This window comes from Schistocerca gregaria, unplaced genomic scaffold (assembly GCF_023897955.1).
Source record: "Schistocerca gregaria isolate iqSchGreg1 unplaced genomic scaffold, iqSchGreg1.2 ptg000457l, whole genome shotgun sequence".
Taxonomy (NCBI): Eukaryota; Metazoa; Arthropoda; class Insecta; order Orthoptera; family Acrididae; genus Schistocerca; species Schistocerca gregaria.
This window is the reverse complement of record NW_026061875.1, coordinates 1-62,331: the sequence shown is the minus strand read 5'-3', so window position 1 is coordinate 62,331 and position 62,331 is coordinate 1. Positions and strand designations below refer to the sequence as shown.

At 50.5% G+C, this 62,331-nt stretch overlaps 1 protein-coding gene and 8 non-coding genes across 9 annotated transcripts; 8 read left to right on the top strand and 1 right to left on the bottom strand.

Annotated features, from left to right (window-relative positions):
* Positions 1–14,382: 14,382 nt before the first annotated feature.
* Positions 14,383–14,970, bottom strand: LOC126312906 (DDRGK domain-containing protein 1-like). The gene has a single exon (XM_049992249.1). It carries the CDS (start codon positions 14,968–14,970, stop codon positions 14,383–14,385), a length of 588 nt encoding a protein of 195 aa, XP_049848206.1.
* A 9,165-nt stretch (positions 14,971–24,135) lies between these two features.
* LOC126312911 (5S ribosomal RNA) lies at positions 24,136–24,257 on the top strand. Its single transcript, XR_007554821.1, has one exon. It is a non-coding gene; the product is annotated as a 5S ribosomal RNA (ribosomal RNA).
* Positions 24,258–41,801: 17,544 nt separating this feature from the next.
* LOC126312910 (5S ribosomal RNA) lies at positions 41,802–41,920 on the top strand. Its single transcript, XR_007554820.1, has one exon. It is a non-coding gene; the product is annotated as a 5S ribosomal RNA (ribosomal RNA).
* A 7,240-nt stretch (positions 41,921–49,160) lies between these two features.
* LOC126312908 (5S ribosomal RNA) lies at positions 49,161–49,279 on the top strand. Its single transcript, XR_007554819.1, has one exon. It is a non-coding gene; the product is annotated as a 5S ribosomal RNA (ribosomal RNA).
* A 7,143-nt stretch (positions 49,280–56,422) lies between these two features.
* On the top strand, positions 56,423–56,541 carry LOC126312915 (5S ribosomal RNA). The gene has a single exon (XR_007554825.1). It is a non-coding gene; the product is annotated as a 5S ribosomal RNA (ribosomal RNA).
* Positions 56,542–57,748: 1,207 nt separating this feature from the next.
* Positions 57,749–57,867, top strand: LOC126312914 (5S ribosomal RNA). Its single transcript, XR_007554824.1, has one exon. It is a non-coding gene; the product is annotated as a 5S ribosomal RNA (ribosomal RNA).
* Positions 57,868–59,074: 1,207 nt separating this feature from the next.
* LOC126312913 (5S ribosomal RNA) lies at positions 59,075–59,193 on the top strand. Its single transcript, XR_007554823.1, has one exon. It is a non-coding gene; the product is annotated as a 5S ribosomal RNA (ribosomal RNA).
* Positions 59,194–60,391: 1,198 nt separating this feature from the next.
* LOC126312912 (5S ribosomal RNA) lies at positions 60,392–60,510 on the top strand. The gene has a single exon (XR_007554822.1). It is a non-coding gene; the product is annotated as a 5S ribosomal RNA (ribosomal RNA).
* Positions 60,511–61,717: 1,207 nt separating this feature from the next.
* On the top strand, positions 61,718–61,836 carry LOC126312907 (5S ribosomal RNA). Its single transcript, XR_007554818.1, has one exon. It is a non-coding gene; the product is annotated as a 5S ribosomal RNA (ribosomal RNA).
* Positions 61,837–62,331: the final 495 nt, after the last annotated feature.

Here is a 62,331-nt window from a genome sequence, read left to right as displayed (position 1 = left end):
TCTCAAGGTGTGCTGCGCGCCGACGAGATACATGGCTGTTGAGGAGGAACAGTCATTAGCGGGCAACCTCTGGGGAACCTGCCGCACCTCAGTTGTATAAGGCATACCTAGGCACGTGGGGCTCTGTCTAGGTGGACTTCTAGTTCCCTAGCTGCTTGTGGGACAGAGATGGATCCTTCGAAATCCTCTTTTCCTCCTCCCAGTGGAAAGGGTGGGCCGCTGGAGGGTTCTAACACCCAGTCTCTGAAGAGGGCTCGTGCAGTCAGTCCCCCTGACTGCAGCACATCTTTGACAAGTGAAGACTTTCGTAACAGGATGCATTCTGGTACTCAGAATGTGTTTCTCATTGTGAAACGGAAGGAGGGTAGTTTCGATAAGGTTTCGCCCTTCTATATACAAAAGGGATTGGAGGGCATCTGTGGCTCCTTGAAATCGGTGAAGCGCTTACATAATGGGACCTTGCTAGTGGAAACTTCCACTTCCCAGCAAGCAACTAACCTCCAATCTGCTAAATGTCTTGGAGAGTATGCCATAGACACTCAATTGCACAGCACCTTGAACTACAGCAAAGGTGTTGTGGCATGCCGGGATCTAGTTGACATTCCCAAGGACGAACTGCAACGTGAGTGGACTCCGGAAGGTATCGTTGATGTCCAACACATCATGACGAGGGTTGATGGCAATCTTGTCAAATCTGACTCCTTTATTCTGAACTTCAGTAGCACAAAACTTCCTGAACATGTTAAAGCTGGCTTCCTTCGCCTTAGTGTGAGGCCTTATTTCCCGACCCCAATGCGCTGTTTTAAATGCCAGCGTTTTGGGCATACCACCTTAGGATGTAAAAGCGAAGCGACTTGTGGCAACTGTGGTGAGGCTGCTCATGAAGGAGTTGGTCGCTTGTCTCCGGCTAAATGTATTAATTGCTCTGGGAACCACCTTGTTTTTTTACTTCAATTGGCAAATGTGAACACCATGAGCTTTAATTGACGATCGACACTTGTATTACGCAAAAAGGGGGTGTAACAGATGAGACTTCTGCAGTTCTGAGTGAAGCTTTATGCGCTGTTATGCGGCATCGCGTGCGGTTATTACCTTGTCGGTGTTCGTCATTGGGCGGCGGGCAGCACAGCTCCGCTAACCTCTCTGTCTCGAGAGCAACTCTCTCCTAACTTCTCCTTACTACAATTTACCGAAGTTGGTTTAAGAAAAAACTATCTGGCTGTGTTTTCATCTGATCAATCAGGGTCTCAATGTTAACCGTAAGCTCCGCCTACAAAAAATCTGTCTATCCAAAGAGAAACATTATACTTTTCGTGGTGAGGCAATGTTTTTAAAGTTTGCAATGTAACAAAGACGCAAAAATGTCTCACGCTAAACCTTGCAGCTGGTGTGGTCCTTTTAGCGTTATCTTAAGATCTATACTGTTTTTCTGGAGGGCTCTATCTTTCAACATGGGCTGGGGTTTGCTCCTGACGTAACAGAGACGCGAAAAAGTCTCACGCTAAGGCTCTAACTTTCAACATGGGCTGGGGTGGGTGGTCCTAACGGTTAGCTGGCGACGTGAGTGTCCATCCCTTGTCGTAGGGCCTTCTAACTTAACACGGTTCTGCTCTCGGCTTCTGTTCTCGTTTCTCCTCTCAGAACTGCGTCTGTCTCACGGTGGGAAGGTATGACATGCTTTTAGGCACTCTTGTGTTAGTCTGTGGTATTCCATTTGCTCACTCGTTACTCGTATTACTTTGGTTAATTTAATGTCACGATTTATTCGGAGCTATGTGACATACTACTTGATTATTATGTCATGGTTTTCATGGAAGGTGTTGGATTTGCCTGACTCCTTACAAACAAAATTATTTTTTAAATGTGCGCAACGGAAACTGTTGCGAGTTTCTCTAAGATGACACGTTCTGGGGTGGTTGAACTGAAAGCCGTCATTATAGCAGCGGGTAGCCTATCGAAATTCACATTGCAGATTATTTGTGTCTTTCATTAACTTTAGAAAATCGAACTGAATAAGATACATCCTACCCGTTTCATGTGTCAGGTGACTGGGGGAATATTTCTTAACTGAAATGCTGACTCTCATTTAATAGATTTATTTTCTACTTTAATGAAAACTTTAGAAGCCGACACATTACAATTTTTCTTTAGTTACAAAACTTATGTCTTAATCAGCGTTACCTCTCATGGGTACAACAATGACAAAACGAAAACACTACACCAATAATTTCATATATGACACATAATTTCATACTAAGACAAAAATATATGACACATAATTTCACAATAACACAAAAAATACATAAGTGGGCCACACCGTCTTTAGCGGGAAAATTGTCATTCATTCTGTAAGACTCACTTATCGTCATGCATGAATTACAACACTAGAAATTTAAGGTAGGCCACTGCTGAAGATAGATAACCTCTATCAGAGAAAAGATTCTGGGCAAAAATGATGTACTATTGGCGACAAAATGAAGTGCGAGCTGAACTCACAAAGAAAGTACCAACAATAATTAAATTTCGCGACAGCACTTTCTCGATCTACTATCTGATACGCAGTCTGCACTCATTGAGCTAAAAGAAAGTGAAGCTTATAACTCGGGAAATGCATGCTCACTACCACAAAGCAAAATTTCACAAACACATTTCAGAGAAAACTATTGCAAATAAATTAAAACCGTAACCTGTACCGATGGAGGTATGTTGAATGTGTGCTATGAGCATACCCTGTCGTGAATTTTTTAGCCATATTACTTCATTTCTATCTCAGCAGCTCGCAGATTTTGTGTGCTCCCGCGTCCGGCCCGTCTCATGGCTGGCCCCACAGTGCTCTCCGACCAACGTTCCTATTCAGACGCGGTGGTGGGGAGACTCACCTCACCCCCGCACCAACTTTGTAACCTACCCTCGTGCCTGTTTCCATCTTTGCTTGCTGCTCTGGCCTACCTGTCGTTATTCTTGTAATGTTGGCAATGACTGCTACTCCCTTAAACTGTTCCCTTTGGTCCACGCTCCCGCTACGCTTGACTTCCATTCCTACCCATGCACACTCATACAGGGTGGAACTAGGAGTATACATATAAACGGCATGTGACCTCTTTGTGAAATAATGAAAAGAAATAAACAAACGCGTCAAATATTCCTTTCACCCAGCGAAGTATTGAAGCTGCTGGCAACCAAAGAAAAATTTATATCTCGAAATATAAAACATAATTACTTCCTACTGTAACCTGAGACAAAACGGAAGTAACGCCTCAGTTGTTGGTAGCGATCAGTGCTAGCGGTTTCACCAGGTTTTAGCAGCTCATAAATGACATACTTCTGATCCAACCAAACACAGAACGTTGTCTTCTTTCCAAAGCGATTTGGTCTTGCAATAGGTGCAAATTTTTTGCCCCGATTCACCCATGATTTACGACACTTATGATTTTCAAAATACTTCCATTTTTCGTGACCTGTTATTATTCGATGGAGAAACGGCTTTCTTTTGTATCTGGCGAGCACCAATTCACAAGTAGTCTTTCGATTTTCTTGCTCTGTTTCATTCAGTTCATGCGGGACCCGTTGTCCCACTTTCGGCACCTTTCCAATAGCTTTCAAACGAAGAGAAACGGCTTTCTGCGTCAGATTCAATTCTTCCGCGAGTTCCTGTTGAGTTTGAGTATCATCTTCATCCGATGAGACCTGCAATTCGTTGCCTTCAAACTTTCTCGGTGGTTTCCCGCGCTCGTTGTTTCTCACGCCAAATCACCACTTTTGAATTTTTTCAACCATTCGAAACACTTGTTTTCCCAAGAACATGTTTGCCGAAAGCTTCGCCAAACATTCGATACGATTCTGCAGCAGTTTTCTTCAAATTATAACAAAAGCCAATGCTGTCCGCAAATCATAGTTAGCAGACGCAAAACTCGATTGTCTACGGGTATGAAATAGATACCGATGTATGGAACTTGGGTTACTGTGTGTTGACATTCCTCGTCAGCCATTACAGGAAGTAGATGACCTGCAGAAGCGGCCTCAAGGGCCCCTACACTGACGGCTAACACCAGCTACAGGAAAATTCCGGTTTCATACTTCTACAACTGGTACAGTGGTACTTGAACAACGCAAACTAAGAGTTAATGTGACAAAATCTTTAAAACGAAAGCAGCAATTGCAGTTGTAAATCCTGACATAGCAAACTAATAAAATTCTTCAGAAATCTTTGAACACCTGATACCACTAAAAGTTTCAACTTAAATAGAACAAATGAGCTTCTAAACCTCTGTCAGGAGCAAATATTTTAAGACCAAAGAACAAATAAATTTTAACAAAAACTTAATGATAATGATTGTTGACCTCACCATCACAGAAAAAAACGATTTAGCTATTATTGGTTTGCTTAGAAATGTTTCACAGAATTTTAAGGTGGTGTTGTTGTTGGGATGTTTAAGGGGGACTAAACAGCTAAGGTCATCAGTCCCCCATTCCAAAAACCGGCGAAACAAAATTTACGGGACAGGTAAAACCCCAAGGGGGGAGGAGACGCCCCTCCCCCCAGTCACTGAAAGAACACCAATGTGGCAGCGAACACTAGAGAGAAAAAGAGTACAGACGAACATCGGGCAGAAAGAAACGGAAGAAAAGAAGAGGGCCGGAGACTGGTTGACTGACCATGGGAACAAAAATTGGGAAAGAGTCAACCACCCGAATACACACATTAAAATCTGCAACCAATGAGAGACTCGAGGACAAGATACACAGAAAGGGTAAAAGCGGTGGCTCGGCTGCGAGTTATTGTCCCTTGCTGTAGGGGCTATAATTTTTTTCTTTTCTAAACTAGCAAGGAGAACCGGCCACTACTTTCACCACATTAAGTGGATTTCTTGCTCACGTGCTCGCACTGAGCCGTGGGCACTTCCCATTTTGGAGAATGATCGAAAATTGTCATCAGTTTTCTCGTTGCCATGCGTGCAATGGTCGTGCCAGGCGCGCGATATGTAATCTCTATACTATTCAATAAAGGCACGAGACCCGCACGACCTTATGGCAACCGTTATAATGAGGGTGGTTCTGCATTAATTTTTTTATTGTTACACTGAGGGCGACTTCACGAAAAGAAAGAGAGAATTTACAGATTAAAGAATTCATTTATTCATCGGTTGAGCACTGAACAATCATACAATTATGTGGGGGTGGGGGAAGAAAGAATAGGGCTCAGCAGCCTACCCCAACTTACATTTATCCTAAGCCGCGATTGAAAAGGAAGGGAAATTTAGGAGCGATCGCCGTGTCGTCTACTAGAGTTCGATTGCCGGCATGCAATGACCACCACAATGAATACGAAAAATGCTACTGGGGGTTGTATTGCGACGTAGCCTCCCGTCCTAAAGGAATAAGACCTGCACGACGCGAATCGGTTCAAACATGTGGCGCTAATTGACTTGGGCTCGCAATCCGAATAGTGACCGAAGCAAAGGGGCGCCCGACGCGAAGCTGCAATGCACGCCCGCGCTCATGCTTACCGAAAGGTTCCACTCCTGGAAGCAGCACCTCCAGCCTCAGGCACGGTCACACTCGAACTGCCCTCAGCCGCTTTGTCCTCTATCCACCTGCCGAGGGCGGTTGGCGCCCACACGCGAAAAACGGGCGCGCACCTGAACTGGCCAATCAGAGGGCCGGAATCTTGCAGGGAGGCGACCTCGCGACATTAAAAGTGAGTAGAAATAGCAGTTCCAAGGTTGGTACTGCAGGTTGGGGAACTGCGAATAGCAGAAACTTTGGCCACTACTGAGTATTCAACCGACACCACGTGCTACCCCTGGCGATCGAAAAAGGAGGGAAACAGGAAACCATCATGGCTGCTAAGGAAGACTGCTGCCCTCGCCCATAACATAAAGGAAATTCCGAGCGCCAAGCTCCTCTCACAGATCAGTGTGAAATATCGTTAAATAAATTAGTAAACCCAAGGAAATTATTGGCAGGGCTCGAATTCCTTTATGACCGATTACCAGAATGCTGGTATTAGGAAATATGAAAGACGAGCACTTCGTGGTGAACGCAGTGCACGTCTTTCATCACACTGACCTATGAAAGAAGATTTTCGCAAGGACTCTGATCAAAAAATGATATGAGGGCTTCGAAAATCTTGACATTGAATGGGGCCAGGGGAGTTGCATGGACTCAGCCACGTGGGGACTTATGGGAGCTGTGGGGTTGTTAACCCCTTAAATTTGTTTACATTTTTTTTTTAACGACATACATGGAAAGCGTGAACACAAAACAAAAACGCTATCAATGTCACGAAAGACAACAGTAATTGAGTACGTACATAGAATATTATACCAGGATATAGAAACAAAAAGTCACACGACACATTAACACACAAAATGACATACCATGTCACCCAAACAAGAAAATCACAAGATACATTAACACATACAAAGCTAACCAAACAGTGCTGACATCACACAGACTGAGGTACTATTACTCTAGACGTGATGACGTGAATGACAGAAAACAAAGCTTGCAAAAAATACACTAACACATAAATATTAAACCAAAACAGTGAGAATGAAACATATCGAACATGCCATTGTGCATGTCCTAGAAATATGATGATGCAAAGGACACAAAATGGAGAAAAAGAAAAATTTCAATGCGCAATGACATGTAAATATTGCATAAAATGGTAAACACTCAATTGAACATGATACAAACACAAAATAGATGGTCACTGACCAATGTCAAGTCCGTTTGTTAGTCTCTTAAACCAGATCTCCAAGGGTCCAACATATCTTGGCAGCATTTGAAAGGTACTTGAAATCAATCAGTGACGGAAAACAGTAAGAGAAATAGTAACAAGAGAAGGCAAAAGTGGAAGAGCCGGACATGGACGCACACTGCATAAGATGAAAGGAATCACTACATCCAAGACACACTCAGATAAAGCAAAATCACTGAAATAGTAAAACACTCGGCAACATATCATTGCAACTCAATTTGCATCACCATTCACTATGTATACACTGAAGCAAAAAGGAGCACTCGAAAAGCTCGGGAGTGAGTGACACACTTAATCGACGCACTGCACTGTTCGAATGTAAGTACTCGCAGCTGTGTCGACGGAATCACGATGGAAGCGGAGCAAAGCCCCCGAGGCGAAGTCGGAAGAACTGTCTCGCTGGCACGACTCGAAGTGCAGCAGTAGTTCGGTCCAATCGTCGCAGCGACAGCAAAACTGTCCTGGCGGCCTGGTAGGCGACTCACTGACCTCTGCAACGCCGACACTTGATATACATGTGTGCCTTGTCATGCTCACACGAGGAGGCCGAACAGCTGTTGTCACTGGTGGCAGACAGCTGGGGGACAACATCGCTCAATGCCGCATCACACAGATCATATTACTACTGGTGGGAGCGAAAAAAAACAATAGTCTGGGCTCCTCAATGTTAGAGGACCCCTGGCTTGATGCCAAGTCGCTCGTCCCACACCCAATAAGACAGGAAGATTAAGTTCGGTCTTTTTAGCACCACAATGTTAATTAACGATTTGACTGGTAGCACAAGGGCACTTGCCATGCCAAGATCGTTGCTCTAAGCTCCAATCAGAGTCAGTCTTGCGGCAAACAACTGAAACATTAGAGTCCACCTCCCACCACAAGCGTAAGGCATGAGGCTGTCACTGGAGACCGTCTATTAACTACCTCGGTGCATTGGAGGTGCAGCAAGATTTGCGTAGTACCAGTAGTGACCGCTAAATAGTTCCTAATTACATTCTTCGACGACAGTAAAAGTTGTATCAGAACTGCAAAGCAACCAAACGCGAGAAGCACAAATTTTCACTGCAGAGCGTCCTTGTTGTGCTACGCGAGTGGAAGACCCATGACTGCCCCGAATTGTCCGTAGGTCATCGATTGACTTCCTGACACGGGGGGTCACTGCAGATTGGGGGCGTGGCGCCGCGCCGCACGAAGTATTTCGGAAGTCTTCCTCGACGGTCCGTTCTCGCCGCCGCAGGTGAGTCACGTAGGCGTCCAACAAGCGGCCCCTACTGCTGCCCGCGCGCGGCGGCTGGCCTCACGCACGGGCGAGGGTTGAATCGGCCGCAGCGCGTGCTTTGACAGGTGCCGGGCTGGCGGCTGAAGACGGCGCGGCCGGGTCAGCTGTGCGTCCAGACACTCAGCTGGACGGCTGTCGGCGGAGCCGGCCGCTGGAGACGTGACGAGCCCCCAGCCGCGGGCTGCGTCGGCTCGGTGTTGCCACAGCTACGCCGCCGTGGCCCGAGCGACTGAACACACGGTGCAGGGGCGGCTGCCCGTCGCCAGGCCGCAGCACCACCCCTCGCGGCAGGAGCGTTGTTTCCGTTGCCTCGACTGCTGACCGCTCCAGCACGCAGTGCTTTTGCTCTGGCGACATGCAACAATGTTTTCAGTGGCAAATAACAACAGTTTCACACAAAGCCTTCACAACTGGTACACTGACCTATGAAAGTGTGTTACATTCAGAAAAAGGTTACAATAGGGTTCACAAATAAGGAGCAATAGGCACTGTCTTTACGTTTAAGAGTGCCCAAATCATTCCATAGGTTAACAAAGGTCATTTTTACCTATATGAGAAAAAACTACACACTGAGGGAAGAATAACACTTACGATAATTGACAAATTGTACAACCTTCGCAAAATCACTTGGAGCATTGGACTTGTAGCTTTACAATTAATAGGGCCCAGCTCCTTTACATTGACTAATCTGACACACCTTTATGGGCACACAGTACTACAAAAAGAACCTATCCTGACCCAACAGGACCATAGAATTATCTTACATCATAACAAAGGTAGGGAAGTGACGTCACACAGGATACTTAGGGAGAGCATGCACTGTGTTAGTTCTGTCACCAGTACTACAACCGTTAGTCCACATGCGACGACAACTGTATGTAACAGGATAATGAATACGATTTCATACTCCCTGGTGATTCTCTCGACCGTTACCAAAGAGATTTAAATTAAGGCCGTCACTCTAGATTTACTTTGATGGCCGTGACCGGGCCTGGCTCTGTAGGTCGGCTTTTACTCTCTCTCTCTCCTTCTCCGTCCAGCATCATGGCGGATTTGACAAATAGAACCTCATATATCTTAGGTGTCTGAAACATGGTACGAAAACTAGTGAAGGACAGGGACACAAAATACGTTCACCACAAGGGGATACACTGAAACTAGCTTAGGTAAATATTCAGTCTGCTTACCGGTCGGCGTGTTTACTTACTGCTTTATAGTTATTATGCCATACATACTTGGATAGTTGGTGCTACAGTACATGTTGTCGTTCGCTCAGCACTGTACCTTGTCTGCTCCACTGGGTTATGCTCTCTGACAGGTTCTGATTCATCATTGCTTTTCTGGAAAAAAGGACTAGTGCATACGTAAGTCAACGGCGCGGCACTCTCATACTCGGGGCCGGATACACAAATAAGTCATACTCAGAACGATTCCAACGTCTGGCAGAGCAAATTGACTCGAATTTCTAGCCCTTCCCGTTACAGGCAAGATTTCTCCTCCTCTATCGAGCGAGAAACGCGCAGTAAGAACCAACTCAATCCAGCACTTGCGACGAAAAGGATCAACCAAAACGGTGACATTTAAACCAATACAAACAACATTAAGAAGGGAATGCAAAGAAACAACAAACAACCAACTACACCAGATCATTCCAAACACGCTAAAGAGAAAAGACTAGTTTACAGCTCCTTGAACTTCTTCAGATTAGTTACGTGATGCATACCTCGCGATCTTTTTGTCCTCAGGGTTTCTATTTCTACCACGTTCGGATGGATGATTTGGCGGACTCTGTACGGGCCGCAGAACACGTTAAAGAACCTTTTGCAGAGATGTTTATGTTTTTGCGACAACCGGTGTGATTTGAGGAGTACCTTTTGCCCGATGGTCAGGTTCATCTGTCTAATGGACCCCTTGTATTGTGCCTTCCGCTTCTCGGCCTGCTGCCTGATTCTCTCCAAGGCAAGGCGTACAATCTCCGTATGCCTCCTGCGATGGGCAGTCGGGAAATTGACGAGTTCCCTGATACGATCGGTGGGCGACACATTTTTCAAGACGCGGACGGGCGTTTCCCCTGCCGACTCATGTGGCAGGTTATTAATTACGTCCTGGAACTCTGCAAGATACTCGCCCCAATTCCGGTGCTGCTTATGGCAATACAGTCGGCACAGCTTGTTTAGCTCTTTTATTACGCGCTCACTAGGATTGGATGAGGGGTGGAAAAGGGAGATAAACGCCGCCTTAATCCCTCTTCTGTCGAGCATTTCCCGCCATTTCCGAGATCTAAATTGGACCCCATTGTCCGAGATGACCTTGTCCACCTTTCCAACCTCTCGCAGAAACCTCTCCTCAAAAGCTCTTGTCACAGTCCTAGCCGTGGCACATCTGAGGGGCACAAAGACCACGTATTTAGACGTCAATTCGACCGTGACAAGAACGTAACGGAATCCGGTTCGAGTGGTGGGCAGGGGGCCGAGTAGATCCGTGGCCGCGAACTGCCTCAATTTAGTAGGAATTATTGGATAAAGAGGACTGCAATGAGACACCGTTGAAGGTTTTGCCTTTTGACAGGCCACACAGGTTGTCAGAACCTTTCGAATCCTTTCCTCCATGTTATAGAAGTAGACTGATTGTCTCAGTTTAAGGAAACATTTGCGGGGTCCGAAGTGTGCGTAACTGAGGTGGGTGTACCATACGAGCTTGTTGATAAACTCCTCAGGAATGCATAGCACCCATACGTCCTCGTTTTCGCTCCGCCTACGAAATAGAATTCCCGCCCGGACTGTATAGAACCTCCGGATATAAACCTGCGTTCGGTCGGCCCATTTTGATTTAATATCCTTCCACACTGGATCTTTATCCTGTTCCTGTCCAATGTTGCTCAATCCGGCGCCTACGTAATTCTCAAAAGGAACCTGCTTGAGGAACATAACATCATACCTCAGCTCGTGCAGCTCATCATCGTTGCCTCTCGGCAGCCCACCAGGCGCACGCGGAAGGGCGTCGGCAATGGCGTTATCTTCACCCGGCAGATAGTGGGTAGTGAGGCGGAACTCCTGCAGGAACAGGGACCACCGAGCCAACCTTCGGTGCGAAAGTTCTGCCGTCATCAGAGCCTCCAGGGCTTTGTGGTCGGTGTAAACTTTCGTCGTTCGCCCATACAGAAAGTACCTGAACCGGCCGAAACCCCACACGACTGCGAGAGCTTCAATTTCCGTTACCGAGTAGTTCTTCTCGGCTTTACTCAAGATGCGACTAGCAAACGCAATGGTGTTCTGCACGACCGCGCCATCTTGTAACGATTCCTGGAAGAGGTGGACGCCTTTGCCGACCCGGGAACTGTCAGTGGCAAGACAGAATTCCTTCTCAAGGTCTGGATTTGCCAAGATTGGGGCGTTAAGGAGAGCTTCCTTCAATGCTTCAAATTCATCTTGCGCCTGTTCGTTCCAGAGCCAGGGAGTGTTCTTACCAGTCAGCTGGCAGAGGTATGGGGTATACACAGTGTTCTTAATGAATTTTTTGTAGAAATTCACGAGACCAAGGAAACTGCGCACTTGTTTCTTAGATCTGGGAACAGCATATTCCCGTACGGCCTGCAACTTTTCGTTATCCGGTCGGATTCCTGCCGACGAGACAATGTGCCCTAGAAACTTGATTTCACTGCATCCAAACGCCGACTTCTTGAGGTTCAACGTGACTCCTCGCGTCAGGAATGCGCGCACCAGCCGATCTAGCGTATCATTATGTATATCCCATGACTTTTCCGCTACCAGAACGTCATCGACGTAGACAGTGAGTCTTCCTCTTAATTCTTCGGGAATCACGGTATTGAGCCCTCGAATGAACGCCGCGGACGAGATATTCAGTCCAAAAGGCAGTTTCTTGAACTGATAACAACGGCCGTAACACAGAAAAGCCGTAAATTCACGGCAGTCGGGATGCAGTTCGATCTGGTAGTAGCTAGTACGCAGGTCCACTGAGGTAAGGATCTTTACCCCGTGGAGCCGCTGCAGCAATTCATCCATAGTCTCTGGACGGTCAGTCTCAGGGACGATAATTGTATTCACTTGCCGCGAGTCAAGGACCAGCCTAATCGACCCGTCATGCTTCATCACCACATGCAGAGGGTTGTTATAAGATGAAGTGGCAGGCTCGATCACTCCGTGGTGCAGCATTACCTTTATTTCCGCTTCCACTGCGTCTTTTAGAGATAGCGGTATCGGATACGGACGGACAAAAAATCTGTTGTGTGGCTTGACTCGGAACTTATAGACAAAGTCTTTAATCGTTCCTGGAGCATCAGAGAACACTTCTCTATATTTGAACAACAGGCTCCTCAACTGACGTCTACGTTCATGGGGTTCTATGTGTCGGACCTTTTCGTCCAGCAACGCTTCGAATGATAAAGAGCTATGGCGGTCGTTGACATCCAAGAGTTCCGATTCTGATACCATGAAGCCTACCGTATTATCGCCGCCTATACTAGGACCGTCTACACTCTCATCAAAGTTCAATCGTGCAACTTGGTTCTCAACCTTAAATTCCACGTATTGGCCTTCCACGTTAAGGCTTGCACGATAAAAATGGAGGAAGTCCAGTCCTAATATGGCATCGACTGACAGGTCGGAAACCACTAGAAAGTTTGCACTCAATCGCACCGATTGGCATACGAAATCTATCAAAACTTGTTTGGTGGCAGGTACTGTCTTGCCTCCTATTGCACCCCGAATTTTCGTCCTTTGAAGGGGCAATACGGGCCACGCCTTCTCCTTCATGCAACCTTCAAATACGTTCTCATTCATGACTGACACGTAACTTCCTGTGTCTAGAATACAATGAATACATTTACTACTAATATTTACTCTAAGCACTGGGTACGAAATATAGGAAGCGTCCTCTGGCTCCCGCAACAGATCTTCTCTGATGCCCTCAGTATTCATATACAAGAGCGGGGGCCAATCATATTTCAAGCTGCCGCCAGAGCTGGTTATTTCCTTCTCCCCGTGGCGCATTATGCCGGGGATCGGGACCGCGAATTTCCACACTATTATCGGCCGGCGCACCATTTTGCGTTCTATTCCGACGCCAGTTTGTGCCATTGCGCGAGAACCACTGGTTATTGCGGTTCCGACGCGAGCCATGTGACCTCGGCTGTGGCTCCGATTGACCGTTCGTGTTGACATTGTTCTGCGTGCCACTGCCGGTCTGTTGTGGCCCGCGGCTGTCACCACGCCTCTCATACGCGAGTTCTTGCAACAAGAGTTGAAAGGACTTGAGATCACTCATGCCCCTTCCGGCAATTATGATATCGCGCTGGAGACGCTGTGGCAGTTTCGCCAAACATATGCGAATGAGTTCCGGCGCGTCATATGGTGTATCAAGGAACTGATTCCGCTGAATAAAATCCTTGAAGTATGTGAGTGGGCTATCATGGCTCGATTCAAGGAATGGTTGCGTCATCATGATCCCTAATTTTACGCGATCTTGGTCGCCCTTCGGCCAAAATTCGTCTAGGAATGTCTTCCGAAAATCGTCATAAGAGCGACAGTCGCGCATGAGAACTCGCATTCGTGCCGCCGCCTCATTCCGGAGGTGCCCACAAACAAAGTTGATCTTGAGCGTAGAGCTCCAGGAGGACGGGAATACGCCCTGGAATTGATCTATAAACGTCCGAGGGTGAATCTCGACGGCCGGGTCAGGAAACGTGCTGTATTTTTGCACGGAAAGGCAGTGCTTTCTATTTTCATCTTCGTCATCATTCTGAAAAACTTCGCGACTCGAGTTATATGCATTATCCCACCTACGTAACCGGCACAGTCGATCTTCAAAAGCCCCCACGTCACTGCCACTGACTTGTCTAGGCGCGCGGTCGTCGCGGACGCAGTTCACTGCATCATCGGCTCTCCTCCGTGCCGCATTCTCGCGCCCAGCGGGCGAGTGCAAAACACGTGCCGGCTCTTGACACGCAGGGTTCATCGCCGCGTGACGCTCCGTCACACAGGAGTGGGAGGGGGCCGGTTCTCCAGTCGGCTCTACCGCAGGCGGTGTTCGGTCTGAGGCAATGCTGTTCCTCGCCGATAACTGCCCTACGGCCGTGGCTAAAGACCCCAATTGCTCGTTCACGCGGTTCACGGCTTCCTCGTTGCGTGACACTCGTTCACATACGCTTTGTACTGCTGCTGCCTGCTGCTTGTTGGCATCACTAACGACCTCGCGAATCTGTTCCACATTGAACGGTGCACCCTCAGAGCCACTTACCGTACTACCTTCCTCCGCGCTCAGTCGTTCCTCTATACGCTCGTTGACACTCGATTGTTTCTCTATGACGTCTGCAACGTGAATGTCAAGCTGCTCTTTCCAGGACTCCATGGCTGCAAGACCATCCTTCACATGATCTACGTCGTTCCTGTACCTCTGCTATGAACGAATCTGTCCTTTCCTTCTGTTCGTCAATTTTATCACTTAGAGTTTTTATTTCTTTCCGCTGTCGTTCTTCAGAAGCTTCGATTTTCTTTCCTAGCTGTTCCGCTAGTACTTTATTCTGCTGCTCGGCAATTGCCTTATTGCGCTCTTCCATTGCCCTCATTTCATTTAGTAAGGTCTGGAGTAGGGACTGTTCTGACATGGGCACGGCCGCTCCGTCGGCCCTCTGACTTTCGCCTGGCGCGGTCGGGCCAGTGGCCGCGGCGCCCGCCGGTGTAGCAGGCGGGTTCGCGCGCGCGGGTCCGGGCTCTTTGACCTTGGGCGAGGGGTGGGGACACACACCGGCACCTGCGTGGTCCGCGCGGGCAGGTGCACCCTCCTTTGTCTCGCGTAACGGTCCGCCCGCCTCCGCCGTCCTTGGCGCGGAACCGCTCGCCTCGGCCATGGCCGCGTGCGCGACTTGCTGCTCGGCTGACCTACCTTTACCATATCGGGTTGTAGCACTCATGTTGGTGATAATGTGCTAGGGCGGCAACACGACTTTAGGAATGACACACAGTCTCACATGAAATACACGCGATGTGGGGCAAGCAATTACGGAATTCGCACCTTATTAACACCTCTCAAAAGCGCGCGAAACATTAATTCAACAGCGAAACAACGCCGTTCTTGCAACGCCGATGACAGATGCAAACAGAATTGCACGACCACCTATGGAAAGAGGGAACAGTACACACATACAAATCATTATGCTACGCCAAGGGAAAAAGACAAAAACAAGGAAAGACACACGGAATGAATAATCTGATTACGGGGGTCGGAAGATCCATCAGTATCGATCCTGGCAGGGTCGCCATGTAAAAGCGCTGGCTAGGCTGCGAGTTATTGTCCCTTGCTGTAGGGGCTATAATTTTTTTTCTTTTCTAAACTAGCAAGGAGAACCGGCCACTACTTTCACCACATTAAGTGGATTTCTTGCTCACATGCTCGCACTGAGCCGTGGGCACTTCCCATTTTGGAGAATGATCGAAAATTGTCATCAGTTTTCTCGTTGCCATGCGTGCAATGGTCGTGCCAGGCGCGCGATATGTAATCTTTATACTATTCAATAAAGGCGCGAGACCCGCACGACCTTATGGCAACCGTTATAATGAGGGTGGTTCTGCATTAATTTTTTTATTGTTACACTGAGGGCGACTTCACGAAAAGAAAGAGAGAATTTACAGATTAAAGAATTCATTTATTCATCGGTTGAGCACTGAACAATCATACAATTATGTGGGGGTGGGGGAAGAAAGAATAGGGCTCAGCAGCCTACCCCAACTTACATTTATCCTAAGCCGCGATTGAAAAGGAAGGGAAATTTAGGAGCGATCGCCGTGTCGTCTACTAGAGTTCGATTGCCGGCATGCAATGACCACCACAATGAATACGAAAAATGCTACTGGCGGTTGTATCGCGACGTAGCCTCCCGTCCTAAAGGAATAAGATCTGCATGACGCGAATCGGTTCAAACATGTGGTGCTAATTGACTCGGGCTCGCAATCCGAATAGTGACCGAAGCAAAGGGGCGCCCGACGCGAAGCTGCAATGCACGCCCGCGCTCATGCTTACCGAAAGGTTCCACTCCTGGAAGCAGCACCTCCAGCCTCAGGCACGGTCACACTCGAACTGCCCTCAGCCGCTTTGTCCTCTATCCACCTGCCGAGGGCGGTTGGCGCCCATACGCGAAAAACGGGCGCGCACCTGAACTGGCCAATCAGAGGGCCGGAATCTTGCAGGGAGGCGACCTCGCGACATTAAAAGTGAGTAGAAATAGCAGTTCCAAGGTTGGTACTGCAGGTTGGGGAACTGTGAATAGTAGAAACTTTGGCCACTACTGAGTATTCAACCGACACCACGTGCTACCCCTGGCGATCGAAAAAGGAGGGAAACAGGAAACCATCATGGCTGCTAAGGAAGACAGCTGCCCTCGCCCATAACATAAAGGAAATTCCGAGCGCCAAGCTCCTCTCACAGATCAGTGTGAAATATCGTTAAATAACGTTAAATAAATTAGTAAACCCAAGGAAATTATTGGCAGGGCTCGAATTCCTTTATGACCGATTACCAGAATGCTGGTATTAGGAAATATGAAAGACGAGCACTTAGTGGTGAACGCAGTGCACGTCTTTCAAGAGAAAGGGGCAAGACCCCCTAAATAGAACCATAAAAATGACTACCACAGATAAAATTTAAAACGTCGTCAGCCATGGAGGCATCGTCGCATAAAACCAAAGGCAACGTGCCCGGAAGATTAAAAGTCTGCCGGAGGGTGCGCAGGCGGGGACACTCCAACAAAATGTGGGCGACTGTCAACCGGGACCCACACTGACACAGGAGGGGGGGGGGGGGATCCTCCTGACGCAAAAGATGTCTGTGCGTCAGGTAGGTATGGCCGATGCGGAGCCGACACAGGATGACAGAGTCCCTGCAAGAAGCCTGCAGGGAGGACCGCCACACATCGGTCGTCTCCTTAACAGCCCGCAGTTTATTCGGCGAAGTCAGGCTACGCCACTCATCACGCCACATCTGAAGCACCTTACGGCGCAACGCCAGCTGCAGATCACGAGCCAGGAGGCCGATCTCCAAAGTGGGGGCGTCGATCGCCCCTTTGGCCAGCCTGTCGCCACGTTCATTCCCCGGTATGCCAACGTGACCTGGCGTCCAAACAAAGACCACCGAACGACCACAGCGGGTAATGGCAAAAACAGACTCCTGAATAAAGGATACCAGGGGAGAAGAGGTATAGCAGCGGTCGATAGCCTGGAGGCTGCTCAGGGAGTCACTGCAGATGACGATGGACGTACCTGAGCAGGAACGCATATGCTCAAGAGCGCGCAATATGGCCACCAGCTCTGCAGTAAAAATACTGCAACCAGCCGGCAAGGAGCGCTGTTCAACATGGGCAGCGTGAGCAAAAGCGTAGGCAGTACGACCATCCACCAGGGAACCATCAGTGTAGACAGGCTCACAGCCTGAAAATGAGGCGACGAGCGCAAGAAAACGGTGACGGAGGGCCACATGTGGAACCGAGTCCTTGGGTTCCCGTGCCAAGTCCAGGTGGACGGACGGACGGGTCATACACCAGGGAGGTGTGGGTGCACGGCCCCGGAAGGGCGGCAGAAGAGGGAACGACCCCAGTTCCGACAACAGGGACTGGACGCGGACAGCAATGGAAAGCCCAGACCTAGGTCGCCGGTCGGGCAGAGGGAGGACCCTGGCAGGGAAAAGCAGGCGATGATTGGGATGGCCCGGTGAGCAATGCACGTGGAGAGAATTGTCGGCGAGCAGTCGGTGGCGGCGAATCCGCAGCGGGGGAACCCCGGCCTCCACCAGTAGACTATCCACGGGGCTCGTACGGAAAGCGCCAGTTGCAAGCCGAACCCCACAGTGGTGTATGGGGTCCAACAACGTCAACACTGAGGGTGATGCAGACCCATAGGCCAGGTTCCCATAATCAAGCCTGGACTGCACAAGGGCTCTGTACAATCGCAACAGCGGGCTGCAATCTGCACCCCAGGACGCGTGGCTCAGGCAGGGGAGGGCGTTGAGGTGCCGCCAGCACTTTTGCTTCAGCTGAGTAATATGAGGAACCCATGTGAGCCGGGCATCAAAGACGAGTCCTAAGAAGCGGCTAGTGTCCACCACTTCAAGTAGGTGACCGTCGAGGTAAAGTTCTGGATGAGGGTGGACCGTCGGACTCACTCACTCCAAATGCGGTTAAAGATGGTGAGGATGTGTCTCTGGCAGTCCCTAGAGAGATGCTTCAGCATCAGCGCGTGGACGCAGTCCGGTCCTGGTGTCGTATCAGGGCAATCGGTGAGGGCAGCGAGGAATTCCCTCTCGCTGAAAGGAGCAGTGTATTTTTCAGAACGACGTGTGTGGAATTATAACGGCATCTGCTTGGCGCCCTCCTTTAGAGAGCGAAAGGTGGGAGGGTAAGTTGCAGTCACAGAGCTCGTAGCAAAGTGCGCGGCAAGGTGGTCAGCAATGGCGGCAGCGTCAGTGCAGACAGCGCCGTCCAGGGAGATTCCAGGGACACCCATAGGGGTCTGGTATCCATAAATCCGCCGGATGTGGGACCACACGAGCGACGGGGAGACACAGGAGCCCAAGGATGACCTCTCCCAGCATTCCTGCTTACGCCGTACAATAAGACGACGGGCCAAGGCACGGAGCCTCTTAAAGGCGATGAGGGTCTCCAGAGACAGGTGCCACTTATGACGCTGGAGAGCCCGCCTATGGTCGCGCAATCTCTGGCGACCACCAGGGAACAGCCTTCCTCCGAGGGAGTCCAGAAGAGCGGGGGATGGCAGCCTCGACCGCAGAAATAATTGACGTGGTCAAGACACGGACCACCTCATCAATGTCACTCTGTGGGGGAGAAGCAATGGTGGGAGCAGAAGTAAAAGCCGGCCAGTCAGCCCTGTTGAGAGCCCAGCGGGGCAGGCTCCCAGAAGAATGACACTGGGGCAGTGACAAATAGATGGGAAAATGGTCACTACCACACAGGTCAGGATGCACTCTCCAGTGGAGGGATGGGACAAGTCCGGGACTGCAAAGAGAGAGATCGATGGCTGAGAACGAGCCATGGGCCACACTGAAATGCGTGGGAGCACCGGTGTTCAAGAGGCTAAGGTCGAGCTGAGCCAACACATGCTCCACGGCAGGACTGCGGTCATCAGAGACAGTCGCACCCCATAGAGGGTTGTGCGCATTGAAATCGCCCAGAAGCAGCAATGGCGGCGGGAGTTGAGCCAGCAGCGCAACCAAGACATGTCAAGCGAGCTGCCCATCCAGAGGAACGTAAACAGAGCAAACAGTAATAGCCGGCGAGAGCTCAATCCTTACAGCGACTGCCTCTAAAGGCGTCAGAAGGGGTACTGGCGAGCTACAGACAGAGTGGTGAACAAAGAGGCAAACTCCACCTGAAGCTCGTTTACAGGCAGCGCAGTTCTTATAGTATCCCCGATAACCGCGAAGGGCAGGCGTCCGCGTTGCTGGAAGAGCAATGGAGAGAACAGGGAAAACACTGAGAAACATCTGGAGCTCAGGCAGGTGGCGGAAATAACCGCAGCAATTCCACTGGAGAATGGAAGCGGGAAGGGACTGGGAGGGCATGAAGGCGACTAAGAGGCAGACGGCGCCGCAGAGTCAACGGCCGCCACTGGGCAAGAGTCAGCTGTGTCCATAGGAGAGGCCCCCGAAGGTTCCATGAGGGCGAGATCCGTGGCAGAGGCGAGGATCTCCACCTCATCCCCAGAGCCAGAACTATTGACAGCAGGCAGTACTGAAACTGCCGGAGCATCCTTCTTCTTGGACACGTTCCGTTCCTTCTTCTCGCGTCTGTCCTTTGGTTTAGAGGGCTGGGAGAGTTTCTCTGAAGGAGCGTCGGAGGCTGACGACGACGCAGAAGCCCTACAACCAGCAGGTGGAGGAACCTTCAGTCACTGGCTGACATCCGGCGGGGTAGCAGAAGATACGGAAGAAGGGAGGGCCCCGAGGGACCCCTTCCGCGAGAGAGGAACCGGCAGAGGCAACGCCGGCGGAGAAGGAGGGGGAGGGATGGAGCCCCCTGGTTTTGGAGCAGATTTCACTTCCGAAGCATGTGCGGGGGGAGTGACAGAAGAGGGTTTGCCCCCAACTGCTAAGGGGGCAACAGAGGAAGGCTTGCCCCCAGACACGAGGAGGGAAGATAGAGATGTACGGCCCCGAGAGCCCACTGAAGGGGGCACAGATGAGGCGACAACTGCCGCGAGGGCAACGGTAACGTGGCTGCAGCATAGGATGTTTGAAGTGGGACAGGATACAACCTTTCGAATTTCAGTTTTGCCTCGCGATAAGTAAGCCGGTCCAGGGTCTTAAATTCCATTATCTTCCGCTCCTTATGAAGAATGGGGCAGTCTGGCGAGCATGGAGAGTGGTGTTCCCCACAGTTGACACAGACAGGCGGAGGTGCACATGGAGAATCGGGATGAGAGGGGCGTCCGCAATCTCGACATGTGGCGCTGGATGGGCAATGGGAGGACATATGCCCAAACTTCCAGCACTGGAAGCACCGCATCGGGGGAGGAACGTATGGCTTGACGTCACAACGGTAAACCATTACCTTGCCCTTCTCAGGCAATACAGCACCCTCGAAGACCGAGATAAAGGCACCGGTGGCCACCCTGTTAGTCTTGGGTCCCCTGTGTACACGACGGACAAAATGCACACCACGTCGTTCCAAGTGAGCTCTCAGCTCGTCGTCGGATTGTAACAAGAGGTCGCGATGGTAAATAATCCCCTGGACCATATTTAAGCTACTGTGGGGAGTGACGGTAACAGGGACGTCTCCCAGCGTATCACACAAGAGCAACGCCCATGACTGGGCTGAGGAGGACGTCTTGAGGAGGATGGACGCATTCCTCATTTTGGACAACCCCGCCACTTCCCCAAACTTATCCTCCAGGTGTCCCACAAAAAACAGAGGCTTTGTCGAAAGAAAGGAGTCACCATCAGTCCTGCTGCAGACAAGGTATTGTGGTACATAAGGCTCCGGGCTGGCACTAGATCTGCATCCCTCCCAAGGCGCAGCCAACGAGGGGAACGACTGAGGGTCATAGTGTGCAGCATCAAATTCAATTCTGACTCGCTTAGAGACGCTGGTGGCAGTGCGACCACCAGCTTGGTGAGATTTATTGCGCTTCATTGCGCCTCATCCGCCCAGATGCCACCTACTCTGAACGAGGGCTCTCCCCAAGGGCGCCACCCAGCCAAAGCAATGGGTACCTGACCGATATCCCATTGCCCAGAGTCCCCATGCTCCAGACAAGATGGGCACATACTCCTTGGCATGCATGGGGAGGAAACAGCTCTGGCATCTGTAGTGCGATCCCTGTGTGGTCAGGGGGCTACCACTAAGAGGGTACATGACGACCCCACCACAACGGACTGGCTACCATGTGGGATTTTAGGTGTTGAGAGGGTCCACAGTTGTCGTGGGCTCTAAGAAGGGGATTGCGCACAAGACGAGGAGGCAACCCAGAAGACATGGGGTGTAAATCCCGCCACACGACAATAGATAGCATGCAAGATGGTGGTGCACGATGGACCAATAGAAAAACACCACGTAAGGCGTCCTTCCCCAAATGGCAAGCACTAACAACAGAAATTTTGAAAATTGCAGGTCAAACCCAAGAGGGGACCATCACATAAGGCCGAAACGTTTGAGACTCCTTTTAATCGCCTCTTACGACAGGCAGGAATACCACGGGCCTATTCTTACCCCCAAACCCGCAGGGGGTAAACGTGCCAGAGAATGGTGGCAAAAATAACAGAATGGACCAGCGAGCTATAACAACTACAGTCATCACTGCGCCCGACATCAAACCATTTCCCAGGCCGAAAAGGCTGGCAACCCTGTGGATCCTCGGCGTGACAGGCCACGCCATCGTGACGAAGCGGCAGACGGACCACGTCGACTTCCTGATGGACCTCTGGGAGGAACACAAGGAAACCCAGCAGCACAGGCGGCACGACGAGAACTTCCAGAACTTCCAGAACTTGCTCCGGATCCCATCGAAGACGTCTTCCCCGGCGGCACGTGACCACCAGCGAGCCTCCCCATAGCACCACAGCAACCTCCACAGTGCAGTGCAGTGATAAAAGTGAAATAATACAAATACAAAAAGAAAGTGAAAGTAGAAATGCGCCAAAGTGTTTTAAGAAATGCAGCAAAAAGAAAGAGAGTGTTTATCTGTGTGAACATCCTAGGGTTTAGTGTTTCAGTGCTACAACCTCCCAATCACCACCAGAACAACAGGTACAGATTAAAGTGTTATTTCCCTTCCTAAGTTCCACAAAGTCATAATATGTACCAATAAACCTTTGCACTCATCACTACTTTCACCTTTCATCCTTCAGCTATCAGATCTGTCTTTTTCCGTGTAAATAATATGTGATGCATGCTTAAACGCGAACTGAAACTGGACCTCCTTTGTTTATACCATGCTTTCATGCCTTAAATACAATATTAATTTTTACGTATATAACTTAATGTAATCAGTATCTAAACAACAATGCTCATTTTTTGTATGCACACTGCAAGTGAATAACTCCGTGACATCAGAGAAATGTCAGTCGTGACATTATTGCCCACAACAAAACTTGGACATAACCATATAGCAATCAAAATGTACTACACACAGTAACGAAAATAGGAAAAAAATTTATCGAAGTGCTTAAAAACGAAAAGAATGAAAGAAAAATTAGCAGATGGACAGCATATCCCACAAAATAAATAGGAGTAAAAAAAAAATACATAAACAGATGATGAAAGAAAAAAACACGCGATCTAGTGTATGTAATTTACAACCATAGAGATGATTTATTTTGTTGTTTCTTCTTTTTCTGAAATAAATATTTTGGTCACAAAATGAAAAAAAAAGGTGCTGTTGGCTCCCTCTCGTTTTTCCTATTTACGTCGCTACACCTGCCAGCCCTCTTTTCATACTAACTCTCAGGTGCGACAAAGATGCTCCCACAAGCATTTTAAACTACTGTATTAAATGTAAGATGCGAAATTACAGTAATGAACTCAGTTTAAGCAAGAATGCGCGAAGGAAGAGTGATAGGAACTCCTTGAAAGTAACGAAACACTGCGAATCGACAGATGTGCTCTTGAAATGCGTCAGAGCCTACTGTTTTGTAGGAGCGCTAAATTCCAAAAACTAAATAATTAAATAAAAAACTAAAAAAAAAAGAAAAATCAACTGTTCACGTACGATCACCGACGATAAGCAACAACGTTAGTATTCGGATCGGTGACCGCCTGGGAACGCTGGAAAAGAGGGCTGGCAGGGGTAGCCAAAAAATGAAGACAACCAAAGTGTATCTAGAAATAACAAGAGTATGACACGACAGGACTGTTCTGAAATACCCCAGGGCTTATAGTTTTGTAGCAGTGTACAACTGCAAATTTGTGAACAAAAATTTATCTTTCGCCGATGGAAGAGATGGATGCTTTGTCGAATCGCCTGTCTTGTGTCCGTGTTTTCGCACCTTTCCACGGCCCGGCACGGCACGGCCGCTGCTCTAGTAGCACCGAACGGCCGCACACGGCGCCTCGGACACGCCGGTCAGGCCGGCGCCAGTCTCGCAGATGTTTCTCGTGCTTGTGCTGTCATATGGACCACGACCCGAGCGGCAGCGAGCGGCAGTCGAGCAAAGTCGGGACAAGTCGGGACGGAAGGGGGAGGGGACAGGCGAGAATGCACCGCGCTAATTACGCAAATATCTGGAATCGCGGCGTGTGTCGGGCAGGTGAGAAAGCTTCCGTCGGTCCAGCAGGACACTGCCACACCCCGCGCAGTCCCCCCACCGCCCGGACGCGCGCAAGCCCTGCGCCGGATAACAAGAACAAGGTGCGTCTGCCGCGAGTGTCGGAGGCCGCACGCACCAAACGAATGACAGGCGGTGCAACGAGCAGCTGTGTTGTGCGTCCGACCCACGTGGCGGCGCGCCGCACTGCGCGTCGCCTTCGAGGTGGAAGGACGTGCTTTGCGTCAAATGTGCCACCGAAAAACGGCGATTGCGTGTGTTGGGAGGAGAGGCGAAGACTTCTTCTGCTGTGCGGATACAGTATAAGGACGCCAACGGCCATACCATGTTGAATACACCGGTTCTCGTCCGATCACCGAAGTTAAGCAACATCGGGCCCGGTTAGTACTTGGATGGGTGACCGCCTGGGAACACCGGGTGCCCCCGAAGACCAGATCCCGGTACCCAACTTGTGCGCCGAACTGCAGGATTTAGTTAGGCGTCTAAAATTAGCAGACACCTGGCGTCTACTACACCAAAACCACACAGTGTTCACGTACCTGTATAACCGCGGCAGAAGCAGAATCGATAGAGTATACATAAACAGAGAGATGGCCGCCTCTGTCACACAAGTAGAAGTCTGCCCTGTGATCTTCTCAGATCACTGTGCCTACCAGTGCAAACTCCGTCTACCGAGAAGCAAGCTTCCAGCAGGAAGAGGGACGTGGAAGCTAAATACAAGCCACCTCACGGATGAAAAGCTAAAGCAGGAAATTGCCGACACGATCCAGGCATGCAGACAGCGGCGAGGCGAATATAATTCCACTACCGAGTGGTGGGTAGAACACGCCAAGCCGCAAGTAAGACGGGAACTGATAAGGCACAGCGCTGAGAAGGCCTTCTGGAAAAGAAACACTGCAGACTTCTACACACAATGCCTCCGAGACGCGATAGACGCCCCTGCGGACGACGAACTGTTTCTGCCGCGGATAAGAAGACTCAAGGCACGTATACTGAGCCTGAAAAGAGACAAAATGAGAGGAGTCATCGCCCGTAGCCAGACAAACGGCGAAATCGAGGATGAACCTGCCACGCTGCACCACCTGCACAGGGAAAGACAGAGGGCTAATAGCAAACAAATAAGACAACTGGTCGACAAGGACGGAAACAGGTTAACGACGAAGAAAGACATCATGAGCCACGTCGAAGACCATTTCAACGTCCTGTTCCGAGGAGAAGAAAATGACGACGGAGAAATGGCGAGGATCCTGCAAGAAACACGCCGGATTCTTACAACGCAGACCGGGCACTACTGAACGAAAACGTCACAGATGACGATGTGAAAGCCGCCATCAAAGACAGCAGAAACGGAAGAGCACCAGGCGCAGACGGAATCCCAACAGAATTCTACACTGCGCTCTGGGGCACAGTCGGAGGAATACTCACCGAGATAGTCAACGAAGTTCTGAACGGGACAGAATTGCCTCCAAAATTCCTGCAAGGAACGGTGATTCTGCTCCCCAAAACGAAGGCAGCCAACAAAATTGAAGACTTTCGGCCAATAACCCTTCTAAATTCAGACTACAAAATAGCAGCAAAGTGCCTGGCTGCAAACATCAAGGTCGCGCTACAGAAAGCCATTAGCCCTTGGCAAACTTGTGCAGTGTTCGGCAGGAACATTTTCGACGCCGTCTGCACATACAGGGACATTATAGCTCACGCAGCAACAACGAGGAGACCCGCAGCCGTAATCTCTGTCGACTTCCACAAGGCTTTCGACAGGATCAGTCACCGGTACCTGCTGAAAACTATCGCACGCCTCGGATTCGGACCAAAATTCGGTAGAACAATCAGGAACGTTATCGCAAACGCAACATCAAAAGTGACAATAAACGGATGGACTTCCAAGTCAATAAGACTGGGAAGATCCGTCAGGCAAGGATGTCCATTATCGATGGCCCTCTTCACAATAGCTCTCGACCCCCTACTACGAAAACTAACAGCTGAAGTAGGAGGATACACAATGGGTGCAACAAACATCGCATGTATGGCCTATGCCGATGACATGGGCATATTCATCCAAAACGAAGAAGAACTAGATATAATCCAGCCTATCGTGGAATCTTTCGAAAAGGCTTCAGGTGCCAAAATGAATCCGAGGAAGACAGTGCTACTACCAATAGGCAACGGCAGACTGCGACCAGCGAGACAGTGGTACCGAGTGACAAACAACCATAGGGCACTCGGAGTGGAAATACAACAGTGCCCATTGAAAATGGCAGCACAAAACTGGCGCAGCGTCTTGAACACAACGAGAGGGCTCGCGAGGACACACGCGAACCGGAGCCTGACGCTGAGCCAAAGAGTGCAGTTGGTGAACGAAACGATCCTGTCGAAAGCGTGGTACATGGCCCAAATACTATGCGCTCCCACAGAAATTGCGCGAGCGATAGGAGGCGCAGCGTACTACCTGCTGTGGAGGCGGGAAATCTTCAAGGTCTCCCAGGCGACGTGTTTCCTCTCGAGGGAAGAAGGCGGCCTCGGCCTGACAGATGTAAAAACAAAATGCGCTGCACTGCTCCTCCACCGTGCGATGAAAATAAAGCACCAGAACAACAGCAGCATAACGTCCAGCCTGATTAACGAATAAAAACCGGAATCTGAAGATGCGCCAGTGGACACCACCCACATTCCATTCAAGTTGTGGCACATAAAACAGATGGTAATCGAGAAGAGTTACATCACCGCGGTTGTCGCCAACCCGCAACAAAGAACGGCAAGGAGGATCTACAGCGCTCTGAGGGGGAAGGCAAGAAAGTCCAAAATAGAGACGAGACTTCCAGACCACGACTGGCCGCAGGTCTGGAAGAACGTCTCGGAACGGACACTTCCTGAGCACGCCAGGGACACGTGGTATAAGATCATCCACCAAACAGTGCCGACAAACGAGAAACTGGCACGCATAAAAATGCGGGAATCCCCTAACTGCGAACTCTGCAACCAGACCGACACCATCGAGCATCGTTTTGGCTGCAGAGAGAGCGGGGAAATATGGAGGACAGCGAGAAGAATGATCGCCCACATCAACAGAACCGACGAGAGGGCGATACATGTCTCAGCTGTCACTGTCCCGGACGCGAAGCCTTTCCCCAACGCGAAACGCCTGGCCACAATGTGGGTCATCGCCATGACGGCACACGCCATCGTCACCAAACGGCAGACCGACAAGGCGCAGTTCCTCACGGACCTGTGGGAGGAACACAGGAGGGCCAAACAACGCTCCAAGTACCGCGAGACCTTCCAGAACTTCCTGCAGGTCCCGCTGGACGCCGCCTTCCGAGACGCCTTCAACACGACGTGACCGACGCCCTCCCACAACACCCACACCCCAGTAGCTGAGGACGTCGCCCACCGAGCCCTCCAAAGCCCCTACGGCAAGAGTGGTGCAGCGCGGAAAGCGTTTGTGAAAAGGTGCACATAGTGAAGTGCGTAGTTGTAGCAGTGCCACAGTGAGAGTGACGTGTGCCAATTATAGTCATACAGTGTCCAACTGCCAAATAAAGCAGGCGAAAGGAAATGACCAGCCATTCAATTAGTGTTCCAAAAAAAAAAACAACAAAATGTCGATAGTGTATTTCATGAAATTAAGTGTTCTCTCACTCACATCCTCTCTCTCTCTCTCTGTCTCTCTCTCTCTCTCTCTCTCTCTCCCAACCTCTCTCTCCACTCAAGGTATGTTTTCTTTCTTTTTTTTTCTTTTGTCTTTATTTTCTTAGATTTGTTTGATTTTTTTTGATTTGATCCTTTTGATTGCTGTTTCTTTTTTATGTTTTGCTTTTGTTCTACGATTCGATTCGTTGTGTTTTTAATTCCTGTGCTATATGTGTATATATAATTTTTTGCCTCTCATGTGCCTAACGTTTGCAGACCTCCTAGTCTATATTCCCCATTCCGCCTTTGGGAAACATATAGCAAACATGCCAAAATAGGTGCATATCAAATACCATACAGGCAAATTTGTTTTTTAGTCCATTCCATGTAAATTAAAAAAAATCTAAGTAATGCTAGTTTTGTAATTAAAAGACATAAAAACACAAAAAGGAAAATCTATCTGAAGGACACACAGTGAATAAATGTGTTGTAACTAGACCAAGAACTACCAAAAGAACAATCGGAACACAAACGTGAAAATAAATATCACCGTTCAATAATCAAGTACACCATTCAATGTAAACATTTGTAATTGTTTAAAAATATTGTAAATAAAAGTTTATATACGTTACAAAAAAAAAAAAAAGGTGCTGTTGGCTCCCTCTCATTTTTTCCTTTTTACGTCGCTACACCTGACAGCCCTCTTTTCATACTAACTCTCAGGTGTGACAAAGATGCTTCCTCAAGCATTTTAAACGACTGTATTAAACATAACATATGAAACTACAGTAATAAATTAAGTTTGAGCAAGAATGCGCGAAGGAAGAGTGCTAGAACACCTTGAAAGTAACGAAACACTGCGAATCGACAGATGTGCTCTTCAAGTGCGTCAGAGCCTACTGTTTTGTAGGAGCGTTTAATTCCAAAAACTAACTAAATAAATAAATAAACAAAAAACTAAAAAATCAACTGTTCTCGCCCGATCACCGACGATAAGCAACAACGTTAGTATTCGGGTCCATGACCGCCTGGGAACTCTGGCTGTCTTCATTTTTTGCTTCTTTTCGCTACCCCTGCCAGCCCTCTTTTCCAAAGTGTCTCTAGAAACACCAAGAGTATGAAGCGACAGGAACGTTCTGAAATACGCCAGTTCTTATAGTTTTGTAGCAGTGTTCAACTGCAAATTTGTGAACAAAAATTTATCTTTCGCCGATGGAAGAGATGGATGCTTTGTCGAATCGCCTGTCTTGTGTCCGTGTTTTCGCACCTTTCCACGGCACGGCACGGCACGGCACGGCACGGCACGGCCGCTGCTCTAGTAGCACCGAACGGCCGCACACGTCGCCTCGGACACGCGTCCATCTCGCAGATGTTTCTCGTGCTTGTGCGGTCATATGGGCCACGACCCGCGCGGCACCCAGCGGCAGACGCTTTCGGACAGCGTATCCGCGCACATCGCGCGGAGCGGCGGAGCGGTTGCGGCTTTGTTTTACATCGCGGGGCGGCGCTCAGCGAGTGTTTCGAGGTCCACGTGTTCAAGTTTAATCAACGTGAGTACCATGTTGGCAATTACTAGGGCAAACACTGCACAGTTTGTGTTCGATAGAAATGCTTTGCGGCCCACCGCTTTTGAAATTCACGAATTTATATTTGAAGATTTGAAAATCCCGGAAGATCTAGTAGACACATTTCAATTGGATTTTGCGCAATATTCGCTATTTTTGAAGTTCTTTTCCGGCGACATCTGTGAAAAGTTTGTTGAGAAATTTGGCGGCGTGCGTAAATTTCGGCATATCAATGGCACAGTCAGTGATGTTCAAATTGTGCCCTCGGGTTATGGCGTTAGAACGGTCCGAGTATTTAATGTGCCTCCTGAATGTGGTAACGATTTAATTGCACGTGCTCTAACTCAGTACGGCGTTGTGTTGTCGATTGTTAATGAAAAGTGGTCTAGTGCGTACCGGTACCAGGTTAACAGTGGCGTACGTAGTGTCCGCATTGATTTAAAGAGACACATTCCATCTTATGTAGTGATTGCGGGCTGTAGGGCTCAAGTGACTTATATCGGCCAGCCACCCACGTGCTCAATTTGTCATTCCACTGAGCATTTACGTGCAGACTGTACCCGTCGACGACCCGTGCAGCTCCCACGTAGTGACGCTGCGGCTACCGGCGGCCACTTTGTGCCACTACTGAGTGAAATCGTAGCGGGCACTGTACCACATCCCCGACACGCCGACCCCATTCGTGCTGAGGACGTGCCAAGTGAGGTGACTGTTACTGTCGAGGCACCACAGGACCGGATGGAGGACGCTCCCATTTTGTCCTCGGCTGTTGTAGCGTCGGATGCAGTTACTACGGAGATCCCAGATGTTTCGGAGCATTCACCAGTTACTATTCCGGAAGCGATGGACATCACCTTACCCCCGCCTCCTCAGCCTGAAGAGGTTCCCCTCGCACCGAGGAAAGGGCGTACGAAGAAAAATAAAAATAAGGGTACTAGGAGTCAGCAGTCTGATGATGTGCCGTGCACCCCTGTATCAGAGAGTGGCAGTGAGAGTGAGGTTCCGACATCGTGCCCCCCTTCCTCTGAAACCACTGCGCGCCAGGAGCGTATAAGGGAACAAACAGCAAAGCTCAAGGTTCTACTGAATACGGCACGCGAACAGGGTGCGCATGCTGCGAAGCGCAAAAGCGAGCAAAGTAGCGAGCAGGTCCCCCAGCGCACGTGCAGGCACGCGGTGACTTCGGCCGCCGGTACAGCGACAACACAAGCGAATGGGGCCACGTCCACAGACACCGCTGGCGGTCGCGCCCAACAGACCGACCGACCAGCGGAGACGCCCTGGTGGAAGCAGGAGGAGGACGACCCTGGATCTCATTAGCGGCTTTTAGGCGGACGCGCTGCAGTTCGTGCCCACTTCACATGAGAATTTCTGTTCTGCCGTTCCTGCACAATGAAGGATATTTTCTACCCTGTATTGTCCACGTGTTACGTGATGCATTGCAGCGCTTCTTGACAATTTTATTGGCAGGCTTAAGACGCAACATCTGCAGCTTTCGTTTCACATATTTCTTGCTAATATTTGAGTGTCTGTGTTTTAAATGGCCGCCGCTCGTCAACATCTAAAGATTTTCTCAGTTTTATCACTAAATGTCAATTGCATACAAGCTGCGCACAAGATTGCATGTTTTATTGATTTTTTAACTTTGGGAGGCTATGACATTGCATTGCTCCAAGAAGTTACAGTAAAGCGATTCGATAACGTTCCTGGTTATGATGTCATCTATAACATAAATGTTGACGGTACTTGTGGCACCGCCGTCCTTTATAAAAATGGACTGCAACCAACTGACGTTCAATCTTTACCGAATGGCCGCCTCCTTACATGTACGATCCAGGATGTCACCTTCATTAATGTATACGCACCGAGTGGCACCGACCACAAACGTGCTCGATCTGTGTTTTTTAACCAAGATGTGGTTCCGTTCTTTGCGTCGTCCCGCAATGTAATAGTCGGCGGTGACTTTAACTGTGTTACTGCCGCAGCCGATCAATTTCCAACGGCTAGCATGTGCCCGGAACTTTCGCAACTAATTGTGATCAATGACTTGATCGATGTTTGGCGTCATTTTCATCCTGTCGCAACGCAGTACACACATTTTTACCAGAACGGTGCCAGCAGACTTGATCGAATTTATGTGTCGCGGCCACTTCAACCCTGTCTTCAGAGAGTAGCCGTACATCCCGTCGCTTTTAGTGATCACTGCGGAGTTGTGTGTGACATGCACCTACAGGCCAATAGGCAGGCGCCACCTTGCCATGTTTGGAAACTCAATACCCGTCATCTGTCTGCCGCCGCTTTACGTTGCGAGATTCAAAATATGTGGCAGCTTTGTTCTGAAAAACGGGGAAGTTATGCCTCAGTCTTACAATGGTGGGTCGACTTAGCCAAACCGCAGTTGCGCAATGTTGCGATGCGGTATGCAAGGGAGGTGTCGTTTTGGGAGAGGCGCACCATTGCCTTTTATCAGCAGTGCCTACAAGATGCGCTGGATGCACCCGTGGCGCCCGGTCAAAACTTACGCGCACGTTTACGTAGGATTAAAAATAAGATACTCAATCTTCAACTCCAAAAGGCGAAAGGACTTCTGATCCGGAGCCGACCGCTGTGTGCAACACTTGAAGAGGTGCCAACGCTTTACCACTTGGCACGCGAGAAACGGTCGGCGCGGAGGAAAGTCATTACCGCTCTCATCACGGACACTGGTGCTCGTCTCACGGCGAAGCATGAGATCGTTCCCCACGTCTCCGACCATTTTAAGAGATTGTTCGGACGGATTGCTGTCGACGATGTAGCACTTTCGTTTCTGTTAGATGAATTGGATACTGTCATCTCCGACTCCGACCGACAGTCTCTGGATGAGATGATGTCACTGGACGATGTGAAAGATGTGTTGCGCTCGTGTCGTCGGGGGAAGTCTCCAGGTCCAGATGGTCTTCCAGTAGAATTTTACCTGGCTTATTGGGATATCTTCGGTGAGACATTGACGACCATGATAAATGAAATTGTTCGTGGTGCTGCGGTCCCTTCAAAGTTCGTTGAAGGGCGTATTATTTTGATTCCAAAGACACCGACAGCATGCCGTGTTGAGGCGCTACGCCCTATCACACTTTTAAATGCAGATTATAAACTGGCGGCGCGGTGCCTTGCAACGAAACTCAGTGTGGTCATGGACAAGGTCATCAGTCCGTTCCAGTCGTGTGGTGTGAAACGTCGCAGCATCTTTCATGCGGTGGCTTCATATCGAGACGTGGTCGCGTACGCGTCCATAAACGGCCTGTCCGCTGGAATTCTCTCCATCGACTTTGCCAATGCATTTGACCGTATCGGACACGATTATCTCTTCTCCGTAATGACAAAACTGGGCTTCGGCGGCCACTTTCTCACCGCTTTAAGGAATCTGTTAACGTCGGCGACTTCAACGATTGTAATCAATGGTTGGCAGTCTATGCCCATCCCTATCACAAGGTCGGTCAGGCAGGGCTGTCCTTTAGCAATGCTCCTATTCGTCATTGCGCTCGACCCGTTTTTGCGCGCAGTCGGTCGCATCATTGAAGGTGTCCAGGTCTGTCTGTCAGGTCTCTCTCAAATGTGCTGCCTATGCTGACGACGTGGGACTTTTCATCGGGCGGACACACGACTTGGACAGAGTGCGCGATGTTTTGCTGTTATACGAACGTGCATCTGGCGCCGTTCTAAATACGCGGAAAACAGTGTTAGTACCGCTGGGTCGGCGGGGACTGTATGCTCAACAGGACTGGTTCCGCGTTGTGCACACCCACAAAATTCTAGGACTCGACATAGTAGCGTGCCCACAAAAAATGCAAGTTTTAAACTGGAGGCGAATTCTTGGTACTGTGAAGGCCCGATGTCGTAGCCACTCAGCTCGCCGACTCAACTTACATCAACGTGTGGCGGTTATTAACACTTTCATCTTATCAAATGCGTGGTACATCGCCCAATTGCTTAGTGTTCCGAAGCAGATAGGGAGGGCGATCTCGCAGGCGGTCTACTGGCTCCTGTGGCGGCATGAAATTTTTAAAGTCAAGGCTTCGACCTGTGCCATCGACAGGCAACTGGGCGGCCTCGGTTTCACCGACGTTCCACGCAAGTGCGACGCGCTGCTCGTCCACCGGACAGCCACCCTGCAGTCCGACATCCCGACAGGAACCACCGCGGCACTTCTGGAGCTCTACCGCCCACACTCTGAAGTCGCCCCCCTTTCTCTTGCGGTCATCCCGTACAAGATGTCCTACATACGGGAGTACTTTTTAGCGAGAAGCTACGCTCTGTCAACGGCTACCGACAGGCACAGGACCGCCCGCGGCCTCTACGTTGCCCTGACTGGACAACCACCGCTTCATAAACTAGTGCTCCGGAACCCCACAGTGGAATGGGTGAAGGTGTGGGCTAACATCAACAACCCGGTGTTACCATCGGACGTGAGTGCGCTATGGTTCAAAATCGTCAACAACACCTTAGCGACGAACCAGCGACTTGCTGACATTCATCTCCTCCCCTCTGCCAACTGCGGAAGATGTGGAGATGTGGACACACGGGAACATCGAATTGAATGTGCATCGGTGTCGACGATATGGCGGCTGTGTCAACGAATGGTAGCTCACATTAATAGAACACCACCTCACCTCGTGTCTGTTCGTCGTGTGGTAGTGCCTAACTTCAAAGCCTTCCCGCGGACGAAGAACAATGCCACTGTCTGGATCTTAGGGCATACGATTTATGCCCTTATAGATATGGCTGTCACTGATCCTTTGATATACCTCGACTATTTGTGGACCCAGTATGTGAAACTGAAAGACTGCGTTAAATTTCGCGAACTGTTTGCAAATTTTTTGAAGGCTGCCTTGAATTACGGATATGAAATACACCTGCGGACAACACCTTGAAGTGACACTTACTGAGTTCCGCGTTCCACTTTTTACTTATTTTTCACCTTTACTTGCTTTGTTTGAGTTATGGTTGATGGATTGTGCCATCAAAACAACTAGGGCCTATCAGGTTTTATTTGCAAGAGAGGAATGTTCTTTTAATTTGAGAACGTTAATTTAGTTCACGAGGCTTCATGAGAAATTTTAAACGATATGGCCTGTTGTATGTGAAACGTTCATGATTGCAGAAGAGTTTTTGTTTTTTTTTTCCATTCCGGACTGTCGAGATTTTATTTGGTTACTTTATGTGAATTTATATTTCATTCGTGTGATGCGCACGACAAATTCTCTCCTCAACCGGGGAGACTCACGCTCGGTAAGAAGCAGAAGATTTTCCTTTTAAGTAGAATTGGACTTTAGTTGACAAACCATCAGAGTGTTGAACCGGCGGAGGAAAGAATACCGTCCACGAATTCCGAACTAAATTCCTTTTCTTTCTTCATTTTCTGTGGAAGAGGACCACATACCATCTGAGAAGAAGATGATTTTGTTTTAAAATTATTCATGTGTCCAACGGAATCCGACAGTCAAAAAAAAAAAAAATAAAATAAAATAAAAAAATACAAAAAAAATACACCGGTAAAAAACAAAAAAAAATAGAAAAAAGAAAGAAAAAAAACAAAAAAAATACACCGGTAAAAAAAAAAAAATACACCGGTTCTCGTCCGATCACCGAAGTTAAGCAACATCGGGCCCGGTTAGTACTTGGATGGGTGACCGCCTGGGAACACCGGGTGCTGTTGGCTCCCTCTCATTTTTTCCTTTTTACGTCGCTACACCGGTCAGCCCTCTTTTCATACTAACTCTCAGGTGTGACAAAGATGCTTCCTCAAGCATTTTAAACGACTGTATTAAACGTAACATATGAAACTACAGTAATAAATTAAGTTTGAGCAAGAATGCGCGAAGGAAGAGTGCTAGAACACCTTGAAAGTAACGAAACACTGCGAATCGACAGATGTGCTCTTCAAGTGCGTCAGAGCCTACTGTTTTGTAGGAGCGTTTAATTCCAAAAACTAACTAAATAAATAAATAAACAAAAAACTAAAAAATCAACTGTTCTCGCCCGATCACCGACGATAAGCAACAACGTTAGTATTCGGGTCCATGACCGCCTGGGAACTCTGGCTGTCTTCATTTTTTGCTTCTTTTCGCTACCCCTGCCAGCCCTCTTTTCCAAAGTGTCTCTAGAAATACCAAGAGTATGAAGCGACAGGAACGTTCTGAAATACGCCAGTTCTTATAGTTTTGTAGCAGTGTTCAACTGCAAATTTGTGAACAAAAATTTATCTTTCGCCGATGGAAGAGATGGATGCTTTGTCGAATCGCCTGTCTTGTGTCCGTGTTTTCGCACCTTTCCACGGCACGGCACGGCACGGCACGGCACGGCCGCTGCTCTAGTAGCACCGAACGGCCGCACACGGCGCCTCGGACACGCCGGTCAGGCCGGCGCCAGTCTCGCAGATGTTTCTCGTGCTTGTGCTGTCATATGGACCACGACCCGAGCGGCAGCGAGCGGCAGTCGAGCAAAGTCGGGACAAGTCGGGACGGAAGGGGGAGGGGACAGGCGAGAATGCACCGCGCTAATTACGCAAATATCTGGAATCGCGGCGTGTGTCGGGCAGGTGAGAAAGCTTCCGTCGGTCCAGCAGGACACTGCCACACCCCGCGCAGTCCCCCCGCCGCCCGGCCGCGCGCAAGCCCTGCGCCGGATAACAAGAACAAGGTGCGTCTGCCGCGAGTGTCGGAGGCCGCACGCACCAAACGAATGACAGGCGGTGCAACGAGCAGCTGTGTTGTGCGTCCGACCCACGTGGCGGCGCGCCGCACTGCGCGTCGCTCTCGAGGTGGAAGGACGTGCTTTGCGTCAAATGTGCCACCGAAAAACGGCGATTGCGTGTGTTGGGAGGAGAGGCGAAGCCTTCTTCTGCTGTGCGGCTACAGTATAAGGACGCCAACGGCCATACCATGTTGAATACACCGGTTCTCGTCCGATCACCGAAGTTAAGCAACATCGGGCCCGGTTAGTACTTGGATGGGTGACCGCAGACACGCTCGTGCTATAACGTCATCACGTGCAACGTAAATAGGATGAATTCGGTTGTCAAGATAGAAGCCCTCACGGAGTTCCTGCAGCACCGAGCTGCTGATGTAGCAATGCTACAAGAAGTAGTAACAACCGACATAGAAGAAATACCGGGATTCGACGTCTTTTCGAACATAGACGCAGAAACGAGGACTGGCACGGCGATAATGGTGAGAAATGGGATCGACGTGGAGAACATCAAGACCCTGACTGACGGCCGCGGAATAGCGGTCCAAGTAGCCGACACATATTTCGTGAACATCTACGCGCCGTCAGGCACAGAAAACAAACGAGCTAGAAGCCAGTTCTTTAACGAAGACGTCTGTGGACTCCTCCCACACAACAATGTCAACGTTGTGTTGGGAGGCGACTTTAACTGCGTGACTGCTCGAGAAGACCAAGTCCCGGTACCAAATCTGTGCACGGAGCTGCAGGAACTCGTAAGAAAGCTAAAGCTAGACGACTCCTGGCGCATACTACAGCCAAACACAACCGAATTCACTTATTACCACAACCGCGGAAGAAGCAGGCTCGACAGGATTTACGTGACCAGAGATTTGGCCGCCTCTGTATCGCATGTGGAAGTCTGCCCTGTGATCTTCTCCGACCACTGTGCCTACACATGCAAGCTCCAGCTGTCAACGAGGAAAATCTCAGGAGGGAGATCAGTGTGGAAGCTTAACACACAACACCTAAGTGACGCCAAATTACATCAGGAGATTGCGCACACCATACAAGAAAGTTTACGGACGCGACAGCAGTATCCGTCCACCACACAATGGTGGGTTGAACATTGTAAACCGCAAATAAGGAGGACACTGATTAGGCACAGTGCGGAGAGGGCATTCTGGAGGAAGAGCACTGCAGACTTTTACGCGCAGTGTCTCAAGGACGCGCTCAACTTTCCTTCAGACGACGACCTGCTTCTCACGCGAGTTAGAGCAATAAAGGCGCGCCTACTGAACATCAAGCGTCAACAGATGAAAGGCGTCGTCGTCCGCAGCCAGGCACACGGCGCCACTGAAGACGAACCTGCCACACTGCACCACCTGCACAGGGAGAGGGAGAGGGCTCATAGCAGAACAATCAGGGAGCTCAGCGACGCAACAGGCCGCAAGATAACAACTAAATGGGACATGATGCGTCACATAGAAGAGCATTTCTCCGACCTCTTCAAGGGAGATGTTCCAGACGACGCAGAAACTGCCAAAATCTTAGAGGAAACGCGCAGACAGCTGAACAACACCGACCGCGCTTTGTTGACTGAGGCCGCGACAGAGGACGAAGTCAGAGGTGTTCTCAAAACTTGCGCCAGCGGCAAGGCTCCAGGAGCGGACGGAATACCGTCCGAATTCTACACCACCTGCTGGGACAAAGTAGGTGGAATTATGACGGAAATCGTCAATGAAATATTAAACGGAGAAAAAATACCACCCCCGTTCCTGGAAGGGTCCATTACCCTGATTCCAAAAACAAAAGCGCCTAAAACAGTAGCAGACTACCGACCAATAACCCTTTTAAACGCGGACTACAAGCTAACAGCAAAATGCGTCGCTGAAAACATGAAGCTCGCCCTGAAGAAAGCCATCAGCCCGTGGCAGACATGTGCAGTGTTAGGCAGAAACATCTTTGACGCCGTATGCACGTACAGAGACGTTATAGCACACGCCGCATCCAACAGAGCGACTGCAGCCATCATTTCTGTAGACTTCCAAAAAGCCTTCGACAGGATCGGTCACCGGTACCTACTGAAGACTTTGACGAGACTAGGTTTTGGCCCCAAATTCGCCCAAGTCATCGAAAACATGTTGACAAATGCCACATCACGAGTAACGATAAACGGCTGGATATCTGCGCCGATAAAACTGGGGAAATCTGTGAGGCAAGGGTGTCCACTGTCGATGGCACTATTCACAGTAGCCCTCGACCCAGTCCTCAGAAAGCTCGCCGCCACCATCAACGGCTACAAGTTACAGGACGTTAAAGTGACGTGTATGGCATATGCCGATGACTTGAGCATTTTTGTGGATGGAAAGGAAGATATTGACAGTGTCCTCCCAATAATTGAATCCTTTGGAAAGGCATCTGGGGCGAAAACCAACCCAAACAAAACAGTGCTGCTCCCCATAGGAAACGGGAAACTGAGAGAAGCCAGACCATGGTACCAGGTGACCGACAAATATAAGGTGCTAGGTGTCCAGCTGCAGGCCTGCCCACTGAAAATGGCCGCAGAAAACTGGCGGAACATCCTGAACACCACCAGAGGACTCGTCAGGACACACTCCAACAGACACCTAACGTTGGATCAAAAGACGCAGCTTATCAACGCAACGATCCTGGCGAAGGCATGGTACATGGCACAAGTCATAAACGTACCAATAGAAATAGGGAAGTCTATAAGAAGCGCTGTGTACTACCTACTGTGGAGGCGGGAAATATTTAAAGTGTCACAAGCCACCAGCACTCTTCCTAGAGAAGAAGGGGGGCTCGGTTTAATAGACGTCACAACGAAATGCGCGGCACTGTTGCTCCATAGAGCACTAAAAATGGAGGACAGAAGTGTAGACTGTACCACGTCGTCTCTACTGAAGGAACACAGACCAGACTCCGAGGAAGCGCCGGTAGACATCAGTCGAATACCTTTTAAGATGCGCTACCTAAAACAAGTAATAATGGACAGCAGCTACATAACATCCACCCTAGCAGTCAAGGAGATGAGAACTGCAGGGAAAATCTACCGAGCGCTACGAGGTAAACAGGTCAGAAGCAAAACGGAGACGAATCTTCCAGGCCACGACTGGCCACAAGTCTGGAAGAATCTCTCCGTGAAAGCCATACCTCCAGAAGCTAGAGACACGTGGTACAAAGTCGTACACAAGACGATCCCCACAAACGAGCGCTTAGCACGTATCGGCATGCGTGAGTCTCCGAACTGTGAAGCGTGCAACCAAATAGACTCCCTGGAACACCGCTTCACATGCTGGAGAAGCCTGCAGATATGGGAGACGTGTAGAAGAATGGTGGCACACATGAATAGGGCGGACCACCGTAACATAGAAATCACGGCGCTCACCATCCCAGAGGCAAAAAGCTTCCCTCGGCCAAAGCGAGTCGCGACTATGTGGACAATTGCAATGACAGCGCATGCGATAATCGCTAAAAAGCAGACGGACACAGTACAGTTCCTCACAGATCTCTGGGAGGAACACAAAAGGGCCAGGCAGAAAAACAACTACCGGCAGACGTTCCAGAACTATCTGCAGATCGCGCTGGACGCCGCCTTCAAAGACGCCCTCCGTCCCCACACGCCGCGACCGATGCCGTCACAGCCGACGCCACCGTCGCCGCCGACGCCGCCGACGCCGTCGCCGCCGACGCCGTCGCCGCCGACGCCGTCGCCGCCGACGCCGTCGCCGCCGACGCCGTCGCCGCCGACGCCGTCGCCGCCGACGCCGTCGCCGCCGACGCCGTCGCCGCCGACGCCGTCGCCGCCGACGCCGTCGCCGCCGACGCCGTCGCCGCCGACGCCGTCGCCGCCGACGCCGTCGCCGCCGACGCCGTCGCCGCCTACGCCGTCGCCGCCGACGCCGTCGCCGCCGACGCCGTCGCCGCCGACGCCGTCGCCGCCGACGCCGTCGCCGCCGACGCCGTCGCCGCCGACGCCGCCGGCGCCGTCGCCGCCGCACCACGCTCTTCCATAGCCCATTAAAACCCCACAGCTTGCTGACGCACGCACCCCCACATCCTCCAACGCCCTCAAAGTGCGTGTTTAGTGAGTGTGTGTTTTGAGTGACAAGTGGCAGTGCATCACCTGCATTCTCAAATGTGAAAAAGTGCGTTACAGCAATCATATCGTCACACAACTAGGGAAAGTGCTAAAATATTGGTGATCTCCAGCGTGTCCAAAAGGTGATATGTAAGTACTGCATAATTACACTATCACTCATTTTAATAATAGTGAAAACCATAAACAGCTGTGTCAAAATGCAAAAAGACGATTCGCAATGATTTCTTACCATATATCTAATGTTTTCCTCTGATTTCTCTCTCTCGCTCTCTCTCTCTCTCTCTCTCTCTCTCTCTCTAAATACAATCAAACAACTCTCCCTAAAATAGCTATCCATATACATGCCTATAATTTTGTTTTCTTGAGTGTACCATAAAATATCTCTTAGTCAATAGGTCTAACCAAATTTAAAGGACGCTATCTCTAGGCGAAAACCAAATTAACCTCATTAAATGTCATTAAATATTCATTAAAAATACGGCTTTAATAAGTCCTAACAGAACTGGAGCTGGAAATAGACTAGAAAACAGACAAACATTAAAAACAAAAGGAAAACACCAAATTTGCTTAATAGAGAGAACTAAATTATAAAAAAAAATACAAAAAAAAAAAGACTATACGGAAAGGAAAGATGCGATTACTGTATGTGTAAACCTAAACGTGCCTTTTATCAAGCAATGTATTTTGTTTAATTTGTAAATAAAAGTTTATTACGTTACAAAAAAAAAAAAAAAAAAAAGGTGCTGTTGGCTCCCTCTCATTTTTTCCTTTTTACGTCGCTACACCGGTCAGCCCTCTTTTCATACTAACTCTCAGGTGTGACAAAGATGCTTCCTCAAGCATTTTAAACGACTGTATTAAACGTAACATATGAAACTACAGTAATAAATTAAGTTTGAGCAAGAATGCGCGAAGGAAGAGTGCTAGAACACCTTGAAAGTAACGAAACACTGCGAATCGACAGATGTGCTCTTCAAGTGCGTCAGAGCCTACTGTTTTGTAGGAGCGTTTAATTCCAAAAACTAACTAAATAAATAAATAAACAAAAAACTAAAAAATCAACTGTTCTCGCCCGATCACCGACGATAAGCAACAACGTTAGTATTCGGGTCCATGACCGCCTGGGAACTCTGGCTGTCTTCATTTTTTGCTTCTTTTCGCTACCCCTGCCAGCCCTCTTTTCCAAAGTGTCTCTAGAAATACCAAGAGTATGAAGCGACAGGAACGTTCTGAAATACGCCAGTTCTTATAGTTTTGTAGCAGTGTTCAACTGCAAATTTGTGAACAAAAATTTATCTTTCGCCGATGGAAGAGATGGATGCTTTGTCGAATCGCCTGTCTTGTGTCCGTGTTTTCGCACCTTTCCACGGCACGGCACGGCACGGCACGGCACGGCCGCTGCTCTAGTAGCACCGAACGGCCGCACACGGCGCCTCGGACACGCCGGTCAGGCCGGCGCCAGTCTCGCAGATGTTTCTCGTGCTTGTGCTGTCATATGGACCACGACCCGAGCGGCAGCGAGCGGCAGTCGAGCAAAGTCGGGACAAGTCGGGACGGAAGGGGGAGGGGACAGGCGAGAATGCACCGCGCTAATTACGCAAATATCTGGAATCGCGGCGTGTGTCGGGCAGGTGAGAAAGCTTCCGTCGGTCCAGCAGGACACTGCCACACCCCGCGCAGTCCCCCCGCCGCCCGGCCGCGCGCAAGCCCTGCGCCGGATAACAAGAACAAGGTGCGTCTGCCGCGAGTGTCGGAGGCCGCACGCACCAAACGAATGACAGGCGGTGCAACGAGCAGCTGTGTTGTGCGTCCGACCCACGTGGCGGCGCGCCGCACTGCGCGTCGCTCTCGAGGTGGAAGGACGTGCTTTGCGTCAAATGTGCCACCGAAAAACGGCGATTGCGTGTGTTGGGAGGAGAGGCGAAGCCTTCTTCTGCTGTGCGGCTACAGTATAAGGACGCCAACGGCCATACCATGTTGAATACACCGGTTCTCGTCCGATCACCGAAGTTAAGCAACATCGGGCCCGGTTAGTACTTGGATGGGTGACCGCCTGGGAACACCGGGTGCTGTTGGCTCCCTCTCATTTTTTCCTTTTTACGTCGCTACACCGGTCAGCCCTCTTTTCATACTAACTCTCAGGTGTGACAAAGATGCTTCCTCAAGCATTTTAAACGACTGTATTAAACGTAACATATGAAACTACAGTAATAAATTAAGTTTGAGCAAGAATGCGCGAAGGAAGAGTGCTAGAACACCTTGAAAGTAACGAAACACTGCGAATCGACAGATGTGCTCTTCAAGTGCGTCAGAGCCTACTGTTTTGTAGGAGCGTTTAATTCCAAAAACTAACTAAATAAATAAATAAACAAAAAACTAAAAAATCAACTGTTCTCGCCCGATCACCGACGATAAGCAACAACGTTAGTATTCGGGTCCATGACCGCCTGGGAACTCTGGCTGTCTTCATTTTTTGCTTCTTTTCGCTACCCCTGCCAGCCCTCTTTTCCAAAGTGTCTCTAGAAATACCAAGAGTATGAAGCGACAGGAACGTTCTGAAATACGCCAGTTCTTATAGTTTTGTAGCAGTGTTCAACTGCAAATTTGTGAACAAAAATTTATCTTTCGCCGATGGAAGAGATGGATGCTTTGTCGAATCGCCTGTCTTGTGTCCGTGTTTTCGCACCTTTCCACGGCACGGCACGGCACGGCACGGCACGGCACGGCCGCTGCTCTAGTAGCACCGAACGGCCGCACACGGCGCCTCGGACACGCCGGTCAGGCCGGCGCCAGTCTCGCAGATGTTTCTCGTGCTTGTGCTGTCATATGGACCACGACCCGAGCGGCAGCGAGCGGCAGTCGAGCAAAGTCGGGACAAGTCGGGACGGAAGGGGGAGGGGACAGGCGAGAATGCACCGCGCTAATTACGCAAATATCTGGAATCGCGGCGTGTGTCGGGCAGGTGAGAAAGCTTCCGTCGGTCCAGCAGGACACTGCCACACCCCGCGCAGTCCCCCCGCCGCCCGGCCGCGCGCAAGCCCTGCGCCGGATAACAAGAACAAGGTGCGTCTGCCGCGAGTGTCGGAGGCCGCACGCACCAAACGAATGACAGGCGGTGCAACGAGCAGCTGTGTTGTGCGTCCGACCCACGTGGCGGCGCGCCGCACTGCGCGTCGCTCTCGAGGTGGAAGGACGTGCTTTGCGTCAAATGTGCCACCGAAAAACGGCGATTGCGTGTGTTGGGAGGAGAGGCGAAGCCTTCTTCTGCTGTGCGGCTACAGTATAAGGACGCCAACGGCCATACCATGTTGAATACACCGGTTCTCGTCCGATCACCGAAGTTAAGCAACATCGGGCCCGGTTAGTACTTGGATGGGTGACCGCAGACACGCTCGTGCTATAACGTCATCACGTGCAACGTAAATAGGATGAATTCGGTTGTCAAGATAGAAGCCCTCACGGAGTTCCTGCAGCACCGAGCTGCTGATGTAGCAATGCTACAAGAAGTAGTAACAACCGACATAGAAGAAATACCGGGATTCGACGTCTTTTCGAACATAGACGCAGAAACGAGGACTGGCACGGCGATAATGGTGAGAAATGGGATCGACGTGGAGAACATCAAGACCCTGACTGACGGCCGCGGAATAGCGGTCCAAGTAGCCGACACATATTTCGTGAACATCTACGCGCCGTCAGGCACAGAAAACAAACGAGCTAGAAGCCAGTTCTTTAACGAAGACGTCTGTGGACTCCTCCCACACAACAATGTCAACGTTGTGTTGGGAGGCGACTTTAACTGCGTGACTGCTCGAGAAGACCAAGTCCCGGTACCAAATCTGTGCACGGAGCTGCAGGAACTCGTAAGAAAGCTAAAGCTAGACGACTCCTGGCGCATACTACAGCCAAACACAACCGAATTCACTTATTACCACAACCGCGGAAGAAGCAGGCTCGACAGGATTTACGTGACCAGAGATTTGGCCGCCTCTGTATCGCATGTGGAAGTCTGCCCTGTGATCTTCTCCGACCACTGTGCCTACACATGCAAGCTCCAGCTGTCAACGAGGAAAATCTCAGGAGGGAGATCAGTGTGGAAGCTTAACACACAACACCTAAGTGACGCCAAATTACATCAGGAGATTGCGCACACCATACAAGAAAGTTTACGGACGCGACAGCAGTATCCGTCCACCACACAATGGTGGGTTGAACATTGTAAACCGCAAATAAGGAGGACACTGATTAGGCACAGTGCGGAGAGGGCATTCTGGAGGAAGAGCACTGCAGACTTTTACGCGCAGTGTCTCAAGGACGCGCTCAACTTTCCTTCAGACGACGACCTGCTTCTCACGCGAGTTAGAGCAATAAAGGCGCGCCTACTGAACATCAAGCGTCAACAGATGAAAGGCGTCGTCGTCCGCAGCCAGGCACACGGCGCCACTGAAGACGAACCTGCCACACTGCACCACCTGCACAGGGAGAGGGAGAGGGCTCATAGCAGAACAATCAGGGAGCTCAGCGACGCAACAGGCCGCAAGATAACAACTAAATGGGACATGATGCGTCACATAGAAGAGCATTTCTCCGACCTCTTCAAGGGAGATGTTCCAGACGACGCAGAAACTGCCAAAATCTTAGAGGAAACGCGCAGACAGCTGAACAACACCGACCGCGCTTTGTTGACTGAGGCCGCGACAGAGGACGAAGTCAGAGGTGTTCTCAAAACTTGCGCCAGCGGCAAGGCTCCAGGAGCGGACGGAATACCGTCCGAATTCTACACCACCTGCTGGGACAAAGTAGGTGGAATTATGACGGAAATCGTCAATGAAATATTAAACGGAGAAAAAATACCACCCCCGTTCCTGGAAGGGTCCATTACCCTGATTCCAAAAACAAAAGCGCCTAAAACAGTAGCAGACTACCGACCAATAACCCTTTTAAACGCGGACTACAAGCTAACAGCAAAATGCGTCGCTGAAAACATGAAGCTCGCCCTGAAGAAAGCCATCAGCCCGTGGCAGACATGTGCAGTGTTAGGCAGAAACATCTTTGACGCCGTATGCACGTACAGAGACGTTATAGCACACGCCGCATCCAACAGAGCGACTGCAGCCATCATTTCTGTAGACTTCCAAAAAGCCTTCGACAGGATCGGTCACCGGTACCTACTGAAGACTTTGACGAGACTAGGTTTTGGCCCCAAATTCGCCCAAGTCATCGAAAACATGTTGACAAATGCCACATCACGAGTAACGATAAACGGCTGGATATCTGCGCCGATAAAACTGGGGAAATCTGTGAGGCAAGGGTGTCCACTGTCGATGGCACTATTCACAGTAGCCCTCGACCCAGTCCTCAGAAAGCTCGCCGCCACCATCAACGGCTACAAGTTACAGGACGTTAAAGTGACGTGTATGGCATATGCCGATGACTTGAGCATTTTTGTGGATGGAAAGGAAGATATTGACAGTGTCCTCCCAATAATTGAATCCTTTGGAAAGGCATCTGGGGCGAAAACCAACCCAAACAAAACAGTGCTGCTCCCCATAGGAAACGGGAAACTGAGAGAAGCCAGACCATGGTACCAGGTGACCGACAAATATAAGGTGCTAGGTGTCCAGCTGCAGGCCTGCCCACTGAAAATGGCCGCAGAAAACTGGCGGAACATCCTGAACACCACCAGAGGACTCGTCAGGACACACTCCAACAGACACCTAACGTTGGATCAAAAGACGCAGCTTATCAACGCAACGATCCTGGCGAAGGCATGGTACATGGCACAAGTCATAAACGTACCAATAGAAATAGGGAAGTCTATAAGAAGCGCTGTGTACTACCTACTGTGGAGGCGGGAAATATTTAAAGTGTCACAAGCCACCAGCACTCTTCCTAGAGAAGAAGGGGGGCTCGGTTTAATAGACGTCACAACGAAATGCGCGGCACTGTTGCTCCATAGAGCACTAAAAATGGAGGACAGAAGTGTAGACTGTACCACGTCGTCTCTACTGAAGGAACACAGACCAGACTCCGAGGAAGCGCCGGTAGACATCAGTCGAATACCTTTTAAGATGCGCTACCTAAAACAAGTAATAATGGACAGCAGCTACATAACATCCACCCTAGCAGTCAAGGAGATGAGAACTGCAGGGAAAATCTACCGAGCGCTACGAGGTAAACAGGTCAGAAGCAAAACGGAGACGAATCTTCCAGGCCACGACTGGCCACAAGTCTGGAAGAATCTCTCCGTGAAAGCCATACCTCCAGAAGCTAGAGACACGTGGTACAAAGTCGTACACAAGACGATCCCCACAAACGAGCGCTTAGCACGTATCGGCATGCGTGAGTCTCCGAACTGTGAAGCGTGCAACCAAATAGACTCCCTGGAACACCGCTTCACATGCTGGAGAAGCCTGCAGATATGGGAGACGTGTAGAAGAATGGTGGCACACATGAATAGGGCGGACCACCGTAACATAGAAATCACGGCGCTCACCATCCCAGAGGCAAAAAGCTTCCCTCGGCCAAAGCGAGTCGCGACTATGTGGACAATTGCAATGACAGCGCATGCGATAATCGCTAAAAAGCAGACGGACACAGTACAGTTCCTCACAGATCTCTGGGAGGAACACAAAAGGGCCAGGCAGAAAAACAACTACCGGCAGACGTTCCAGAACTATCTGCAGATCGCGCTGGACGCCGCCTTCAAAGACGCCCTCCGTCCCCACACGCCGCGACCGATGCCGTCACAGCCGACGCCACCGTCGCCGCCGACGCCGCCGACGCCGTCGCCGCCGACGCCGTCGCCGCCGACGCCGTCGCCGCCGACGCCGTCGCCGCCGACGCCGTCGCCGCCGACGCCGTCGCCGCCGACGCCGTCGCCGCCGACGCCGTCGCCGCCGACGCCGTCGCCGCCGACGCCGTCGCCGCCGACGCCGTCGCCGCCGACGCCGTCGCCGCCGACGCCGTCGCCGCCGACGCCGTCGCCGCCGACGCCGTCGCCGTCGCCGCCGACGCCGTCGCCGCCGACGCCGACGCCGTCGCCGCCGACGCCGTCGCCGCCGACGCCGTCGCCGCCTACGCAGTCGCCGCCGACGCCGTCGCCGCCGACGCCGTCGCCGCCGACGCCGTCGCCGCCGACGCCGTCGCCGCCGACGCCGTCGCCGCCGACGCCGTCGCCGCCGACGCCGTCGCCGCCGACGCCGTCGCCGCCGACGCCGTCGCCGCCGACGCCGCCGGCGCCGTCGCCGCCGCACCACGCTCTTCCATAGCCCATTAAAACCCCACAGCTTGCTGACGCACGCACCCCCACATCCTCCAACGCCCTCAAAGTGCGTGTTTAGTGAGTGTGTGTTTTGAGTGACAAGTGGCAGTGCATCACCTGCATTCTCAAATGTGAAAAAGTGCGTTACAGCAATCATATCGTCACACAACTAGGGAAAGTGCTAAAATATTGGTGATCTCCAGCGTGTCCAAAAGGTGATATGTAAGTACTGCATAATTACACTATCACTCATTTTAATAATAGTGAAAACCATAAACAGCTGTGTCAAAATGCAAAAAGACGATTCGCAATGATTTCTTACCATATATCTAATGTTTTCCTCTGATTTCTCTCTCTCGCTCGCTCTCTCTCTCTCTCTCTCTCTCTCTCTCTCTAAATACAATCAAACAACTCTCCCTAAAATAGCTATCCATATACATGCCTATAATTTTGTTTTCTTGAGTGTACCATAAAATATCTCTTAGTCAATAGGTCTAACCAAATTTAAAGGACGCTATCTCTAGGCGAAAACCAAATTAACCTCATTAAATGTCATTAAATATTCATTAAAAATACGGCTTTAATAAGTCCTAACAGAACTGGAGCTGGAAATAGACTAGAAAACAGACAAACATTAAAAACAAAAGGAAAACACCAAATTTGCTTAATAGAGAGAACTAAATTATAAAAAAAAATACAAAAAAAAAAGACTATACGGAAAGGAAAGATGCGATTACTGTATGTGTAAACCTAAACGTGCCTTTTATCAAGCAATGTATTTTGTTTAATTTGTAAATAAAAGTTTATTACGTTACAAAAAAAAAAAAAAAAAAAGGTGCTGTTGGCTCCCTCTCATTTTTTCCTTTTTACGTCGCTACACCGGTCAGCCCTCTTTTCATACTAACTCTCAGGTGTGACAAAGATGCTTCCTCAAGCATTTTAAACGACTGTATTAAACGTAACATATGAAACTACAGTAATAAATTAAGTTTGAGCAAGAATGCGCGAAGGAAGAGTGCTAGAACACCTTGAAAGTAACGAAACACTGCGAATCGACAGATGTGCTCTTCAAGTGCGTCAGAGCCTACTGTTTTGTAGGAGCGTTTAATTCCAAAAACTAACTAAATAAATAAATAAACAAAAAACTAAAAAATCAACTGTTCTCGCCCGATCACCGACGATAAGCAACAACGTTAGTATTCGGGTCCATGACCGCCTGGGAACTCTGGCTGTCTTCATTTTTTGCTTCTTTTCGCTACCCCTGCCAGCCCTCTTTTCCAAAGTGTCTCTAGAAATACCAAGAGTATGAAGCGACAGGAACGTTCTGAAATACGCCAGTTCTTATAGTTTTGTAGCAGTGTTCAACTGCAAATTTGTGAACAAAAATTTATCTTTCGCCGATGGAAGAGATGGATGCTTTGTCGAATCGCCTGTCTTGTGTCCGTGTTTTCGCACCTTTCCACGGCACGGCACGGCACGGCACGGCACGGCCGCTGCTCTAGTAGCACCGAACGGCCGCACACGGCGCCTCGGACACGCCGGTCAGGCCGGCGCCAGTCTCGCAGATGTTTCTCGTGCTTGTGCTGTCATATGGACCACGACCCGAGCGGCAGCGAGCGGCAGTCGAGCAAAGTCGGGACAAGTCGGGACGGAAGGGGGAGGGGACAGGCGAGAATGCACCGCGCTAATTACGCAAATATCTGGAATCGCGGCGTGTGTCGGGCAGGTGAGAAAGCTTCCGTCGGTCCAGCAGGACACTGCCACACCCCGCGCAGTCCCCCCGCCGCCCGGCCGCGCGCAAGCCCTGCGCCGGATAACAAGAACAAGGTGCGTCTGCCGCGAGTGTCGGAGGCCGCACGCACCAAACGAATGACAGGCGGTGCAACGAGCAGCTGTGTTGTGCGTCCGACCCACGTGGCGGCGCGCCGCACTGCGCGTCGCTCTCGAGGTGGAAGGACGTGCTTTGCGTCAAATGTGCCACCGAAAAACGGCGATTGCGTGTGTTGGGAGGAGAGGCGAAGCCTTCTTCTGCTGTGCGGCTACAGTATAAGGACGCCAACGGCCATACCATGTTGAATACACCGGTTCTCGTCCGATCACCGAAGTTAAGCAACATCGGGCCCGGTTAGTACTTGGATGGGTGACCGCCTGGGAACACCGGGTGCTGTTGGCTCCCTCTCATTTTTTCCTTTTTACGTCGCTACACCGGTCAGCCCTCTTTTCATACTAACTCTCAGGTGTGACAAAGATGCTTCCTCAAGCATTTTAAACGACTGTATTAAACGTAACATATGAAACTACAGTAATAAATTAAGTTTGAGCAAGAATGCGCGAAGGAAGAGTGCTAGAACACCTTGAAAGTAACGAAACACTGCGAATCGACAGATGTGCTCTTCAAGTGCGTCAGAGCCTACTGTTTTGTAGGAGCGTTTAATTCCAAAAACTAACTAAATAAATAAATAAACAAAAAACTAAAAAATCAACTGTTCTCGCCCGATCACCGACGATAAGCAACAACGTTAGTATTCGGGTCCATGACCGCCTGGGAACTCTGGCTGTCTTCATTTTTTGCTTCTTTTCGCTACCCCTGCCAGCCCTCTTTTCCAAAGTGTCTCTAGAAATACCAAGAGTATGAAGCGACAGGAACGTTCTGAAATACGCCAGTTCTTATAGTTTTGTAGCAGTGTTCAACTGCAAATTTGTGAACAAAAATTTATCTTTCGCCGATGGAAGAGATGGATGCTTTGTCGAATCGCCTGTCTTGTGTCCGTGTTTTCGCACCTTTCCACGGCACGGCCGCTGCTCTAGTAGCACCGAACGGCCGCACACGGCGCCTCGGACACGCCGGCGCCAGTCTCGCAGATGTTTCTCGTGCTTGTGCTGTCATATGGACCACGACCCGAGCGGCAGCGAGCGGCAGTCGAGCAAAGTCGGGACAAGTCGGGACGGAAGGGGGAGGGGACAGGCGAGAATGCACCGCGCTAATTACGCAAATATCTGGAATCGCGGCGTGTGTCGGGCAGGTGAGAAAGCTTCCGTCGGTCCAGCAGGACACTGCCACACCCCGCGCAGTCCCCCCGCCGCCCGGCCGCGCGCAAGCCCTGCGCCGGATAACAAGAACAAGGTGCGTCTGCCGCGAGTGTCGGAGGCCGCACGCACCAAACGAATGACAGGCGGTGCAACGAGCAGCTGTGTTGTGCGTCCGACCCACGTGGCGGCGCGCCGCACTGCGCGTCGCTCTCGAGGTGGAAGGACGTGCTTTGCGTCAAATGTGCCACCGAAAAACGGCGATTGCGTGTGTTGGGAGGAGAGGCGAAGCCTTCTTCTGCTGTGCGGCTACAGTATAAGGACGCCAACGGCCATACCATGTTGAATACACCGGTTCTCGTCCGATCACCGAAGTTAAGCAACATCGGGCCCGGTTAGTACTTGGATGGGTGACCGCAGACACGCTCGTGCTATAACGTCATCACGTGCAACGTAAATAGGATGAATTCGGTTGTCAAGATAGAAGCCCTCACGGAGTTCCTGCAGCACCGAGCTGCTGATGTAGCAATGCTACAAGAAGTAGTAACAACCGACATAGAAGAAATACCGGGATTCGACGTCTTTTCGAACATAGACGCAGAAACGAGGACTGGCACGGCGATAATGGTGAGAAATGGGATCGACGTGGAGAACATCAAGACCCTGACTGACGGCCGCGGAATAGCGGTCCAAGTAGCCGACACATATTTCGTGAACATCTACGCGCCGTCAGGCACAGAAAACAAACGAGCTAGAAGCCAGTTCTTTAACGAAGACGTCTGTGGACTCCTCCCACACAACAATGTCAACGTTGTGTTGGGAGGCGACTTTAACTGCGTGACTGCTCGAGAAGACCAAGTCCCGGTACCAAATCTGTGCACGGAGCTGCAGGAACTCGTAAGAAAGCTAAAGCTAGACGACTCCTGGCGCATACTACAGCCAAACACAACCGAATTCACTTATTACCACAACCGCGGAAGAAGCAGGCTCGACAGGATTTACGTGACCAGAGATTTGGCCGCCTCTGTATCGCATGTGGAAGTCTGCCCTGTGATCTTCTCCGACCACTGTGCCTACACATGCAAGCTCCAGCTGTCAACGAGGAAAATCTCAGGAGGGAGATCAGTGTGGAAGCTTAACACACAACACCTAAGTGACGCCAAATTACATCAGGAGATTGCGCACACCATACAAGAAAGTTTACGGACGCGACAGCAGTATCCGTCCACCACACAATGGTGGGTTGAACATTGTAAACCGCAAATAAGGAGGACACTGATTAGGCACAGTGCGGAGAGGGCATTCTGGAGGAAGAGCACTGCAGACTTTTACGCGCAGTGTCTCAAGGACGCGCTCAACTTTCCTTCAGACGACGACCTGCTTCTCACGCGAGTTAGAGCAATAAAGGCGCGCCTACTGAACATCAAGCGTCAACAGATGAAAGGCGTCGTCGTCCGCAGCCAGGCACACGGCGCCACTGAAGACGAACCTGCCACACTGCACCACCTGCACAGGGAGAGGGAGAGGGCTCATAGCAGAACAATCAGGGAGCTCAGCGACGCAACAGGCCGCAAGATAACAACTAAATGGGACATGATGCGTCACATAGAAGAGCATTTCTCCGACCTCTTCAAGGGAGATGTTCCAGACGACGCAGAAACTGCCAAAATCTTAGAGGAAACGCGCAGACAGCTGAACAACACCGACCGCGCTTTGTTGACTGAGGCCGCGACAGAGGACGAAGTCAGAGGTGTTCTCAAAACTTGCGCCAGCGGCAAGGCTCCAGGAGCGGACGGAATACCGTCCGAATTCTACACCACCTGCTGGGACAAAGTAGGTGGAATTATGACGGAAATCGTCAATGAAATATTAAACGGAGAAAAAATACCACCCCCGTTCCTGGAAGGGTCCATTACCCTGATTCCAAAAACAAAAGCGCCTAAAACAGTAGCAGACTACCGACCAATAACCCTTTTAAACGCGGACTACAAGCTAACAGCAAAATGCGTCGCTGAAAACATGAAGCTCGCCCTGAAGAAAGCCATCAGCCCGTGGCAGACATGTGCAGTGTTAGGCAGAAACATCTTTGACGCCGTATGCACGTACAGAGACGTTATAGCACACGCCGCATCCAACAGAGCGACTGCAGCCATCATTTCTGTAGACTTCCAAAAAGCCTTCGACAGGATCGGTCACCGGTACCTACTGAAGACTTTGACGAGACTAGGTTTTGGCCCCAAATTCGCCCAAGTCATCGAAAACATGTTGACAAATGCCACATCACGAGTAACGATAAACGGCTGGATATCTGCGCCGATAAAACTGGGGAAATCTGTGAGGCAAGGGTGTCCACTGTCGATGGCACTATTCACAGTAGCCCTCGACCCAGTCCTCAGAAAGCTCGCCGCCACCATCAACGGCTACAAGTTACAGGACGTTAAAGTGACGTGTATGGCATATGCCGATGACTTGAGCATTTTTGTGGATGGAAAGGAAGATATTGACAGTGTCCTCCCAATAATTGAATCCTTTGGAAAGGCATCTGGGGCGAAAACCAACCCAAACAAAACAGTGCTGCTCCCCATAGGAAACGGGAAACTGAGAGAAGCCAGACCATGGTACCAGGTGACCGACAAATATAAGGTGCTAGGTGTCCAGCTGCAGGCCTGCCCACTGAAAATGGCCGCAGAAAACTGGCGGAACATCCTGAACACCACCAGAGGACTCGTCAGGACACACTCCAACAGACACCTAACGTTGGATCAAAAGACGCAGCTTATCAACGCAACGATCCTGGCGAAGGCATGGTACATGGCACAAGTCATAAACGTACCAATAGAAATAGGGAAGTCTATAAGAAGCGCTGTGTACTACCTACTGTGGAGGCGGGAAATATTTAAAGTGTCACAAGCCACCAGCACTCTTCCTAGAGAAGAAGGGGGGCTCGGTTTAATAGACGTCACAACGAAATGCGCGGCACTGTTGCTCCATAGAGCACTAAAAATGGAGGACAGAAGTGTAGACTGTACCACGTCGTCTCTACTGAAGGAACACAGACCAGACTCCGAGGAAGCGCCGGTAGACATCAGTCGAATACCTTTTAAGATGCGCTACCTAAAACAAGTAATAATGGACAGCAGCTACATAACATCCACCCTAGCAGTCAAGGAGATGAGAACTGCAGGGAAAATCTACCGAGCGCTACGAGGTAAACAGGTCAGAAGCAAAACGGAGACGAATCTTCCAGGCCACGACTGGCCACAAGTCTGGAAGAATCTCTCCGTGAAAGCCATACCTCCAGAAGCTAGAGACACGTGGTACAAAGTCGTACACAAGACGATCCCCACAAACGAGCGCTTAGCACGTATCGGCATGCGTGAGTCTCCGAACTGTGAAGCGTGCAACCAAATAGACTCCCTGGAACACCGCTTCACATGCTGGAGAAGCCTGCAGATATGGGAGACGTGTAGAAGAATGGTGGCACACATGAATAGGGCGGACCACCGTAACATAGAAATCACGGCGCTCACCATCCCAGAGGCAAAAAGCTTCCCTCGGCCAAAGCGAGTCGCGACTATGTGGACAATTGCAATGACAGCGCATGCGATAATCGCTAAAAAGCAGACGGACACAGTACAGTTCCTCACAGATCTCTGGGAGGAACACAAAAGGGCCAGGCAGAAAAACAACTACCGGCAGACGTTCCAGAACTATCTGCAGATCGCGCTGGACGCCGCCTTCAAAGACGCCCTCCGTCCCCACACGCCGCGACCGATGCCGTCACAGCCGACGCCACCGTCGCCGCCGACGCCGCCGACGCCGTCGCCGCCGACGCCGTCGCCGCCGACGCCGTCGCCGCCGACGCCGTCGCCGCCGACGCCGTCGCCGCCGACGCCGTCGCCGCCGACGCCGTCGCCGCCGACGCCGTCGCCGCCGACGCCGTCGCCGCCGACGCCGTCGCCGCCGACGCCGTCGCCGCCGACGCCGTCGCCGCCGACGCCGTCGCCGCCGACGCCGACGCCGTCGCCGCCGACGCCGTCGCCGCCGACGCCGACGCCGTCGCCGCCGACGCCGTCGCCGCCGACGCCGTCGCCGCCTACGCAGTCGCCGCCGACGCCGTCGCCGCCGACGCCGTCGCCGCCGACGCCGTCGCCGCCGACGCCGTCGCCGCCGACGCCGTCGCCGCCGACGCCGTCGCCGCCGACGCCGTCGCCGCCGACGCCGTCGCCGCCGACGCCGCCGGCGCCGTCGCCGCCGCACCACGCTCTTCCATAGCCCATTAAAACCCCACAGCTTGCTGACGCACGCACCCCCACATCCTCCAACGCCCTCAAAGTGCGTGTTTAGTGAGTGTGTGTTTTGAGTGACAAGTGGCAGTGCATCACCTGCATTCTCAAATGTGAAAAAGTGCGTTACAGCAATCATATCGTCACACAACTAGGGAAAGTGCTAAAATATTGGTGATCTCCAGCGTGTCCAAAAGGTGATATGTAAGTACTGCATAATTACACTATCACTCATTTTAATAATAGTGAAAACCATAAACAGCTGTGTCAAAATGCAAAAAGACGATTCGCAATGATTTCTTACCATATATCTAATGTTTTCCTCTGATTTCTCTCTCTCGCTCTCTCTCTCTCTCTCTCTCTCTCTCTCTCTAAATACAATCAAACAACTCTCCCTAAAATAGCTATCCATATACATGCCTATAATTTTGTTTTCTTGAGTGTACCATAAAATATCTCTTAGTCAATAGGTCTAACCAAATTTAAAGGACGCTATCTCTAGGCGAAAACCAAATTAACCTCATTAAATGTCATTAAATATTCATTAAAAATACGGCTTTAATAAGTCCTAACAGAACTGGAGCTGGAAATAGACTAGAAAACAGACAAACATTAAAAACAAAAGGAAAACACCAAATTTGCTTAATAGAGAGAACTAAATTATAAAAAAAAATACAAAAAAAAAAGACTATACGGAAAGGAAAGATGCGATTACTGTATGTGTAAACCTAAACGTGCCTTTTATCAAGCAATGTATTTTGTTTAATTTGTAAATAAAAGTTTATTACGTTACAAAAAAAAAAAAAAAAAAAGGTGCTGTTGGCTCCCTCTCATTTTTTCCTTTTTACGTCGCTACACCGGTCAGCCCTCTTTTCATACTAACTCTCAGGTGTGACAAAGATGCTTCCTCAAGCATTTTAAACGACTGTATTAAACGTAACATATGAAACTACAGTAATAAATTAAGTTTGAGCAAGAATGCGCGAAGGAAGAGTGCTAGAACACCTTGAAAGTAACGAAACACTGCGAATCGACAGATGTGCTCTTCAAGTGCGTCAGAGCCTACTGTTTTGTAGGAGCGTTTAATTCCAAAAACTAACTAAATAAATAAATAAACAAAAAACTAAAAAATCAACTGTTCTCGCCCGATCACCGACGATAAGCAACAACGTTAGTATTCGGGTCCATGACCGCCTGGGAACTCTGGCTGTCTTCATTTTTTGCTTCTTTTCGCTACCCCTGCCAGCCCTCTTTTCCAAAGTGTCTCTAGAAATACCAAGAGTATGAAGCGACAGGAACGTTCTGAAATACGCCAGTTCTTATAGTTTTGTAGCAGTGTTCAACTGCAAATTTGTGAACAAAAATTTATCTTTCGCCGATGGAAGAGATGGATGCTTTGTCGAATCGCCTGTCTTGTGTCCGTGTTTTCGCACCTTTCCACGGCACGGCCGCTGCTCTAGTAGCACCGAACGGCCGCACACGGCGCCTCGGACACGCCGGCGCCAGTCTCGCAGATGTTTCTCGTGCTTGTGCTGTCATATGGACCACGACCCGAGCGGCAGCGAGCGGCAGTCGAGCAAAGTCGGGACAAGTCGGGACGGAAGGGGGAGGGGACAGGCGAGAATGCACCGCGCTAATTACGCAAATATCTGGAATCGCGGCGTGTGTCGGGCAGGTGAGAAAGCTTCCGTCGGTCCAGCAGGACACTGCCACACCCCGCGCAGTCCCCCCGCCGCCCGGCCGCGCGCAAGCCCTGCGCCGGATAACAAGAACAAGGTGCGTCTGCCGCGAGTGTCGGAGGCCGCACGCACCAAACGAATGACAGGCGGTGCAACGAGCAGCTGTGTTGTGCGTCCGACCCACGTGGCGGCGCGCCGCACTGCGCGTCGCTCTCGAGGTGGAAGGACGTGCTTTGCGTCAAATGTGCCACCGAAAAACGGCGATTGCGTGTGTTGGGAGGAGAGGCGAAGCCTTCTTCTGCTGTGCGGCTACAGTATAAGGACGCCAACGGCCATACCATGTTGAATACACCGGTTCTCGTCCGATCACCGAAGTTAAGCAACATCGGGCCCGGTTAGTACTTGGATGGGTGACCGCCTGGGAACACCGGGTGCTGTTGGCTCCCTCTCATTTTTTCCTTTTTACGTCGCTACACCGGTCAGCCCTCTTTTCATACTAACTCTCAGGTGTGACAAAGATGCTTCCTCAAGCATTTTAAACGACTGTATTAAACGTAACATATGAAACTACAGTAATAAATTAAGTTTGAGCAAGAATGCGCGAAGGAAGAGTGCTAGAACACCTTGAAAGTAACGAAACACTGCGAATCGACAGATGTGCTCTTCAAGTGCGTCAGAGCCTACTGTTTTGTAGGAGCGTTTAATTCCAAAAACTAACTAAATAAATAAATAAACAAAAAACTAAAAAATCAACTGTTCTCGCCCGATCACCGACGATAAGCAACAACGTTAGTATTCGGGTCCATGACCGCCTGGGAACTCTGGCTGTCTTCATTTTTTGCTTCTTTTCGCTACCCCTGCCAGCCCTCTTTTCCAAAGTGTCTCTAGAAATACCAAGAGTATGAAGCGACAGGAACGTTCTGAAATACGCCAGTTCTTATAGTTTTGTAGCAGTGTTCAACTGCAAATTTGTGAACAAAAATTTATCTTTCGCCGATGGAAGAGATGGATGCTTTGTCGAATCGCCTGTCTTGTGTCCGTGTTTTCGCACCTTTCCACGGCACGGCACGGCACGGCACGGCACGGCCGCTGCTCTAGTAGCACCGAACGGCCGCACACGGCGCCTCGGACACGCCGGTCAGGCCGGCGCCAGTCTCGCAGATGTTTCTCGTGCTTGTGCTGTCATATGGACCACGACCCGAGCGGCAGCGAGCGGCAGTCGAGCAAAGTCGGGACAAGTCGGGACGGAAGGGGGAGGGGACAGGCGAGAATGCACCGCGCTAATTACGCAAATATCTGGAATCGCGGCGTGTGTCGGGCAGGTGAGAAAGCTTCCGTCGGTCCAGCAGGACACTGCCACACCCCGCGCAGTCCCCCCGCCGCCCGGCCGCGCGCAAGCCCTGCGCCGGATAACAAGAACAAGGTGCGTCTGCCGCGAGTGTCGGAGGCCGCACGCACCAAACGAATGACAGGCGGTGCAACGAGCAGCTGTGTTGTGCGTCCGACCCACGTGGCGGCGCGCCGCACTGCGCGTCGCTCTCGAGGTGGAAGGACGTGCTTTGCGTCAAATGTGCCACCGAAAAACGGCGATTGCGTGTGTTGGGAGGAGAGGCGAAGCCTTCTTCTGCTGTGCGGCTACAGTATAAGGACGCCAACGGCCATACCATGTTGAATACACCGGTTCTCGTCCGATCACCGAAGTTAAGCAACATCGGGCCCGGTTAGTACTTGGATGGGTGACCGCCTGGGAACACCGGGTGCTGTTGGCTCCCTCTCATTTTTTCCTTTTTACGTCGCTACACCGGTCAGCCCTCTTTTCATACTAACTCTCAGGTGTGACAAAGATGCTTCCTCAAGCATTTTAAACGACTGTATTAAACGTAACATATGAAACTACAGTAATAAATTAAGTTTGAGCAAGAATGCGCGAAGGAAGAGTGCTAGAACACCTTGAAAGTAACGAAACACTGCGAATCGACAGATGTGCTCTTCAAGTGCGTCAGAGCCTACTGTTTTGTAGGAGCGTTTAATTCCAAAAACTAACTAAATAAATAAATAAACAAAAAACTAAAAAATCAACTGTTCTCGCCCGATCACCGACGATAAGCAACAACGTTAGTATTCGGGTCCATGACCGCCTGGGAACTCTGGCTGTCTTCATTTTTTGCTTCTTTTCGCTACCCCTGCCAGCCCTCTTTTCCAAAGTGTCTCTAGAAATACCAAGAGTATGAAGCGACAGGAACGTTCTGAAATACGCCAGTTCTTATAGTTTTGTAGCAGTGTTCAACTGCAAATTTGTGAACAAAAATTTATCTTTCGCCGATGGAAGAGATGGATGCTTTGTCGAATCGCCTGTCTTGTGTCCGTGTTTTCGCACCTTTCCACGGCACGGCACGGCACGGCACGGCACGGCCGCTGCTCTAGTAGCACCGAACGGCCGCACACGGCGCCTCGGACACGCCGGTCAGGCCGGCGCCAGTCTCGCAGATGTTTCTCGTGCTTGTGCTGTCATATGGACCACGACCCGAGCGGCAGCGAGCGGCAGTCGAGCAAAGTCGGGACAAGTCGGGACGGAAGGGGGAGGGGACAGGCGAGAATGCACCGCGCTAATTACGCAAATATCTGGAATCGCGGCGTGTGTCGGGCAGGTGAGAAAGCTTCCGTCGGTCCAGCAGGACACTGCCACACCCCGCGCAGTCCCCCCGCCGCCCGGCCGCGCGCAAGCCCTGCGCCGGATAACAAGAACAAGGTGCGTCTGCCGCGAGTGTCGGAGGCCGCACGCACCAAACGAATGACAGGCGGTGCAACGAGCAGCTGTGTTGTGCGTCCGACCCACGTGGCGGCGCGCCGCACTGCGCGTCGCTCTCGAGGTGGAAGGACGTGCTTTGCGTCAAATGTGCCACCGAAAAACGGCGATTGCGTGTGTTGGGAGGAGAGGCGAAGCCTTCTTCTGCTGTGCGGCTACAGTATAAGGACGCCAACGGCCATACCATGTTGAATACACCGGTTCTCGTCCGATCACCGAAGTTAAGCAACATCGGGCCCGGTTAGTACTTGGATGGGTGACCGCCTGGGAACACCGGGTGCTGTTGGCTCCCTCTCATTTTTTCCTTTTTACGTCGCTACACCGGTCAGCCCTCTTTTCATACTAACTCTCAGGTGTGACAAAGATGCTTCCTCAAGCATTTTAAACGACTGTATTAAACGTAACATATGAAACTACAGTAATAAATTAAGTTTGAGCAAGAATGCGCGAAGGAAGAGTGCTAGAACACCTTGAAAGTAACGAAACACTGCGAATCGACAGATGTGCTCTTCAAGTGCGTCAGAGCCTACTGTTTTGTAGGAGCGTTTAATTCCAAAAACTAACTAAATAAATAAATAAACAAAAAACTAAAAAATCAACTGTTCTCGCCCGATCACCGACGATAAGCAACAACGTTAGTATTCGGGTCCATGACCGCCTGGGAACTCTGGCTGTCTTCATTTTTTGCTTCTTTTCGCTACCCCTGCCAGCCCTCTTTTCCAAAGTGTCTCTAGAAATACCAAGAGTATGAAGCGACAGGAACGTTCTGAAATACGCCAGTTCTTATAGTTTTGTAGCAGTGTTCAACTGCAAATTTGTGAACAAAAATTTATCTTTCGCCGATGGAAGAGATGGATGCTTTGTCGAATCGCCTGTCTTGTGTCCGTGTTTTCGCACCTTTCCACGGCACGGCACGGCACGGCACGGCACGGCCGCTGCTCTAGTAGCACCGAACGGCCGCACACGGCGCCTCGGACACGCCGGCGCCAGTCTCGCAGATGTTTCTCGTGCTTGTGCTGTCATATGGACCACGACCCGAGCGGCAGCGAGCGGCAGTCGAGCAAAGTCGGGACAAGTCGGGACGGAAGGGGGAGGGGACAGGCGAGAATGCACCGCGCTAATTACGCAAATATCTGGAATCGCGGCGTGTGTCGGGCAGGTGAGAAAGCTTCCGTCGGTCCAGCAGGACACTGCCACACCCCGCGCAGTCCCCCCGCCGCCCGGCCGCGCGCAAGCCCTGCGCCGGATAACAAGAACAAGGTGCGTCTGCCGCGAGTGTCGGAGGCCGCACGCACCAAACGAATGACAGGCGGTGCAACGAGCAGCTGTGTTGTGCGTCCGACCCACGTGGCGGCGCGCCGCACTGCGCGTCGCTCTCGAGGTGGAAGGACGTGCTTTGCGTCAAATGTGCCACCGAAAAACGGCGATTGCGTGTGTTGGGAGGAGAGGCGAAGCCTTCTTCTGCTGTGCGGCTACAGTATAAGGACGCCAACGGCCATACCATGTTGAATACACCGGTTCTCGTCCGATCACCGAAGTTAAGCAACATCGGGCCCGGTTAGTACTTGGATGGGTGACCGCCTGGGAACACCGGGTGCTGTTGGCTCCCTCTCATTTTTTCCTTTTTACGTCGCTACACCGGTCAGCCCTCTTTTCATACTAACTCTCAGGTGTGACAAAGATGCTTCCTCAAGCATTTTAAACGACTGTATTAAACGTAACATATGAAACTACAGTAATAAATTAAGTTTGAGCAAGAATGCGCGAAGGAAGAGTGCTAGAACACCTTGAAAGTAACGAAACACTGCGAATCGACAGATGTGCTCTTCAAGTGCGTCAGAGCCTACTGTTTTGTAGGAGCGTTTAATTCCAAAAACTAACTAAATAAATAAATAAACAAAAAACTAAAAAATCAACTGTTCTCGCCCGATCACCGACGATAAGCAACAACGTTAGTATTCGGGTCCATGACCGCCTGGGAACTCTGGCTGTCTTCATTTTTTGCTTCTTTTCGCTACCCCTGCCAGCCCTCTTTTCCAAAGTGTCTCTAGAAATACCAAGAGTATGAAGCGACAGGAACGTTCTGAAATACGCCAGTTCTTATAGTTTTGTAGCAGTGTTCAACTGCAAATTTGTGAACAAAAATTTATCTTTCGCCGATGGAAGAGATGGATGCTTTGTCGAATCGCCTGTCTTGTGTCCGTGTTTTCGCACCTTTCCACGGCACGGCACGGCACGGCACGGCACGGCCGCTGCTCTAGTAGCACCGAACGGCCGCACACGGCGCCTCGGACACGCCGGTCAGGCCGGCGCCAGTCTCGCAGATGTTTCTCGTGCTTGTGCTGTCATATGGACCACGACCCGAGCGGCAGCGAGCGGCAGTCGAGCAAAGTCGGGACAAGTCGGGACGGAAGGGGGAGGGGACAGGCGAGAATGCACCGCGCTAATTACGCAAATATCTGGAATCGCGGCGTGTGTCGGGCAGGTGAGAAAGCTTCCGTCGGTCCAGCAGGACACTGCCACACCCCGCGCAGTCCCCCCGCCGCCCGGCCGCGCGCAAGCCCTGCGCCGGATAACAAGAACAAGGTGCGTCTGCCGCGAGTGTCGGAGGCCGCACGCACCAAACGAATGACAGGCGGTGCAACGAGCAGCTGTGTTGTGCGTCCGACCCACGTGGCGGCGCGCCGCACTGCGCGTCGCTCTCGAGGTGGAAGGACGTGCTTTGCGTCAAATGTGCCACCGAAAAACGGCGATTGCGTGTGTTGGGAGGAGAGGCGAAGCCTTCTTCTGCTGTGCGGCTACAGTATAAGGACGCCAACGGCCATACCATGTTGAATACACCGGTTCTCGTCCGATCACCGAAGTTAAGCAACATCGGGCCCGGTTAGTACTTGGATGGGTGACCGCCTGGGAACACCGGGTGCTGTTGGCTCCCTCTCATTTTTTCCTTTTTACGTCGCTACACCGGTCAGCCCTCTTTTCATACTAACTCTCAGGTGTGACAAAGATGCTTCCTCAAGCATTTTAAACGACTGTATTAAACGTAACATATGAAACTACAGTAATAAATTAAGTTTGAGCAAGAATGCGCGAAGGAAGAGTGCTAGAACACCTTGAAAGTAACGAAACACTGCGAATCGACAGATGTGCTCTTCAAGTGCGTCAGAGCCTACTGTTTTGTAGGAGCGTTTAATTCCAAAAACTAACTAAATAAATAAATAAACAAAAAACTAAAAAATCAACTGTTCTCGCCCGATCACCGACGATAAGCAACAACGTTAGTATTCGGGTCCATGACCGCCTGGGAACTCTGGCTGTCTTCATTTTTTGCTTCTTTTCGCTACCCCTGCCAGCCCTCTTTTCCAAAGTGTCTCTAGAAATACCAAGAGTATGAAGCGACAGGAACGTTCTGAAATACGCCAGTTCT

Bases quoted from the DNA above. Each gene is read 5' to 3' on its own strand.
- LOC126312906 (XM_049992249.1), bottom strand. From the start codon at position 14,970: ATGAGTGCTACAACCCGATATGGTAAAGGTAGGTCAGCCGAGCAGCAA.